General features: G+C 38.0%; 11 protein-coding genes across 11 annotated transcripts; 4 read left to right on the forward strand and 7 right to left on the reverse strand.

The window, feature by feature from the left end:
• Positions 1 to 1,087: 1,087 nt before the first annotated feature.
• GCK72_022273 (uncharacterized protein) lies at positions 1,088 to 9,262 on the reverse strand (the record flags this gene model as incomplete). The annotated part of the gene is made up of 28 exons (XM_053734735.1): positions 1,088 to 1,241; positions 1,520 to 1,632; positions 1,778 to 1,918; positions 1,963 to 2,080; positions 2,216 to 2,383; positions 2,720 to 2,816; positions 2,867 to 2,955; positions 3,023 to 3,180; positions 3,454 to 3,679; positions 3,723 to 3,848; positions 3,895 to 4,005; positions 4,054 to 4,465; positions 4,510 to 4,714; positions 4,773 to 4,940; positions 4,996 to 5,127; positions 5,211 to 5,349; positions 5,397 to 5,621; positions 5,664 to 5,728; positions 5,786 to 5,936; positions 5,981 to 6,126; positions 6,184 to 6,300; positions 6,347 to 6,453; positions 6,504 to 6,661; positions 6,710 to 6,801; positions 6,880 to 6,955; positions 8,741 to 8,814; positions 9,053 to 9,210; positions 9,253 to 9,262. 28 exons carry the CDS (start codon positions 9,260 to 9,262, stop codon positions 1,088 to 1,090), a joined length of 3,936 nt encoding a protein of 1,311 aa, XP_053578301.1.
• A 4,225-nt stretch (positions 9,263 to 13,487) lies between these two features.
• GCK72_022274 (uncharacterized protein) lies at positions 13,488 to 21,339 on the forward strand (the record flags this gene model as incomplete). The annotated part of the gene is made up of 34 exons (XM_053734736.1): positions 13,488 to 13,545; positions 13,597 to 13,754; positions 13,829 to 13,869; positions 14,039 to 14,515; positions 14,624 to 14,731; positions 15,076 to 15,153; positions 15,205 to 15,616; positions 15,675 to 15,859; positions 15,907 to 15,996; positions 16,053 to 16,138; positions 16,200 to 16,438; positions 16,486 to 16,706; positions 16,755 to 17,013; positions 17,061 to 17,166; positions 17,222 to 17,430; positions 17,480 to 17,577; positions 17,758 to 17,893; positions 17,942 to 18,023; positions 18,074 to 18,339; positions 18,397 to 18,485; positions 18,537 to 18,844; positions 18,907 to 19,042; positions 19,089 to 19,158; positions 19,204 to 19,355; positions 19,403 to 19,525; positions 19,577 to 19,671; positions 19,718 to 19,920; positions 19,966 to 20,223; positions 20,294 to 20,438; positions 20,491 to 20,693; positions 20,747 to 20,853; positions 20,901 to 20,990; positions 21,039 to 21,247; positions 21,299 to 21,339. 34 exons carry the CDS (start codon positions 13,488 to 13,490, stop codon positions 21,337 to 21,339), a joined length of 5,538 nt encoding a protein of 1,845 aa, XP_053578302.1.
• A 1,116-nt stretch (positions 21,340 to 22,455) lies between these two features.
• GCK72_022275 (uncharacterized protein) lies at positions 22,456 to 24,894 on the reverse strand (the record flags this gene model as incomplete). The annotated part of the gene is made up of 5 exons (XM_003106895.2): positions 22,456 to 22,941; positions 23,322 to 23,702; positions 23,789 to 23,950; positions 23,997 to 24,138; positions 24,689 to 24,894. The coding sequence occupies 5 exons, from the start codon at positions 24,892 to 24,894 to the stop codon at positions 22,456 to 22,458; spliced, it is 1,377 nt and encodes a 458-aa protein (XP_003106943.2).
• Positions 24,895 to 25,457: 563 nt separating this feature from the next.
• Positions 25,458 to 28,366, reverse strand: GCK72_022276 (uncharacterized protein; the record flags this gene model as incomplete). Its single annotated transcript, XM_003106808.2, has 8 exons — positions 25,458 to 25,577; positions 26,435 to 26,535; positions 26,580 to 26,638; positions 26,688 to 26,977; positions 27,025 to 27,150; positions 27,905 to 27,985; positions 28,115 to 28,219; positions 28,316 to 28,366. 8 exons carry the CDS (start codon positions 28,364 to 28,366, stop codon positions 25,458 to 25,460), a joined length of 933 nt encoding a protein of 310 aa, XP_003106856.2.
• Positions 28,367 to 29,333: 967 nt separating this feature from the next.
• GCK72_022277 (uncharacterized protein) lies at positions 29,334 to 30,108 on the forward strand (the record flags this gene model as incomplete). Its single annotated transcript, XM_003106846.2, has 4 exons — positions 29,334 to 29,423; positions 29,476 to 29,613; positions 29,859 to 29,975; positions 30,037 to 30,108. 4 exons carry the CDS (start codon positions 29,334 to 29,336, stop codon positions 30,106 to 30,108), a joined length of 417 nt encoding a protein of 138 aa, XP_003106894.1.
• Positions 30,109 to 32,298: 2,190 nt separating this feature from the next.
• GCK72_022278 (uncharacterized protein) lies at positions 32,299 to 34,493 on the forward strand (the record flags this gene model as incomplete). Its single annotated transcript, XM_003106866.2, has 6 exons — positions 32,299 to 32,361; positions 32,427 to 32,549; positions 32,916 to 33,017; positions 33,067 to 33,180; positions 33,228 to 33,381; positions 34,303 to 34,493. The coding sequence occupies 6 exons, from the start codon at positions 32,299 to 32,301 to the stop codon at positions 34,491 to 34,493; spliced, it is 747 nt and encodes a 248-aa protein (XP_003106914.2).
• Positions 34,494 to 35,120: 627 nt separating this feature from the next.
• GCK72_022279 (uncharacterized protein) lies at positions 35,121 to 37,508 on the reverse strand (the record flags this gene model as incomplete). Its single annotated transcript, XM_003106996.2, has 11 exons — positions 35,121 to 35,345; positions 35,660 to 35,729; positions 35,778 to 35,878; positions 35,983 to 36,055; positions 36,101 to 36,249; positions 36,374 to 36,496; positions 36,756 to 36,819; positions 36,876 to 37,017; positions 37,068 to 37,152; positions 37,202 to 37,309; positions 37,356 to 37,508. 11 exons carry the CDS (start codon positions 37,506 to 37,508, stop codon positions 35,121 to 35,123), a joined length of 1,293 nt encoding a protein of 430 aa, XP_003107044.2.
• Positions 37,509 to 38,678: 1,170 nt separating this feature from the next.
• On the reverse strand, positions 38,679 to 40,742 carry GCK72_022280 (uncharacterized protein; the record flags this gene model as incomplete). The annotated part of the gene is made up of 5 exons (XM_053734737.1): positions 38,679 to 38,917; positions 39,203 to 39,290; positions 40,416 to 40,482; positions 40,530 to 40,641; positions 40,688 to 40,742. 5 exons carry the CDS (start codon positions 40,740 to 40,742, stop codon positions 38,679 to 38,681), a joined length of 561 nt encoding a protein of 186 aa, XP_053578303.1.
• A 584-nt stretch (positions 40,743 to 41,326) lies between these two features.
• Positions 41,327 to 43,448, reverse strand: GCK72_022281 (uncharacterized protein; the record flags this gene model as incomplete). Its single annotated transcript, XM_053734738.1, has 4 exons — positions 41,327 to 41,483; positions 42,013 to 42,215; positions 42,313 to 42,471; positions 43,380 to 43,448. 4 exons carry the CDS (start codon positions 43,446 to 43,448, stop codon positions 41,327 to 41,329), a joined length of 588 nt encoding a protein of 195 aa, XP_053578304.1.
• A 645-nt stretch (positions 43,449 to 44,093) lies between these two features.
• GCK72_022282 (uncharacterized protein) lies at positions 44,094 to 50,573 on the reverse strand (the record flags this gene model as incomplete). Its single annotated transcript, XM_053734739.1, has 19 exons — positions 44,094 to 44,228; positions 45,719 to 45,916; positions 45,961 to 46,033; positions 46,082 to 46,197; positions 46,331 to 46,556; positions 46,751 to 46,885; positions 46,933 to 47,160; positions 47,208 to 47,481; positions 47,671 to 47,807; positions 47,853 to 48,035; positions 48,085 to 48,371; positions 48,419 to 48,574; positions 48,627 to 48,943; positions 48,987 to 49,095; positions 49,446 to 49,658; positions 49,716 to 49,908; positions 50,191 to 50,273; positions 50,340 to 50,426; positions 50,472 to 50,573. 19 exons carry the CDS (start codon positions 50,571 to 50,573, stop codon positions 44,094 to 44,096), a joined length of 3,252 nt encoding a protein of 1,083 aa, XP_053578305.1.
• A 242-nt stretch (positions 50,574 to 50,815) lies between these two features.
• GCK72_022283 (uncharacterized protein) lies at positions 50,816 to 51,988 on the forward strand (the record flags this gene model as incomplete). The annotated part of the gene is made up of 6 exons (XM_053734740.1): positions 50,816 to 50,911; positions 51,103 to 51,230; positions 51,276 to 51,342; positions 51,400 to 51,490; positions 51,537 to 51,632; positions 51,816 to 51,988. The coding sequence occupies 6 exons, from the start codon at positions 50,816 to 50,818 to the stop codon at positions 51,986 to 51,988; spliced, it is 651 nt and encodes a 216-aa protein (XP_053578306.1).
• Positions 51,989 to 58,975: the final 6,987 nt, after the last annotated feature.

The raw sequence follows: 58,975 nt of genomic DNA on the forward strand, positions 1-58,975 counted from the left end.
AGCTCTAGTTAACTCCGCCTTCCTCCCTTCCCTCTCCGGCTCTTTCTGTCCGTTTTTTCTTTGTCTTTTGAGAACATCGGAATGTCCAACCACACAAAATTCCAACAATTTTTTCCGAAATCTAGAGAAAAACGATTATATTGGTATGGGCTTCATTTTTAAGGAGGAAAACCGGAAGTGTCTCTTTTTTGGTTTATAGAAAAATGGAGTTTCAGATTTTCGAAAGCATAATAGTCTGTTGGATGGAAATTTGAAAGTAGTACTAATTCGATGTTAACGCTGGTATAAAGTCTGAATAATTAATATAACAGCGAGAGTACAGAATAAAACTACTGAAATAACATACACAAAAAATCAGAAAATTTGCGCAGAGATAATTATTTCTCTATAATTCCCAGTTTTCTATGAACTATTGACCTTCAAATTGTTGGTATTTGGGTTGATCAATCATCTAGCAACGTGGTGTGTCAATCTTCCTTTTGACACAAAATGAGAGTTGATGGCTTGACATTTTTGACAAAAAAACAATTGATGAGCGAGTTCAGAAAACTAAAATGTACTAGCATTGTTCTATAGTTCTCCATTCTCAAAAATAGATCAGACTACTATAGGATTAGGCTGATCACGGATTAGAAAATCACACTGACCAAAAATGGAATTTTTTGAACTCGTTCTGTTACTTGACCAACTACAAATATTAGTATAAATTCACCGAAACTCATCTAGAGTTCAAAAAAGCGAGCTTTATTGGAGTGATATGAACGAACCGAAATGATTGGAACAGGAAAGTTCAGAAATACTCGGTGGAACGGTAATGCAGTTCAAGATCCTTCAAAATTAGGTAACATATATAATAATAATTTCAATATCAAAAAAGTTAGGGAAAAAACGAAATGAAATAAAATAGATTGGAGATCATCGAAAAAGAATGGCATGGAAAAAAGTATAACAATGTACGGGTTTTTCGATGGAATGTGTAAGTTGCAAATAAATCTAAAACCTGGTTACATAGTCAGACAAAACAACCGGATGCTCACAATTCCACCGGATGGAAAAGTAAAGAAACAAAATGAACGGAAAAACAAAATCATTCAATTTGTCGTGGAGAATCATCTTCATCAAACTGAACACGTGGAGCTCTCGGCGACAAAACAAGTGACGATTTCTTGTTTGGAATCGGCTGACGTCCATGTGGAATTGAACTACTTGAGGAGGCTTGCGATACGATTTTATGTTGTGCTCTGGAAAATAGGCATACATATGGAAGACTGGTGAGTGTATGAGTGTTATTGTTATCAGAGACATATGGTGTCTAGATTCTGAGAATCTGGAAATAGTATAGGTTAGACTTATGTTCTATCACAGCGTAAACTAGTAAATACTGAAAATAAAAATTTATTCGATTAATTGTCGAAACCATCACTAATTCTAAAAAGGCACTTCGCGGATAAAAAAGGTCCTGATGTTGTTAGTATTATTGAAAATAAGCAAAAACCATAAACAGTATTAAGTCACTTACCTGCTGGTAGAAGCAGGGACAACAGTCTTGGTTGGTGAGACCGATATTCTGAACCTCTTCTTCGACGACTCCGGCATGGAATCTGTTTCCTCCTCTTTCTCTTCCTCGGTTGCCTAAAAGAATATAATTTTCCAACATAAAAAACATAAACATAATTTTTATGTAATCAACTTCTATCTTCTCAAAATATGTGAGAAATGCGTTTCCGTCTCTTCTCTCTCTTTCTTTCTTTCTTAAGTTATGAAACATTCGAGTCACCTGGATATTATATTTCCTATGAATCGGGACAGGTGGTCGGAAATCTCCCTCGCTCTTTCCACCTTTTGGTTTTTCTTCAACAGTCGTTTTTGATAGCATTAGTGGGGCTTTTAGTTTCATTTTTTCTCGTAGGGCTTTCGCCTGGAAAATATCAGTTATGGTATAGTCTATAGCAGGCAAGTTACCTCATCAGCAGATGGCCATGGCATAAAATCCGGAGCGACATCTTTTGAAGAACCCGGTTTTTTGCTAATTGGCTCCTCTTCCAAATCGGTTTCTTTGATGGTGGATGCCACAAAGGTTCTGGAACGAGAAATTCAGTTGGATGACTTCAAAAACAAAAAAAAATCAATAAGGTAGTGCTAGTAACTAATAATAAACACATTCAATGGATCAAACCAAAAATATTAAAACATGGATATTAAAAACTAAACCAACTTGTGATCATCTCTGGTATGCTCATAAAGAGACACGAATGAGTTGTACTTTGATGATCGTCTTGACGGTGTGTGATTTGGTGGTGTGTGCACGTCAATCGGGAATGATTTTACTCCATGCTGATACGGTACACCATATTTTGCCTCTAGGTAAGGGCGGAGCAAGGCTCTGTAAAATTAGAAAAAAACAATCCACATGCTCATGCACAATCACACAGTTTTATAGTTAGGATAATGTTAGTTTACAATTCTGGCTCAACTCAAGACTTTTGGAAATTTTGAATAGAGTCTCCTATTAAAATTCATAATTTAATCGGTTGATACAGTGCCCTCCATGCCTATCAAAAACTTAAATATTCCTTTATAACAGTCAGAACAATAACTGATATCTGCCTACCATTTAAATTAAACACTCATGAAAAATATCCGATACAATCAGAAATAAGAAGTAAGAAAATCAATTCTCCGTAAAATCACATCCAAAACAATAACATTCAAAACTAACCGTATCTCCTCAGGTGTTGCTACCTGAATCGCAGTTCTTGATATCTGACTGCAACTCTCCGTTGAGATACTTTGTCGGAGTTGCATGTTCGATGGGCCTGAAAACATCAAAAATGAATGCAAATAAAGTTGCACCTCTCTTTTATACCTTGGAACGAGACCGATTTATGAATCATTGGTAGCGGCTCTCCACTTGCACTCTCTTCATCTTCCATTTCTCGGTTTTCGATGAGAGATCTGGAAAATTTTTTATGCATAAGCATTAGAATGGGGGGAAAAAAGAGAAAGCTGTAAAAAGTCGAACCCCAGAGATGGATGGAATGCAGTGACTTGGAGTGTTTCCGGTGGGGTCTCCACTGATCTCAATGGGTATGCTGTTATCGGTTGTCTATCGTCATCATCCTCCTCGCCCATGTCACTCTCTTCGGATGAGTCAGATGCCAACGCGTTTTCAGCTTCCATCTGGAAATTTTGATATTGTGATGAAATATAGAAACATAGGATTTTTGTTATACCCGAACTCAAGAGTAAGATAATTTTGGTCAGTGTAGTACTTTGGTCAGTGTAAGATGGTCAGTGTAGTTTGTCCCTGTATTCGGATGGTCAGTGAGATGAACGAGTTGAGGAATTTTAGGCCACGACTACCCCCTTTTTATTATAAATTTCTAAACATATCCTTACTAAAATATTACTTTTTCGTTCATCTCATACAAAAGTCACATTAAAAAAACTAACTTCATGATACTGTCTCCATGGTTCTCGTCTTCTCTGCTCAATCAGCGGAATGTAGTCATTACACCGTTTCTTGTCCCGATCTTTCTCATACTTGTTCTTTTTGCCACCAGCCAACTCGAAGATCTTTTTCTTCTCTTCAGTTCTTTCATGAACTAGCTGTGCTTGCAGATCTGTATTGGCTTCCCGGAGACCTCTCACCAATGAGACCAGAAAATAAATTATGAGTCTGAAAAGTAAGTTTTTGTTCCAGAAATGTTAGAGACCCTTACATCAAAAACAAGATAATTGGAATAACAACTCCTGGAGAAGCAATGTGGCGAATGTAGGACAGAACAGTTTGGTCAACTCTTTTTTCGATTTCTCGAGTCACTACAGTGTAAAAATGATCGTATCGGCTGGAAATATGATTTTATGAAATTTGAAAAAATTAAAAAATCTTACGCAAATGGCCCACAAGATCTGGAAGGGCTCATTGAAGCAATAACAAAACCAACTGGGAGAGTACAGAGGAGAAGCCAGATAAGAAGAATTCCAAGGTAGAAGTTACTTGATCTGAAAGCGAAACATGCTTATCAACTAATCCTATATACAATTACTAACCTGCTAGCTCTGAAAATTTCTCTTGCTGGAACATTGCATGTCATAACTGCCCATCCACGAATATACATCAAAATAATCAACTTGATATTGTTAATTGCAGGTAACAACGGTGCAAAGAACAATCCGAGCCAAATCATTCCCTGATTGTTGATGATATGAAGTACATTCTCTGCTACCTTGAACTCTCCATATTCCGGGAATGTGGTTTCGATATCCCAGCACCACCAAGATGAACAATATTTGATCCAGAGGCCACGAAGAAAGTCAATAACAAGAATTGAGAGGATTGTGAAAATCAAATCCATGGTTACTAGCTTCACTATTTCTTGTCCAATGATAGTTTCCCAGCAGATATCGTTATTGTGTCCGTCTTGGTTGCGCCGCAGAGCCGCTTCATTCATCCGAATGGTTTCTGAAATAAAAACTTTTTTAAAAAATTAAATAATAAACTCATACCATTCGATAATGTCGCAGGATCTCCCAATTCTCCAAATTCTCCAGTTTTCGATGAACCTTTAGTTGTTTTTGAACTGTCCGGTCGGTTTTGTACCAATGGTGGGTGAGTTGTCGTATAAACCCACGGTGGTTTGGTCCGAACCCGTGGGAGTGGAGTGGATTTGGTGTAGACTTGATTTTTTGGAAAGTCAGGGCCTCCGAACTGCTGGAAATGAATGGTTCAATTGATTTTAGCTTTAACAAATCTAATAAATGCTACATACCTGTCCTACATTTCCTGGACTATAGTTTTGATACTTTCTCGGTGGTGGAGTAAAGATGGGTAATACTTTGGGTCCGAGAACTTGAGACTCAAAACTAGTCGAGTGGGTTCCATTGTGAAAAACAGCGTTGGGATTGTTCACATTGAACGGTCCAAATTGAGGAGCAACCTGGAAAACAAGATAATAAGAATAAGAAAGTTAGCCAAATGAGCATGGAACATACTGTAAATGGAGTAGTTACAGAACGGGTGGTTCTCTGGCTGACAGTTTGGAATCTGCGGGTGTTAGCGGCAAGGAATTCACTCATTTGGCGGACTTCGGCACGGCTGGCGTATGGTGGTGGCCGTTGAATATTCTAGAAATTTATAATTAGTTTTTTGTACACAAATACCAAATGGGTATCAGTGTATCAAAGAAAATATTTTTATATGTACTCACCGGATTCCATCCGCCTTGTTGTCGTTTGTTTCTATGGCCTGTGGTAGATGTAGAGTTCACTCGTTCCCTGAGTGCTGTCATTTTCTCGAACAACGCAAAAATCAGTGTAATGTAATTGACGGTGTACAAAATCAAGACTCTGAAATGATAATTTCCCACTATCAATCATCTTTATTAATATCCAACCTTCCCAAATGTGCTCTCAATGCGGTCCGCGGATGATAGTTCTCCATTCTGCCAATCAAATCGAAAATCATGGGAAACACGTGTGTAATTGTCGAGACAACAGATGGAACTTGATTTTTTGTGAATAGATTCCCATCATCTTGAACTTGCGATTTTTGCACAGCGAATATAATGCAATATATTGAAAAACCAAGCATCGCACAAATCACAATGTTCGCGAACACTCTGAAATAAGACATTTTGGGGGTTAGGAGGATTGGTGGGTACCTCAGCGTAAACTGGAGAAGCCGGAATTTTCCATGAGAGTCCTTTTTGATATCCGCAATTGATTCCTAGAAAAATAGAAAAAATCACGTTACATTCAACACTTCGGTACGTATAGAACATACCCTAAGCTTGATAACCACCGCCATAACAGTGTTGCTAGCAGTTTCCGAGTTTCCAATAGTGTAATCCCAGCCAGTAAACAGTTTCCAATTGAAAATATATTGTTCAGCTTTACTTCCAGATAACTTTGACATTCTTGCATTGGCAGCCATTCTGAACTCATAACTTTACTTATTAATTCTAGTTTTTACACTCACTTTCGTAGAATTGCGAAGAAACTATAAGCAAATATTGTCAGCATAACCATGAAATACGCCAATGGCAGTGCATATTTTATCTTGTTTCCTAGAAATGGGTCGTCCGAGTAGTAGCCATAAAATAGTGCTGAGTATCGTAAGTATCCCTGAAATTTTGTTGGTCTGAAGAGGTTGGAAGAGTTCAAATTTTTAAATTTGCTCACGTCATAGTGCCAAACAACTGCAAGCTCATCCGCATGTACTTTTTCATTTAAAGGAATCTGTTTCCGTGATTTTGTTCGATTGTACCGTCCCTCATTAGCAACAGAGTCGGCGAGAGTCTGAAATATTTAGATGAATGTATTTATCTCACCATAAACCACTCACCTCCGGAAGAACAACAAAAACAACAGCTATCAATGTGATCATAATGTTAACAAAAACAATCCAACGTAGAAATGTGAAATATGAAGAAACAACTGATCCGAAATGACCTGGAATACCAAATATTGATATGAAAATCTGTCACAGTAGGCAATCTTACTTTCAATCCGTTTGATTTTCGACTCCCATGGTATCAAATAGGTCTTAAAATTTGAAAAACTCCGTTTCATCAGTCTCGCCCGTTTTCTCATTTCTTCCATATAAAGATGACTCCTTGAAACTTTCGACTCATGTTGTTCCAGATATTTTTGAGCCAGCCTGAAACAAGAACATAGCTTTCTCAGCTTGAAATCGGTATGTACTCACTTCAATGTCCTTCGTTTCCTAGTCATACTCCATGCCTGACACCGAAGTTTTCCTATCACCTCCTTCTTCTGTCGGATTCGTTCGAGAAGAGCCTGGAAATGGGATAAATTTCATTTTTTATTTGAATAGTTTCATTCGAATTATCAGTCCAAATATTTGAGAATACTAACCTGTCTAGTGAGTGGATTTCCATCTTCATCGGTCTCCCGTTGTTTGTCACCTTTATTGATGAAAGCATCGGTTTCTCTGAAATAGTGTCACAATAAATCTCAAAGTGTATAAGAAAAACATTTTAAACTCTTCAAGCTACTAGTCTTTATTAATTGTGTGGTTTTTTTGGAACACTCTTTTTTTTCTAGTTTCAATTCCCAGACAAACATTTCACTAAAATTGAATTCCACTCATTATTTAAATTAAAATATCCCTCGTTCAAAGGTCATCTCTCAATACTTCCAATAGTTATCCTTCTAGTTTTTATCCCATCCAAGTAGAATGCAAAAAACGTCATTTTTTCCATGTCTTGGGCGGCATTTTTGACGTTTTATGAGATGAGAGTGCCTACGTAAAAAAGCCCATGAGGCTTTTGATGTGATGCAACATTACGTTGTGTAATGATAGGAGACCAGAAGATTTATCACTTATTGATTCGCGTTGCGGGGAAGGATTTCGTTGATTAGGAGGGAGAAGAGAGGAGGAGGAGAGATGTGAGAGTTTTTGATTGCTCAAAAAATTAAATTGATAGTGGGAGGAGATGTTTGAGGTTGGTGTCTGGTAAGAACTCGGGATATTGTTGGTTTTCTCGAAAAAATAGTTCTAGGGAAGTCAATGTGGTAATTGGATTGCAAAATACGTTTCATGGTATCCTGGACACCGAAGTTATGACACCTGTCTTCAAATATTTTCAGAATTATCAAAATTCTGAGTGGACCTCTAGAAAATACAATTGTGTGATTTCATAAATGGAAAAAGGGAACCTCCATTTTTTTAAATGACTGGAACTTAAAAAAGTGCAGGATTACATTTTAAAACTTACGGTTGAGTATTTGTGCTCCATGGAATAAAAGGTGATGCAAAAGGGTCGAATGAATTTTGAACTAGCCGATGGGTGGTGTTTTTTCGGAAAACCGTTATCAAATCATGAAAAACTGATGCTCTTCTTTGAACCAGTGGGTTATTTTGCAGTCCCTCTGGTAGAAGTTCCATCCCGTTCATATCGAACGAATAGAGTATGAATATAGTTATAACATAATTGTAGTAGATTTTTGGAAGAATGGAATAAGATCAAAAGATTGATAAAAAAAGAGTTGAAACAGCGGATTACAAGTGCGCTTCGTCTACAACACTGATGCTCTATCTCCTCTGTCCGACTGGCTGCTCATACACCTCTGACAACTCAATAATAAATGTCTCCCGCCTGAAGAAATGAATGGGAAACCCACTGGTCCCTGGGAAAAGGGTTGGGAAGGATGGAATAGTGGGAGTGATAGCGGGTACCCAGAGAGCTTTGCGGCAAATGGGAACAGTAGTTGGTGTCTTTTTTCTTCGTTTTCGTTTTGTTTGAAATCTATTAGACACAAAAATATATTTCTTCAAAACGCATTGGCAGAGGGTTTTGTTCTAGAGGAATGGAATGATTCTTCTCTGGTTCAAAGTCTCCCTTGAGAGCATATCCAAGGGTATTCTCAAAGATGAACAATAGTAAAAAGATGCAAGATTTGAGAAGAACACCCATTTCTCGAGTTTTTTTGTCACCGTTTGGTGGAGGCGTGAAATTCGGGTCATATATGAAAAAAAAAAGTCTCAAGTGAATAGAAACTGACTGAATGCTGCGCCAGAAAAATTGAGAACGCCTAGATAGAAAACTTTGAACATTGAGATTCCCATTTTCCGCTATTAATCGAACAACTCCCTCATTTTCTAATATCTAATTTTTCAAAGATAGTGAAATATTGAGTTATGATATCTTTCCATAGGTACAAATAATTATTTAATAATTTTTGACCAACGATTTATGATTTATGACCCACTTACCCAAATGCGTATAGGATATCATATAATTCGTCATCTAGCGTTAGTTTTGAAGACGCACGCTCTCCGAGAGAATCCTGAAATAATTAGTTCATGGTTTTCTTCCAGTTTAGAAACTATAGACAAATATTTTGCACTATGAAATTTTGAATTTTTAACCGTGTGAAAATTAAACATTTTTACGTCGGGTCATTTGTTTGTTTTCACTATCTTTATATTTACAAGGGTACTAATAAATTTTATAAATTTTTTGAAAAAAGTTTTTTCAAGTAACTGGTATACTCCAGACCACTAGAAAATATGAGGAGTGCTTACCTGTTTCGACAAATCTCCAAATTTTTCATTCGTCGGAGTGTGTTCTTTTCTCAACGATGCTCTCCTTGCTGCCTCCTGCATCTTGACCGTTGTCGGAGCAAGTGTAGGTGTTACAATACACGCAACACCGCTAGCCACTCCGCCACCACTTCCAAGTTCTGAAATTGCAATATTAATATGGTTAATCAAATTAAACTGACTAGATGTCATGACTCGTTCTCGCTTTCTGCTTAGAAAATATGCGCAAGTTTGAAAAATTAAAATGAAAACGTCAAAGCTTTTTTTTTCTCGGGAGCTAAAAGTGGGTAAGGCAGTTTTCACAAATTCACCCTATGGGAATCAGTCAACTCTCCGAACCAATTTGTTTCAACTTAAGAAAACGAAACGTCGGTCACCAAAGACAAGGGAAGATTTTTTGTCTTTTGACAAGAGAAGGAATGAAACAAAATGTTCAATTTGAGAAATTGATGCAATTTTTATCTTGGAGTGGGACCTTGAACGAAACAAAATTTAAATTCAAAAATTGATCTTCTCACTTTTTTTCGCTTAGAATGTAAATGAAACCAAATGTGACATACTTATTTTGAGCATTCTGGAGGAAGTTGGAAGTTGGTTCAATAAGAAAGAACCCAGAAAGGGCACGTTTTGAAAATCAAAAAGATTGTCGGTGGTTTCGGCTAAATTGAATTGCCTTCCACAAACTCATCAAGCGGGGCGGCAGAGATTTGACACGGACGTTTGTTGGGGGCAATTTTCTATTTGGACATATCAACATAAATAGAAAAAAAACTTTGATATTCAATTTCTATATTTAATTAGTGTTTTTTTTTGAACAGGAACACATTCCTCATGGAAAATACTCATTAGGCAAAGGTGTCAAAATTTTCACAGTGAAAAATTTGTTATTGAAAAATTGTCATTGTAGAGAAAAATTGTCAGTGTATAATTGTCATTGTAAAGACAAATTGTCAGTGTATAGTTGCCACTGTAGTAAAAAAATTTGGCAGCGAACATTTTCACGGTGACCAAAGGTAATTCAAAATTTTCTCAGAAAAAGGAAAAACTAAAATTTTGAAAGCAATAAAATTCACTGCCCTTGAAACCACTCTGTCGAAATTAGGAACCAAAAAAAAGACCGAAGATAAAACCGGAATGCACTTGGTGCCTGTTCATTAGGAAAATTGGAGATTTCCAATAAAACAAAGAGTAAAAGAGAGTCGAGGAAAATGAAATGTGTCCCAAGAGGCAACAATTTCAACACCTATTTTGAGAAAACAAATACAAGAATTGAGAAGCGATGGGAAAGAAGGAATGATGTACGAAGAAGGAGCCCTCCCATCTTCCCTTCCCGGTTTTTCCCTTTTTCCCGTCCGTTATGTGAGGGAGAGAGGTCATTGCTCGAACAATGTAAGGCATGCATGTGGGCTTGATGCATTCACCCCAAGGGATGTGTCTAAATATTGCAAACAAATGAAATTTGTCATAACTCTTCTCCTTTTTTTCACCTATGCTCCCGTTTTGCTCTTTTTCTTTGTGGAAAAGGGCACCAAAACCAAAAAAGTGGAAATCTTTTGTTTTATCTAGAAGACGAATCCTAAAAGATAGTCTATTTGCTTTGTTAATTGCAAGGGACCAACTAAAACGCGAAAGATTCAAACGTGACTCTTCTTTACCAAGAGAGGAAAAACGAAGGGGAGGAGCATTAACAGAAATTAGGTGTGCCCCCCGGATGTGTCTATGTTTGCTGTGGTAGCTTCTAAAACTATCAAATTGCTGTTCTGCATGAAACAAATAGTAGAAGACATGAAGGCGATAAAAGCAAACTGAGCAGGAGGAGAGGGGAGGGAAAGGTGGTAATGTTTGTGTGGCGGCTAACAACTACTAATTAAATTGAGGGGGTGACAATTTTTATACAAATTCAAAAAAATCCACTTTTTACCTCTCCCAGACACTGGTTATCATAAGTAACTTTGGCGTAAAATTAATAACGTTATGAAGCATATGTTCTTCAAAAACCAAAGTTATGGTGTCCAAAATCTGAAACTGGTTTTCAAATCTTTACGAAATTGTAGATTGTAGGCCTGAATTACAATATTTTCCAAAAATTTTGGGATGGAAGCTATGTACTGCAAATGACAGGTTATTGTTTTATTTTTCGCTTAGTCTTGCAAGTTTTTTCAATTTCAAATAAAAACTCCTCTTCCGCATATTTTAGTACTATTTTTTGTAAACTTACTCCGTTGATTCACTATCATGAACCCTCACGAAACCATAGAATAACAACAAAGTATCAAATTACTCCACAAGCGGAAAACAGTGAAAATAAAGTGAAAATAGAAATATTCAAAAATTCAAGGAAGTGTAGTAGGAAACATTGAGTGATTGTGAAATATGCTCTCTATCGAACCCCGTGGTGACAACTTTGCGACAAAACGTTTATCTTCGTGTTGCTCATATCACTCATATCTCATCACATGAAAACGACGAATAACTGACAGAGTACGCCGCAATCACGCCCCGAAGATTTCCCACAAAATGTTTCTTATCTTTTGCTTTTTTTTTACTTTTTTCTATTGGAATATTTTTTGTTGGACAGTGACTTTTACGGATTGTGCTGTATAAGATATGGACGCTGATAAAAACAGTGAAAAGTATCAACTTTCAAAAAAACAGTATAAATTCACTAGGGAAGGTCACCGAGTCGGTTTGGAGTTATGGGAGGTGACCCATATCATTATAAAGCTAAGAAGACGCTGATTTTAAATATATATTCAATTTGACCCCTCGAACCCTGGTATTCGAGAAAAAAGTTAAAGTTATTAAAAATAGAGAATTATTACCTTTTTAACACGCGAAAATTGCTACATAATGTTCTTCAACGTTTTTCGCGTGTCAGAAAAGCGATAATTTGCCGTTTTCCAAACTTTGACTTCGTTTTGCTCAAATATCAGGCCTCGAGAGCAATATCTGTATATATATATATATATATATATATATATATTTGGAATCAGCGTTTTCTCAGCTATCCAATGGTATAAATCACGTCTCATAATTTTGAACTGACTTCATTACCTTCCCTAGTTATTAAGTTCTGATTTTTTAAATCTTGATTTTAAAATTTGTTATGGTCAGAGAACTGGTTTTGTAGAAATCCTAAAATTTTAAAAACAAATGTCTGAATTTATTAAATAAACCAATTAAAAACAAAAATTGGTAATCCTGGTGTATGTATTTAGTTTTTTATAAATAGCTACACAAATCACTAATGAAAATTTTCAGATTTCATTGTTGCATTACTTAGGTTTTTTTTATATTATTATACGACGTGTCTGATAAAAATAATGTTTTTTGCATGTTATAAAACAAAAAATTACTATGAAGTAACAAAAAACTGCAGACAAAAAATCTCACAAACAAAAAAAATGAAAAATCTTGATGAAACACTCAAAGATGAAAAACCGATTCAATTTTCTTTTGGTTTATCGCTTTAAGTTTTTCTTACCCATTTTCAAAAACGACGATGATGAAGCAGTCAAATTTCCTGAATCAGAAGACGTTGGGAAATTGGAATTGACATTAGCACCATCTTGCATCGTCCAACTTCTATCGAGAGGAAGAGGGAAACCTTTTGAAGAAGTAAACACCAAAATTTGAAGGGAAACGACAAGACACCGGAAGTACGGATCCCCAAGTTTCGACGCCCTATGTCTCGGTACATTTGACACTTGTACGAAGGATTTGTGCCTGAATGAATTTTGTATAGTGTTGAGTAAGGCACTCAGAGATTTGACCAAAAGATTGAAAAAGGTGAATTGAGATTTGACAACAAAAACATTTGAAGAAACTTTATCTGTTTCTGTCAAATTGTGTTTCCAACACTAAAGAACACAAAAAACGCATAAAACACTCTTTTCAAATTCTCCGATTTCTTCAGAAGCCTGTCATAAATTTCATCATCTAACTATCTATGATACGGGGGGTTTTGCTTCCCCATTTCGGTAGATATTGAGTTCTTATCGCGATGATATGATGCAACGGCACACATTTACAAACACTAATTCAATTTTGATACTGTGCCACTGACACAGCAGAAGAGATAAGGACAAAAAGAGGGAGGAGGTGGCAGACTGATTTAGTTCAGTTTGATTTTCAAGGAGGACTTCCTACTCTGTGCTCACTATCACGTATACACTCAACTTTTTTTTGCTGGATAATTTTCTACACTGAGGTGTTAGGTGTACACAATGGGGTTCGTGGGTAAGTAATTTTAGGTGCATAGTGACACATTTTGTGCTAGAAACAGCCAGATGATTTTCGTTCTATGCGTCTGTGTAACAATTACAGAAAATCGAAAAAAAATTGTATTCCAGACTTCATAAAAAGTCTAAAACTCCGAGAATGGATCAACATCGGGTTCTTCTTCATCTCGTTGGCAATGCTGATTGCTGGATCTGTCATGTTAGGTGTTGCAATTGCGAGTATTCCCCCAATGCGTAGGAATTACAGTACCCTCCAAAATTTTTTTTCTTATTTTTCTATTTTAGCACCATTCGATGATATTCCAACAACTACTGCAGCTCCTGTTTTAACACCAACTGTAATTTTCGCCACTTCTCTCATCAGTGGAATTGCCTGGAGCCCTGACTACACTAACTCCAACTCTGCTGCTTATAAAACTTTGGCAACTGCTATTTCCAACAATGTACGTTATAGATTCATATGATTCCAAATAATATTTTCTAGATCTCCAATGCATACTCCCAATCACAAAATCAGTTTGGATCGGCACCGTTAAACACTCAAGTTAATGCATTTACGTGAGTCACAACTCATAAAATTTTGATTTGTCTGCAAATACTGATAAATAGGTAGTAAATTGATAATTTTGATTGACACAAAATGGGATCACCCAAAATTTCGTGTTCAATAACTTATCAAAAACGTCAAAAAGGGTGTTTTCAGAAAAAACTGACAGGATTTTTTTAGACAAAACCAAAATGGAGTCAATTTCTACGCAGAACTGGTGTACCCTGACACTTCTGCCACAACCTCTTCCGTCACCAATGCACTCTCCTCTCTGGGTTACTTGACCAATACTTTTAGTAGGCACCCCGCAGTGTTCAATACTGAACGAAAAAAAAAACTTCCAGCATCATCCACATCTCAATGCTCCGGACTTGTTCCACCAGTCCAACAACAAACTGTAAATCCATCAAACCCATCCAGTGGACCAGCTACCACAACAGTCCCCATGAAACTTGGAGCTGTTTGTGACGCCTCTTCAACTCCATTGAAAAATATCTTCTTGGTTGATGTATCCGTTCCAATTATCGGAACATTGGATGATAAGCTGAGCAAAATTCAAAATTATTTGAATAATGCTGCGTCACTGGTCAACTTGGATCAAACAGCGGATTGGAACAACCAAGAATTCCGACTTGTGATTTATGGAGGCAATGAACCGTGAGTTGGACACCTTCTTCAGAAGCGGTGACTCAGAAAACCAGAAAAGGAGAGATTTCTAATATTGGAAAAAAGAGGAAAGTGGTCAAATCCGGGTTTTTTTTCCAGAACACCAATGGGACGTGCTCACAACCAGGCGGCATGGAGCAACGTAGTGACTAACCTCAACTCTTCTATCGTTAACCCAATAAATGCAGACGGACATCAACTGACCGAGTTAGTAATTCTTATCAGACTTGCAAAATATCGCACCCCTACAGTACTGGTCGGGGCCGGAGTCAAAAAATGTGCACAGTTTTTTCACAAAATGTTTCGAAATTTTTTGAAATTATTATCAAAAAATAGTCAAAAATACTGTTTACTCTTGAGTTTATATCGATATCTAAAAACATAGTCGAAAACTTGATATTTTGCGCAAAAAATAAAATAAATTCCAATTTTCAAATATTCGTTCTGTGACCCGGAGAAGCCCGTTGCAAGTCTGCTTCTTATTAGTTCAGCGAAATTGGAAACAATTCTAGAAATAATTGAGTTCGAAAAATCAAATCAGATTCTTTCAGTGCTCTTCGATTTGTGTTCAACAATTATCGTCCGGTTTCAGGAGTTGCTGGTAACATTATTGTTGTTGCTGATGGATTGTGAGTTATTAACAGAAATTTTGTTTCAAATCCTTTTATCAATACTTTCAGTGACTTCGATGAGGCTCAATCCGCCACTCCAATTGCCAACGCGTTGAAAAACCAATACTACTTCTCTCTCGGCCTCATTTTGATGACCACCTCCCAAGCGCAACAAGGAATTGTGTCTCAACTTGCTACCGATTATGCTCATTTCTACCCGATCGACTCTGTGGATTACTTGATGAACACTGCGGTTCTTCAATCTCAAGCCCAATGGATTTGTGGTGCATACTACCCAACAGCGGCGCCTCCAACACCTCCGCCAACTAGAATTCCATTGATCACTACTATTGGTACCACTACTAACCCGGGAGTTAGAACCACCATGAATCCATCTTTCCCACCAATTGCTAACTGCAAGTTGAATGTGCTGTTCTTGATTGACCAATCTCAGACACTCCTTTTGAATGGAGGCTTTAATGTGAGCTTGTTACTATTGGACTGAAAAGTTGATTATTTTATTCATTTCATTTGTTTAGAATGCCATCCAATTCGTTAAGAGCACTGCTGAAGCCCTTGCCAGCTACAACTCACAAACCACTTTTGGTTTTATTGTATTCAATGGAGTTATTGTTTCTGAATCAAGTGGTTACCTAATCTTATCAACATTCACGTCAGGACTCAACAACATTCCACAAATCGCGGGTAACTCTGATGTCACTGTGTAAGTCCACACTAATTATAGCTATTAAAGATCATTTTTTTGTTTAGTGGATTCAAAGAGGCTCTTAACTTCATCCAAATCAAATCTCAATACAATGATGACTCTGTCACTTCTCTTCTGTATTATATTACTGATGGGTAGGTCAAATTTAATCGAGGAATCTGTTAACCGCGTAATTTGTTATAACTTATAGAAATGACTACACTGGAACTATTCCTAACGTATTGAACACTACTTTGAACATCCGTTCAGCTTTACAAACTGAAATCATTGGTGTTGGTGAGTTTCTGAAGCTCGCTTTTTGGAAATTTGGGAAATTATACTTCAATTTGGGTTTCAGACCTTATTGAGACTACTCAATCCAAGGCGAATGTCCAAAAAGCTATCCAATATGGAGTTTACGATGGAAACGCACAATCCGTATATGTTGGAGTCAACCAACCTAGCGATGTACTTGACCCCAAAGTTTTGAATTCTACAAACTACCAACTGACATGCAAGGACTTCTCCAATTGCTACACAGGTCTCACTTTCGTGATTGAAACTTCTGAAGCTGAGGGTTCGAATTATGTGGATGTGGTTAGTAGGTCTCACGTTACTCCAGATTTCAATTTGACACTTTTCAGCAAACCAGAGCTGTGTTGAACTTATTGAGCTACTACAAGTCCCAGATTTCTCCATTCAAAATGTCTGTGTCCTTGATCTACTTTTCTGCTCCAGATAACTTGAATCCAAATCAATCCGGGCAGAGTGCAGTGCTTCTTGATCATGTCACTGATGCAAATTCTGCTATCAACACATTGAACACCACTATTTTGCCATTGGGAGCCACTTCTGACCTTCAACTGTAAGTACCCAGGCATAGAAAATATCAAAAATCGAAAAAAAATTCCAGTGGATTCTCCATGACCGCCACCAATCTTCGCAGTGGCTACTTGCAAAATAATAACCTGGTCATTTTCTTCGCCCGCGGTGCTTATGAACAATACTCCAACTGTTGCCCGGACCCATCTGCCGATGCAGCAGCTGTCAGACAGTTGTCCACTGTTCAAGGAGTGGTCATTGGCCCCTACCCATCAAAAAGTCAACTTGATTCATTGACCGGATCGAATTCGATTGATGCCAATGCACTTATTGGAAACAATCCTTTGGATGTAAACCATTTGAATGGGATAACAGAAATAATTATTGAATTTTTTAGACCGCTGATAACCGCACTACTGCAGCTAAACAAGTTTCTGATGCAATCCTACCAGTTATCAACACTTTCCTCAATAACCAATATTGCCCTGGTATCCCACAATTTGGTAAAAACAGATATTTTGGATGACTGATATTTTGATATTCAACCAAATTTTTCAGTCAGTCCACCATGTGAAGACCCAATTGACACTCTCATCCTCCTTCATGCCGATGACAGAAATAATTGGAACTCCATTCTAAATTTCACAGCTAACCAACTCATTCCTGATCTTTTGGGTGCAACTGGAGCAGTTTCATCAAGACCGTTGACTACATCTACACCAATTAACTTTGCCATTGCATCTTACTACTACTTGGATGTTTTAATTGTGAGTCTGAGTTGTTTCTCAAAATATTGTACAAAACGGAATAATTTAGCATGCCGATTTCACCTACCTCCTCAGCCCGTCTGACTATCAAAACCTGGTCAACTCAATCTCTTTTCGTCCAACCCCGGGAACCGCTACTTTGTCTATGTGAGTCTTAAAAAAGGGTTGCATTTCATCGTGTTATTCAGCGCCTACAAAAAAGCAGTTGACATTTTCCAAGACGGAAGGCCATACGCCAGTAAGAATCTGATTTTGATTACTGATACTATGGAGTAAGTTTCTTTTTTCAATTTAGAACAAATTTTAACCAAAATGACAATATTGTAGCATCAGCGACATGGAGAGCGCATCCTCTGAACACGATGCTATGGTACAGTTGGTTGGAGGATACACATCTGTCTTGTCCATCAATACCACTTCAATCCCAGGTGCTGACTATCAAGTTAATATCAATCCGTTCCAGGTATCCTATTCTTCACGAAGGATTAGATAAAAATTCAGAAAATTTCAGTTAAATGGAAACAACAAATATACTATCCGACAATTGGCCAACTCCCTCACTCAGCACACATGCACTTATCTACCACTCCAACGTAAATTGATATAACGAGATAGATTCGAAATCTCTCTATTTCTTATTCAGCACCAACTCAACCACCAGTCTCACCAAGCCCAACCCTACCTGGACCGATTCCAGTTGTGAAGGCTAGAAGTGTCTGGCCAGACATCACAATTCTGGTTGACACTTCTATTAGCTCTGATAATGCAATGACTGATGTGATGTTCGAGAAGATCCGTGCATTCCTCGACATCCTTCTTATTAAATATTCAGTTGGAGAAAAAGGATCGAGATTTACAATTGCTACATATGACGGAGACACTGTGCAGTATTCTTGCAAATTCGCTCAGGTATTGAAGTGAAATGACTTTTAGACTGCAAAAGCGTGCTTAATGATTCATTTGCAGACTAACAATTACTACGATTTGAGCTCTTGTAGAAATGAGAAGTTCTCGTTCTTTTCTAGATCCCATCAAAACTACAGAAATGTTGCCAGGTAAGAAAGTATACCACTCAATTGAATATTCAATCTTATTTCTCATTTCAGCGCTCTTACTGACATCCGCCAAAATGTCTATGAAAACACCACTACTGGATACAGATCACTTAACGAGAATTTCTTGATCATTTTCACACTGGGAACGTCTTCCTCCTCATTCTCCCAACAACTCTCCAACATCCAACGCAAAGGAATCCACACTGTTTCTATCGGTCTCTCATCCACAATGTCTAACTCTGACTTGTCCACTTTTGCTCAATCCGCCTATATGGTATCTGACTGGAATTCATCTTACACTGGAATTGATACTAACTATGACTTGGCTGATAGAATTTATCAAACCACTACTAGGAAACGTAAGTTGTAAAAAAAAACGTCATTCCAACACATAGGGATTCCAAACTCTGGAATGTTTCAGGTTCCCCTTCGTCAGCTAATTTCTATGCCAACCTTATTTATATCGTTGACCAATCTGCAAATACCTACGCAGACCATAGTAACATAGTGCAATTTGTCTCTGATTCAGTTACACCATACCTTGTTGGACCAACAAAGTGAGTCACAATGCATAAAACAAATTATAAGTTAACCGAAATTCAGAACCCAAATCAGTATTGTGCCATTCGCGGACAATGTCATCAACCCATTGCAACTCACAGCTTCTCCACTGGTATAGTTTTACCACAAACATTATTAATCTAAAAAATGAATTCAGGTCGTAGATCAATTCCTTGGATCTTGGAAGTCATCTCTATCATCTACCTCTTACACAGCCAATGTTGGAAATGCTATTCAATATGTGTCGAACATGATTGGAGCTACACAAGACAGACCAACTTACGTAATTTATGTTGTTGGAGCTACAAAGTAACAACCGCTGACAATATGTTTTAATCACATCATATTATTTTCAGTCTGACTGGAACAGCTAACTCAAAACAACTACTGAAAAACAGTCAACTTTATGTTGTCAACTATAATATCTCCTCCAGCTCTAGTTTCAATGATTTGGTTTTTGATTTGAATGCTATTTTCTCGTAAGATTTTGCATTTTTTGTAAGAGTTATCTCTAACGATTTCGGTTTCAGAGTCTCATCCAGCAATGACTTGATCAATCGGGTAGTTTCTATGACTGTCTCCACACCAAACCCAATTCTTCAACTCACCACTGATATTAGTGACAGTAAGTGGCCCAAAAACGTGTAATTGCAAAAACTCAAACTTTTCAGACCAAGAAGCCAATGATCATGTTACCTTCCCGCTATCCTCCATTGCTGCTGATATTGTGTTCCTCCTTGATGAGACTGGTCTCACTGACTCTGATTTCTCGGTTATGAAACAATTCCTACAAGATTTCACGGCAAAGTTCACTGTTGGCCTGCAGTCTACACAATTTGCTCTGCAGACTTATAACGGAAGAACTATTCCTCATGTGAGACAGTAACACAAAGGTTAAGACAATTCTCAATGTTTCCAGGATGGATTTCATTTGTTCGAGTCAACAAGCAATGATGTTGTGAAACAGAGAATCCAACAGTTAACACTTGCAAAGGCCACTGAGAACTCAACTGATGCCGACTTGGCAGGAGCTATTGAGCAGGAAATCTACTTCTTCCTTACTGAAGCTAACGGGTGGAGAGACGATGTCACAACCTACACAATTATTCTCTCTCATGCTGACAGTTTCTACACTAGAGACACTGATACAGCAATGGCAGTGAAGAACGTTTCAACTGTGAGTGAGCCAACCAGTTCTGTCAACATTGTTTGGTCGTTGTACTATTGACCTTAATTTTTCTGTTTAGGTGTTTGCACTCGGACTGAACAACATGCGATTCGATTATGTCGGCAACTTCACTAACACTGGTTTCTATGAAACTGTCTACAACGTTTCCTCCCTTTCCATCAACTCACCAGCAGTTTATGATCTATTGATCACATTGGATAATAGTATGCCTTAAAAATTTGGACAGTGTCCCTTTAACAGCCCTTTAATTTTCAGATTACAAAAACACCATCTATCCGGAGCCTACGTCTGCAAAGAATGCTATCAAGGCTGATTACATTTTCTTAATTGACAACGCCCTTGGATCAGGTTTCACCCAAAATGTGCAAAATTTCCTAAACAGTTTTGTGGATAATGTCGGAAGCTTCTCATCATCTGGAAACGACACTAAACTTGCAGTTGTCAGTTATGGAAGAGCCGTAAGTATATGCATTATCACTGAAATTCGAATATGAATGATCATTTTTTTCAGGTCAACACTGTTTGGAGTTTGACAGACTTGCAAGATATTGTTTCAATTAAGAGTCAAATTTCACACTTTCAAATCACAGGCTCCACGGGCACTAGTAATTTGAGAAGGTATATTATAAACATCAGCTGATCAGACAAATAGTATTTGTTTACAGAGCAATTGACTCGGTTATTCTGAATGAGCAAGAATTCGGAGTAGACCCGAACCGACCGAACTATATTATTATCATTACTGGATCACAAACGTTAGTTACCACAAAAAAAACTTTTGAGAGATAAAATTGAAATTTCAGTATTTCCCCGAACATTGATGGAGCCACATCAAGACATCTCAACACAAGATACTCAACTTTCGTTATCCAGACTAACTTTGATAACACCACTTATACCTACACACCACAGGTTCTCGGAACACAACTGACATCTGATAGAGTAGCGCATAGCCCTGATTTGCAATATGAAAGTGCTAGGCTCTATGGGTTGCAGCAATGGATTTCGAATGGTAAGTTTTTTTTGAAGCAGTCTTTTCAAATATGCAACTTTTATCTTTCAGAATACGCCGCCTGGTCCCTGACGTTTCCAGACAAATCATAGCTGATATATAATTTTGTAATTTAATGTGTTTCACTATTTAGCTACTCTTGAACAATTGAAAAAATAAATTTCTGAAAAATTACAATTGCAAGCTCGTTTATTCGATAAATAAAAGAAAAAACACTCTGAAGGCCAAGTTGAAATGTAAAATAAATTATGTTTCATGACATACAATAAACCAACTGTTAGAATTCCAGTCAAATCACAGATAAACAATTTTAATAACTGGGGTGCAATAGACAATTTTGACGGTAAGACTACAATAAATAAGTGACATTTCACAGAGAGTAGTTGATAAGGCGGGTGTGGGTGTTGAGGACATGTGGAGTTGATGATTTTGAAGAGATAAGGGTGTCTGGATGGTTAGACTTGGATGTTGTGAGCTTGTGGCTCAAATTTCTCCCAGAGTTGGAGCATCTGAAATGAAAATAGCATTAGTTTCTAGAAAAGTAGATTATGGCAAGGAACTATCAAAATGGATAGAAATAAACAATTTGGTCTAACCGAATCAAAACTGAATTGACTGAGCTGAGTCATCACGATCATCAATCCATTTATTTTTATCTTTATTTTTGCCAAACTATCAATCGATCTGGAGTCGAACTTTTTTGAAAAAAACTGGGTAAAATTAGCCCACTATTAGAATACGAACATGTTGTAGTCACTTGAAAGAGTGGTTCGAAAAATGTTTGATTAAAGTTTTCCTAAAGGGTATGCAACCACAAAAACTTGAAAGCGGTCGTTTTTTATCAATTGTATAGTGCTCAACCGCGCGGACTGAAAAAAAGTTCATTTTTGTTTGGAGTAGTTTTGAATCACATATTCTGACCTGCTCAACAAAAGAAGTACTAGAAATATGCTACCTTCAGGATCTGACTCTATAACTACCGTAACACGATGTCTATTTGTTGAAAACCAGTACCGACTAGGAAGTTGCGAGCATGGTATTAAATACATTTTGCTTTCTCTGGTTCAATATTTCGGGCGACTATCTTACATTGTTACTGCGCAGTTTTGATTACGCAATTTGTGACTCCTTTTAGTTTTATTTTCATCTCCATTTTTGTTATTGTTGTTTTTTTGATATCAAAACAACTTTCTCACTAATTACCAAAACTACCGTACCTCCGTATGAGTATGAATCATACTCTCCATGTATTCAATCAACATCTTCTTCATATCATGTTTCCGGTCGGAATCAAATCTGGCAACCTCATCACGGATAGCTTTGCTGAGCTCTCCAAAGTGTTGCTCAAGTTGATCCATCTTCAGGACGGTCTCCTCAATCTCCGCCTTCAATTGATCCGATTTCTCGTTTCTTCCACCAGCGGCCAAGTCAATCTTGGTCTTCTGATCTCTCTTTCTAGCGAGTGTCTGCTGGGCGTCTTGCCATTGTTGCCAAGCACGAACACGTTCTCCGAAGACGTCCTTCAACGCAGAGATGAGCATGATATACTCGTAGATCGACTCGGAGAACTTCGCATTGTCGATTTCAGCCTGTTTACCCCAGGCGCTGGAGACGTTCTCGGTGACGTCGGTCAAAGCGGAGAGAGCACGGGAGAGAGATGTTGACTCCTCGCAGGCGGCAAGCATGGACAGAGCCTGAAAAAAACAGAAAATGAAAGCTAGGAAATGGAAAAAAAGGGGGGAGGGAGTAGTATTAGTTTTTGAGCACCGGAGGTTATAACTGGAGAAGTAGGAAGCTTTTTTAAGTGTGCTAGAGAAAGGGAACCTAAAAGGACAGGTGCAAGCCGCAAAGTGTACTTAAGCGGTAATGGAATATCCAACAAAATGATTTTTAAAGATCTAACTGCCACCTAGAAGTGAAAATAGTCCAATTTTGTCCATTCAGCAAATTGAGTCGAACTCTTATGGTATAAATCTACTCGACGTAACCACAATTTTTCATTTTCCTTGAGTGGTCTTTCACTCTCACTTCATCAGAACTCACATGGGTTCAAATTTCTTCAAAAATGCCTCACCTTTCCCATTTGCTCTCCACTAGTGGCCATATCTCTTCTAGAAGCAACCAACGTCTCGGTGACAGCGTACAACTTGCGAAGAGCCTCATCAAGCTCATCAATCTGCGACTGCACTTGTTCGAACCAACGATCGCCCTCTTCCATGTGGAAAGCCATCTTCGAGAACACAACTTGGAAGTTTTTGAAGATCTTCTTCACTCCGAAGCTAGACAACGCGGCCGTTTGGACAGCTTTCGGAAGATCCGACTCAATTGTGAGGAAGTCACGGACGTCGCAGTCGTTTCTCATTCTCGGGTGCTGAATGAGTCGACTGATGTATCGCTCGAGTTGGCGGGCACGTTGGATTCCGACTTCGCGACTCATAGCGGGGTCAGAGTTGGCCTGTAAGAAAATAGTTTTTGGTAAGAGATCAATAAAATTGGATGATAGCCAAAATCGTGGTACAGCTAACCCGTTTTGGTGCCCACCTTAGTTTTTGTCAGCGCCGAGATACTCTTCTCCGGTGGTTGTGGAATCACGATACCCTTCGCCAGGTACTTCTCCACAATCTTCCCATGAAGTCCGAGAAAATCCGAGAATCGACGCCACGTCTCATACTGTTGCTTCGAGTATCCAACCACTCCGCTCACCTGAAACCAAAAACTATGTTTCATTTTCCCATTTTGAATACGATACCTCTGTCTCCAATTTATAAACAATGTATGCGTTCATTCCATCGCCACGTTTCTCAAATTCACGAATGATGACTTTGAAGTGAGTGGGCTGGGGAAGCGGCGAGATTTGCGCATAGTGGTCGTTGATGTGGTTGTCGATGTATCTGGAAAAAAAGAAAACTTTATAATCCATAAAATTAATCCTCTTTGATTTCTGGAGATTTCTGGACGAAGCCCTAGTAATTTTCTGTGGCTGTGCAGGGATATGTAATTACTAATCAGACTCCATCTACAGTATACTCAAAAACCATCTGAATTCAGAAAATGGTCTGAGGGCATCTGAATATGGTTTCATAATTGACCAGTCGGGGTGCCGTTGGCGCCAAGATGAGAAACTTGGTGTGGACACATATCCAGACACAGGAATGAGCGATTTGCTGGCTTAGAGTCTTATCGGGCTCATAATGAAAAAAAGGATAACCGATCTTGCAATTCTTGGATCAGCACTTGGAATTTAGAGTCCAAAGTTGTCCCGCAAGGTTTTCAACTCCTACCGTTGGTTTCTCGGCACATTTCTCTATTTGAATGCTTGGAAAGGTTCATTTCTGCTCAAAACCTCTTTTCAGAATGAAATTCAGAATGAGATTTAGAATAAGATTTCCCTCATCGACTTCCACATTTTCAATTTAATTTGCAATAAATAAAAAAACTCACTGATCATGATCCTCAATACTATTGATAACCGCGGGAGAACTGTGCTCCGTGTCAGTAGATGTATGAAGACGGAGTTTCGACGGCGGAGTGTCCTCATTTCCCAAGTTGATTTCATCACAATCATCACTGAACAAGTCGGATTGATCCATCACGGCTCCGGTTCGGCCTGCGTACGAATTCGAGTGAACTTCCTCCTCCGACAACATTTCGAAAGACGGACGCGATTTTTCTCTGTAAAAATCAAAAATTGACGATTTCTGCGGGAGGAATAAGATGAGAATGATAAAATTGACGGAAAAATGAGAGGAGGGACGATTGACTCATATAAACTGACAGTGAAATGGAATACGTTCTCGAAAATTATAAATTAAAACAATCGGGGAAAAACGGAGAAATAGCGTACTGAACGGGAGAGACAGTGACACGTATCGCGGAAATAATCGATAAACAGTAAACAATCGGCCGGCCGGACCTCGTTGGCCCCCCGTCCTCTCCCCAAAAAACATGTGTGGGGTGAGGAGGACCGTCTCATGGAGGAATGTCTGTTTGTGTTTGCATAAGAAGGCCGAGACCACCCCGCTGTGCGAGCGAGCGCGTTTGCATCACGATTTATTCGTCATCGTCTTGTTTTTGTGCGGAGAAAAGGGAGAAAAGAGAGAAGAGAAAACAATGGGTGATGACGAAAGAGGAGAGATAGACCGATGGAATAGAGAAACAACGATAAAAGATATAAAAGAAAATTTTATTCGTGTTGAGAGGAAAAGGAAAATTAGAATCGCTCGAGAACCATATCTTTGTCATTGTCATATCCGCCGGCGCTGTCACTGTCAAAATGAGACTCCGGGTTGACCAAGTTGAGAACTTCTTCAGGGAGGAATGTTCGATAGATCTGAATAAAATATTTATGAGGTGTGTTGGAGCCATATCAATTGTTTTACTTTCGTAGAATTAGGGAGAATAGCCAAAGCCACGCCTCTTTTTAGGAAATAGCGTCTTTCTGGTATTTTGTGCATTGAAACTACTCGAAATTCACGTTTTTGTGTAAAATTTGCTTTTTTTTTAATCATTAAAAGTACGGATTTCAATGATTCGACTGCTTGAAATATGAATTTTAAGGAAATTTAACCGACTTTCAGCGAGAAAAGTATGAAATTATTGTGAGTACTGCGATTCAAATGTCGCTTTGTGAGTTCAGTCAGTTTTGATATATTCCATATAGGTTTTTCACTGATAAAGATGAAATTTTGATTATAAAACTATGTGGTTTAAATAAAAACCAAAAATAAAAATATTTCTTCCAATTTTGTGTTCTACTGCATTCAGCAAGTTACAACAAACAGTTAGGTTTTTTTCCAAACGGTTCACAAACGTCGAAAACTGCTGAAACAATTAAAAACACAGGTTTGACAAATTGAATTGCAAATCCTGAACTAGAATTTACACTACCAGGGACAGTATTCAGTCTGATCACTAATTTTTTGGTTTTCTGGTCAAATACCTCAGGTTTTACTTTGAAATCCCTTATCGCCTTGCGAGAAAAATTTGCGAGAAAAAATATGATGTCTCAATAATAACGCTGTACGTTTTGTTTTTCAGAAGTGCCATATTCCTTCTGAAAATAACAAATAGTGTTCACTACAATGACGCTAGTAAACAAGGAAATAGGAACAGACCCAAATGCGCGCCGCTCATTATATCTTTTTAGATTTTCGCTGAAATTATGCTTGTTTTCAAGATGAAACCTACCAAATAAACTACTAACGTTAGCACAATCAAACCGGCTAACGCGGAACCAACAATGATTGGCACTAAGTCCGTTCCACTTTGATCCGAAGGACAAGTTGTTTCTGGAAAAACAATAAGTGATAACTCAAACACACTGATAGCTCACTTGGCCCGAATGTAGCACTAGTCATGTAGGCTTGTACTGTTGTCAGCTTGAATTTGATGCTAAAAACATAATTTCTAATGGATAACTATGTGTTCGAAACCAACTCACTATGCCATCGGCCCATATTTATCATTATCATTGATTGCATACTTCTGTTCACTCGGACAATAATAAGAGTTTCCGATATCTGCATACACTGAACCTCCAAGATCCGAGAGGTCATTTGGATCGACATGCAGGTAGTATTGTTGAGTTGGATATTTTGGATCAGGGAATGAACTCGGGTCTGATGCAAAATTAGCAGTGACATTTACTTGAAACAGTGTGAACTCCTTTTCTCCTTCTGTTTTGAGTCGGTTGTCTTTTGTGAATGCTAGGTCAATCGTCCATCCGGTCATCTGGAATTACGTCCAGGTGAAAATAGCAGAATGTCAAAGAATCTTACATGATACAAGTTGATCCTGAGTAGTTGGGAGCTGATTGACATTCCTGATGTGGTTATGGTGGCATCGCATGTTGAGTAACCAGCATCAGCGGTGGAGGACGTTGGGACATGTACAACTACGTCTTTCTGAACATTACATGAGAATTCATGTTCTTATAAACCTTCTAACATAATATAATTTCAGATGATATTTTTGTATTCTAACTAGGGAGAGTCATGGAGTCAATTCTGAGTTATAGGACGCTATCTCTACAACTGGAAAGCTAAGAAAACGCTGATTCCAAGTATATACTCAGCTTTTGCCTTTGAAATCTGGTATTCGAGAAAAGAAGATTTAACTTTTGAAAAATAGAGAATTTTTCTCTTTCTAACGCGCGAAAATTGCAACGAAACATTTTTCGCGTGTCAGAAAAGTAATAATTTTTCAGAACTTTGACCAAACATTTCTCGAATAGCAGCTCTCGAGGACAAAACTGAATATAGACTTGGAATCAGCGTTTTCTCAGCTTTCCAATGAGATCACGTAGCATAACTTTAACCTGGCTCCAAGACTTTTTCTAGTAAAATCATCAAAAACCAAAATCGGTATACTTCAAACAATAATTTTAATATTATGCTGGTCAGACATATTATGATTTCACAGCTGAAAAATTTAACGAGTTTTCTGTGACTTGTGTCTTTATGCTAAATAGACAACCGATCAGATCGAGAACAGTTAAAACTGTCCGAATCTAAAAAATACAAGACGCGAAAAGAGAATAACTAATATGGTTCAACTTCATTTTGTTAACTCTTGTCTAGTTTGAAACAGTGATTTAGTGACTGCCGAATATTGAACAAACAAAAGTATACAACATTTATCTTTGTGATAAACACTTACCTCACTGTCACTAGTTTGATATGTAAGGTATAAGTAGATATCCGCTTGTAGTATTATGCACGGCACATTGTTTTTGAGGACCTGGAATATATTTTATTAGAATTAATCGAAGATTAAAAAAACCTATTCGTATTTGAAACAGTAAGCTGTTCACAATGCGGAAATCTGACACAAGTCATAAAAATGTTACCATTTGTGACCCACACATACTTTATAAACTCCTTTGTTAGCTGCATCCGACGCTGATTGTGCCACTGGTAAGCCTGCCAAAACGATACACAAAAATGCCAATGACAAGTTTCTGCATCTTTGCATCTGATAATAACATTGATAAGATTACTCATTCATAACTCTCTAAATCTGAAACAAACCATTTTTGAAAACAGAATCGAATGTGGTCTCTCGACACACTTTATCAAGAGCACAAATGTCAATAATAGAAGCTATGGTGGAGGTTTCCATTGCGTTATCGTGATTCTGCAATCACGTAAATTTTATTATAGTCATTATACTTTTATGAAACATTACAGAGATCCTGGTCAGGAATGAAGAATCGGCGAGTTGGCGTTAGACTAGAAATGCTTTTGGAACTAGGAAAGAGGAAAAATATAAGTGATTGCATAGATAAATATTCCTGAGTAAGTAATTGTATCAATATTCATAGTAACAGTAAGGTGCGAAGTTTTCGTTAGTTTCACTTCTACCTGATTTTGTTGCTCGTATGCAAGCTTCCCGTTACGTTTTCGTGTTTTTGTTTAGAAGCAAGAGTATGACTATGATTTCAGATTTTTGTACAAATCTAGTAATGTTGCACGGTTTTTGAAATACTTCTCAAAAAAGTATGTAGGGCATAACGATTTTAACTTTTGATAAACTTAGAATGCCAAAAGTCCAGCCAAAACCGTTGACCTTATACCACAACACGCCGTGACTCCGAGTTTACCGACTCCCATACTTTTTCGGTTGTCTTAAGAGCATTGTCAGTGCTCTACAACTCATAAATGTCTAATACTCAAAAGCTCCCCCATCTTTTTGTTTTTGACCGAACCAAATCACTTGTGTCATTGGAAGAACCGCGTCAACAGGTCAACACTCAACAAATTAGGTCTTATCTACAACTTCGATCACATTACACCTAGTAGTTACACGAATTAGTTGCGAAAAATATATGAACCTCAAAAAAACCAAACTGTAATTGAAAATATAGAAAAAAAAGATGCGTGATCCAATCTGCGTGACAAGGACCGGTTTTCTAGCAGTTATTTTTGTGTCAATTAATCTATTATTTTCAAATTTCGAAAATGATACCGCGTATCTTCTTCTCCTTTTTTCTAATGTGATCAGTTTCTTCTATCTCTCCCCTTTCAATTGCCCCCGTTCTTTTTGGTCATCTATCTGACGTGTTCCGCCTAAAAAATCCTTTCTCAATATGTCACCTGTTCACTTTAAATGTATTCTAATTATTCTAACTTTCCATTTCGTCATTGTGGAACCCGCGTTGACAGTTTATCCTGTGAAGGTATAAGTTTTCAATTCGAGAAGTTATAAACAAAAAAGTTTGTGGTATTCAGGTCGGTGAAACGCTAATACTTGACATTGGACGAGAGGTAAAAGAATGGAAACGCGTTAGAAATGGAATCGAAGAAACAATAAGACCTTGCGGGAAAAATGAGAAAAAAACTGACGTCTGCAATGTTTGGATTACATCGGTAAGGCGAAAATTAGGAAAATGTTTTGTAAATTGAGAAAAACAAGCATAAGTCGTGTTTTTCATATTTAAAACCATAAAATATTATTAATTGAACTAATTTTTATACTGTGAGACCCCATTATTGTTTGAAAAACCAAAAAATCACGTTAGAACTCAGTACGGCTAAAAAAATCAGTAGCTCCGTGTCATACATGGTTCTACTCACTCAACAATAAACAAATTTAAAAACATAAATTATTTCAGAACTCAAAAAAAGCGGGCGACGGTCGTGAGCACATGAATGAGAATGGGACGCTTGTCATTAAAAACTTCCAATCGTCTGATTCTGGGGATTATTTCTCGAATGACGAGTTGGAGCGGGTCAGTTCACGCCGCAACATTTAGTATTATTTTAGTATTACTCCCCTACATTTCTTTTCAGGTTCACTATACCGCCGATGGTCAAATTTGGAAATTGGCAAGATCCAAGATTGCAGTATTCCCACTCGACTAATACGAATGACATTTTATTCCCCGTGCTTTTTGCAATTGTTAACCCTTTTCAATTTTTCCTTGTGTTTTACTAGTCATTCTTCCATCAGTTTTTCTCTGAATTTTTCTCCCAATAAATCTCTTCTTTGTAATATTGACTCGTGGTTTCGGCGTATAACATTGAAATTGAAGAGAAACAAAAGAGAAGATGGCTATCTTTCACTTGATAGAAAAGAAGGAAAATGGGGGGAAAGAAGAAGAATTGCAAGCGGAGTGGAAGACCGACAAGTATATTCTCCTCTTCTCATCCTTAACTCAATATTTCGTAAAAGTCCTAAAAATTCATGCGTTCTCAGTTCTTTCATTGCTTCAGAAGAGCAGAAAAATGAAGATATTGCGAAACTATTCTGTTTTGAAGCAGAGGGAGATAAATTTCAAACTTAGACTCCTTTCTTTCTATTTCGATCTATTTCTCAATGCAATTACGGTGATGCTATAATAAATTATAAGAGTAAGATAACTGAAGGGAAATTTTCGCCAGTGTTTTCAATTCTGACCGCAAAACGGCATTGGAAATGGGCCTAGTAATTACAATAGAAGTACATAGAAATCAAAATGAGAGGACATAGTCCATATTAACACTAGATTTAATTTTGAATTAAACAACTCCGGGTAGCTTAAATATAAGTGCCACCGTAAAAAATTGATGTCGTCTCTAAAAAATCAAACGATCTTTTTCGGGAAGGTTTTGTAATAAAATTGGAAATTGCAACCCCCCGATGGTCATATAATGCGCGGATGCATCAAAGTCTCGTAAATTACCGTTTCTGTGTTTCTGTGAATTCTGTTTGCTACATCTATTATAGGGAGGTACATTGACACACGCTGTTCTGTCTAGTGAAAAGTTTTTCTGGTGTTTTACTGTTTTCTTAACTAGGATCACATCATTTTTTTTCTGGTTAGTCTTAAAAGTGTTGTACTTTTAAATTCTGTAGTTTCGCCGAAGTCCAAAGCTTCTGAAGGGTATAAACTTATGGCTGACCGGTTTTTAGCAACAAAATTGTGACCAATTGCATCGGAAAAGCTTAAGCTACAGTGTTTAAACCCGTCCATTCATAATTGTTAGCGTAAATATCATAATTGGTCTCATATAACTATAACAAAACTTCACAGAATATCTCAATATTACCGTATCCCATCAAGTTTTAAACTTTGAGTTATTTTTCCCGTTTCTAATTAGACACTATGATTTCCCATATAATTTCTTGAAAAATTGTCTTTAATTTACCATATCAAGATGAATAGGCTCCTCCCTACATATAATTCTGCCCGCCCAGAATTTTTCCTTCAAATAGGCCCTCTTCCAGCAAGAAATCAACACACCAACTCCTTTATACCTTCTAACACATTAGTAATGCAAAACTAATACAGAATAGTAAATGATACAACCAAATGTCGGGAATTCTTAATGTTTCTCACATCGAATGAATAAAAATCAAAGTATATGTATTTTCATTTCCTTTATTTCTTTTAAATTTATTCAGAAATTTTCCTGAGACCCTAAGCCCAACAAGAATGAAATATTGATGACATATCATTATTCAATCATCCCATTTGTCCTCAGTTCACTGAGCCGAACAAATCGTTTTGTCTCTCCCACTCTCTCCGTCATGTCCGCTCCGTTAAACGACCCAACCTCCCCAACTCAATTATTTAATTGTCGTTTGCCATTGCTCTCTCCTTTTTCTGGCCATCCTTCTTCCCTCCCCGCACGGGTCTCTCTTCCTCCCTTTGGTCCGAGGAAATCAATACCCGTCTTCGTCTTGACCACCCGCACTGCGCGATGGAGAGGTCAACCCGAGCCTTTCCTTCTCTCCCCCTCTCCTTCATTTCCATTCGTTTATTGTCATTGAGAGTATCCCACGATAGATGACGACGACGGGGTGAGGCCGATGGCCCGCAGTGCGTACGTATGTATGTGTCAGCGGGGGATGAGCGGGACCACTCGAAATCGTCTTTTTTTCTCGGAGACTCACCTCTCTCCCCGCGTTCGATTGTTACAATTACCTCCCATCAGCGGTGTATTTTCTAATCTTTTCATTGTGTTTTTTATATCTTTCATGAATGCAAATTCTGACGAATTTATGTCGCGGCAAACTTCTTTCATCTCGCATTTTATTAATCCAGTTTTTTCTTCATTTCATTTTTCAGGATGACCAGACCAACTGCGCCATGCCTCACTGCAGACTACTACACATACTCCACTTATTCACCGGTAATTTTTGTAATTTGCAGTGCAGAAACCGTTCTTGTCAAATTCTTACTATCATTTTTTTTCAGAGAGACGACTTCTACGGCGGATATGAGCCAAAAAATGAGCATCACGACTACAATCACGTGTCAGTGCCAATGAGGAGAGAACCGGAGAAGGCGGCTACCAAGACTCAGAGAGGAGGAGCTGAAGTAAGTTTTAAAGATTTCTAGCTGATTTAGGACTATAATGGTAGCATAGGGAAACAGATAACCCCTTCTGACTAGCTTGGTTTCTTGTGAAAATTTAAAAAAAAGGGAATACCGCTAAAACTGTTTGACCTCAGATTGCAACCAACCTAAACTGGTTTTTGAACTTTTCCCGTTTTTAGTTGGGAAAAACTCAAAATAACAGAACACTCGTCAAAGAGACAGGCAGTACAACCAGAAATTGTCTCAAATAGGTGAAAACAGAGTGAGGTGTTAATCCGACGTGGCTGAATAGCAAAGAAAGTGTTAAAATGACGGTCTAGCCCCTTTCTATGTATAAGGTTTTTAACCTAGTTTTTCAATTTTCAGGACTCATCTGCTGCTCACTGTGTCTCCTTCATCTATTTGTCCCTTGCCATCATCGTCATTGCATTCACTGCTTTCATGTACTATCATGGAATCAAAAACACGGTTGGTTCAGCCTCCTGAGATTGAACTAATGTAAATTCTCCTGTTTCAGTTTGTGATCTACCTCGCTGGTGGCATGGGTGTCATTGTCCTGACCAGTATTCTGATGCACGTTGGAATCAGCATCCAACAACCATTCCTCTGCATTCCATTTGTCGTTTTGAGAGTGAGTGAGGCCTAGTTAATAGTCAGAATTCAAACAAAAAAATTTAGACATTGGAGACATTTGTCAGTTTGATCTTGCTGGGAGCATTCACCTACGCTATTGTGAAACCTGAAAGCGACATGTTCATGTTTTTCCTTCAATGCACTAAGATGGCTGCTCAAGTTTCTGTGTCGCCAAATATCAAATTTGATCTTGTTGATGGTGAGTTCATTTGCGCGCAAAAAACTTGTGGCATGCTGGAAACAGAGAAACCAATACTGTGAAAAGCAGGAATTGGTACATATCAAAACAAGGGACGCCGAAAATTAATGTTTCGGAATTGACAATTAAGGATAAAATTAGAACCATGTGCATGAGAATTAGTAACCGACAAAACTTGGACACTCTAGACCAATTATAGCTAAAACACACATCATAGTTGAGACACTCCATGTGCGTTGAGTCATGGCTCAGAAAATTGAAATCTGAGAAAAGTCTGATCTAGTACAGGGAAATTAGAGAATATTAGAGTTAAACTAGCTGAAATCAGGTTGCTCCAGCATTGACAGCGATCTGAACTGATTTAGGCCAAAAGTCATCGAACTTAAAACTTATTAGAATTTGACTTGTCCAAACTGGAATAAACAACACCTCGAATGACAACGAAATCTCAAAGGTCGCAAGTTTGGAATTTTTTCAATTTTCCACGAGGCATTGCGGTCAGCGTAGTTAGACATATCCCAAATTTTGTTTTGTGCTCGTCCCTTACGCTGTGAAAAACCGTCTTCACTCCTGGTTTGGAAGCCATTCTCGGGCTTTTACAGGATTTAACCACAGAAGTGAAGCTTTGAGACGGTTTTTCACACCGACCTGGTAGCAATTTGAAACGATTCCAAACTTGCGACCTCCTGAGGTTCCTTGTGAGACAGAAACACAAGTGATCTTTAATATAGTCAAGCACTTGTTATTATAGTCAAACAATTGTTTTGCAAATAATTACCAACCTCGGTTCAATATAGATACAATGAAGATAAAGCCTAATACGACTAGAACAATGTAGCAAAAAATTATATTCATAATCTTGATGCTATGCTACTTGTGTAACTCATAGATCAAACTAAACATAATCTTATCTAATTTCAGCAACCTTCCAACTGTGCATCGTCGGCTGGTGCATCTCCTTGGCCTTCCTCGCTGTGTCCGTCTACGTCTGCCGTGTGGCATTCCATTGCACAATGTCGATTGCTGATCAAGTTCGGTACAAACGTTATCAGCAACACGTTAATACTTCTTCGCAACCACGTTTTGCCGGTGACGAGTTTTTGTGTGCATGAGAGGGGTCAACTGTGAATGGAAGTACCCGATGAAACATTAAGATTTGGGTAAACACTGTGCCAATCAGAATCCTATGCTTTTTTATGTCTATTTGAACTTCCCTCATCCGTTTTATTGTTCTATTTTCTATGTGAACCGTCTGTTTTTGAGCATCTCAAACTGTTATAATAGCTCTATGCTAAAAAGCTTTCCGCCCCCAATTTCTGTACTGGTCTCCACTTTATGTATTCTCTTTTATTAATTTTCATAAAATTCATAATAAAATTTATTAAAGAAAAGAATGAGAGTTATTCAAAACGAATCGAGAAAGCTGATCGGATTCTGAATAATTTAACGGATGATTTACCAAGTTCGTTTTATGACAAAGACATGAAAGATGTGTAAGAGACAAGAAAATGCAGAGAAGGATTATTTCAAGGGAGACGGAAAATGGGATTGGGATGGATAGAAGAGAAAATTTCACAAGGGAAGATTGGAGAGTGAGATAATAGCTAAATGTAAATAGATGGAAAACAGAAAATGAGAAAATTTCAGTAATGTTGCAAAGGGGTGAAAAGAAGAATGACCAAACTTTAAATAACCAACACACAATTTTAGAAAATTACTGAAATAATCTATAGGAAAATTTAGAAAAAGAAAATAACAGCCACCAAAACGGAGGCCACTCTATAAACCAATGAGCTGGAAGAGGTTTGTCCTTTGGGTTTGGCAGCATCATCCAATTCTTTCTCAAGTTCATCATCTGATGGCATTTCCTTGACTGGTTCGATGTCAGAGATGTTCTCCACAGTTTTGATAGTGGTTGCTGGCTCCTCCTCTTCTTCTGGCTCTGCTTCCTTTGGTTTCTCAGTCTGAAAATCATTAATTTCAGTTACTTTTTAGTTTTTACACTGACAAAGCGGGGGTTATTGCATGAGGGAAAATTAGAAATAGATAGATAGTGTTTAGACTAGCAATCACCTTTTCATCAGATCCACAGAAGGCCCCAGTTTTACCCATATTACAAACACAACGATTGCATTCACATCGCCCATTATTGGAGCACAGTTCCTGTTTGATAAGATTTCAGTGTATAAATTTTCTGTAGTGTAATTTATAATAATAATGATAGATACAAAGTCTCAACCACTATTATAATAATTTGAATTTAATTTTATTCCCTTACCCCATTCTCTACACAATTATTGGACGCCGTCTCGCAGGAGCAATCATCACGTTCCCATCCCATTTCGCATCTGGCAAAATTGTAACATATACGAAACGTTTTTTCAGAGCGTTCTTACTTGCAAACTCCGCAATCGCATACGCCGTTTCCAGAGCACACTTTTCCATTGACCGCCAGTGGGCAGCTGTCGTTGTCGCATTGACAGAATTTGCCGGTCACCTGAAGAGCAAAAAATGATATATAGATACATAGATATCAAATTTCATAACAACAAGTTGTTATTGAGCTGTTTTCTTGATGAGTTGATGAGTGGGAGTACTTACCGTAGGCTTGTTGCACTGGCATTGACCACACTTGCATTTTCCGGAATCGTTGCAGACTGGGGAGGATGAATTGCTAAAAGCAGGATTATGAGATAATTTAGACTTAATTTCAACTCACAATCTACACTTATTCTCCAATTCCACGGCAGTAGACACTCCATGAGAAGCCAATGGACATTCACACTTATCTCCACCACGGGACTGATCACAAACACATTGTCCGCACACAAGATGCCCATTTTGATGGCAGAGTCGTGAGTTGATCTCCTGAAGAAAAAAAAATAAAAAAGTTGGTTTTTGATCTTTCAAAATTTTCAAAATTTCCAAGGGTTTCGAAAAAAAAATTGAAGCTCAAATTTCAAGAGGTGCGAAGTGACACGGATTAGCTTACCGGATGCTTTTCGCATTCACACCCGCAGATAGTTGTGACGTAGAGACCAGCAATCGTGCGTTGTCCAAGAATACCAACTGAGAGTGTAATATCGCCGGTACTGGAGCAAGAATTGACAAGTATCTGAATAGTTGTAATCATAATTTGATGGAGTTATCATAATTGATGAGATTTGAAAATGTCAGAGTTTTGATAAGCATTAAGTTTAGGAGAAGAGAAAAATTGAAGAAGAAATTGAACTAATGTTAATTATTATAGTCAAATCTTTAATCGGCTGTCATTTTCACAAGCCCCAAAGCCTCTGAATTTCTTACTTTCCTTAATATCACAATTCTGGCAACATTTTAGAAGAAATAAAGAAGAAAAAAGCAACGCAACGCACCTCAATCTTGAATTCAACGATTTGATTATTCTGAACACGGCATGACTTGGTTTCCTTCAGCTCTCTGAAAAAAATGGAAGAAAATAAGTTGTACATCAGTAATTTCTCCGAAAAACTCACCCTTCACATACAATGAAGAACTTCAAATTGAGTGGAGAGTCTCTGACATCGGAAGTTTGGATTTCCATTGTTTCTGGCTCGGTAGATCTTCTATTTTGGTCAGTTTGGTGAAGGTATTTGAAGGAGACGGTGGCGGAGTGTCCTGAAACAAAAAATAATGATTTTTCTGGCATATATTGTTCTAAAGTATACCTGGCATGAGACGAACTGACACCGCTTGTGGTTGCAGTCGAACAACGGTTTTTCCATCGTGTTGCTTGGTCTCGAGGGGCAAGTTCTGAACGGAAAACTTGTTGAGAACGTGTCTAAAAACTTTGAATTCTCACCTGTTGAGTCTTTACTTGAGCGGTTTGTGGGGAGTATACCAAATGCGGTGTGCAGGTCTCATTTGTGAATTTGGATTTTAATTGGCATCGGTTTGTGAGGGAGGAATGCTAGAATAAACTTTTTTCTGTTAAGAAACAAAAATGTGAAACTCACTGGGTCAATACACCATGCACATTCGGCATGAGCCTTGATACACTGGCCACAACTTTGCTGGGCATCGAAACTGCTACACAACTGGTCTGCGGACTGTTCGGCGGCGGCTAATGTCAGCGTGGATAGTATGAGTAACGTGAGTGGAGATCTCATTTCTGGAATTGGTAAGGTGAGAAACATGGATATTGAAAAAGTGTACGGTAGAACAAGAAAAAACATGCAATAGGCAGAAAACAATGACATAAGAATGGAAAATGGGATTTATGGATCAGAAGCTCAAACTTTGATTTCAAATAGTCAAAAAAAAAAGTTTTGCAGGTGCCTCATGCATAACTCATCACTTTTTGAATGCGAGATAGAGTAGAAATGAGAAGGTTCTAGATTGAAAAAAGAGAACACAACAATATTTTGAAATAAGGGGATGTGGACTTGTTATTGGTACATTACGCTGACATTTAGCAAGAAAACTGTTCAAAAAGGTGCACCACCCAATAAACAAGTATGATGACTGCTAAAAGCTTCTAGAAAAAAGCGCGGTGGTTTTGAAGAAAATGAAAGAAAACAAAAACGTTTGAAAGCATCATCACTAGTATAAGAAAACTCAAATAACTTGAGAACAGCACATGTTGAGTAAAGTAATAAACAGAAGAACCTCTCTCTCCCGAGTACAGAGGTAGAAGAAACACACACACAACAGGCGTAGGCATCTGGCGTGGCAGAGGCCGTAACTGCACAGCAGACGCTACATTCTGTCATATGGCGTTGAGCTAGGTGCACACCCCAAAATCACCACCGACTCAACTCGGATTGCACTGAACTTCTCTTTTTTTTTGATTTCTCGGTTTTGACGGAAGAATTCGAAACGAAAAAAGTTCCTTTGCGACTTTCGATACGAATTTGATGGGTTCCCGATGAAAAACATGTATATAGAAGAGTACACATATTGGAAAGAAATAAAAAAGTAGTTGTCGCTGCCGATTTTTGTGCAGAGAAAGAGAGTTGGAATGGCAGCTGTTGTTGCTTACGTCTGACCTATTGGTGAGGCTTCGAAACCTTGGAGAGCAAATCCCTGGCCATAAAAACTGTGTTTTCGACGGATTATAAAAACGGCGGAGTGTCGGTGTCGAATGTTGAAAGGTTTTCATTCAGGCAAAAAAGAGTTTATTGATATTATATTGAAGACGGCGAAATTATTTTCGGAAGGAATGTGGAAAGGGTTATAGTTGTATAGCAGTCGTAAAATGCCAATGATCGCAGAGCAGTTTTTTGAAATTGGAGAGAACCAGAGGTTGTGGGTTTGAAAGGGACCCAATCGTATGGAAATCAACATGCGTGCTTGTTGGATTTGGTAGTTGTAATTGTCACTGTAACTTTGGTTTTGGGAGTTGTAATTGTCTCTGTAACTTTGGTTTTGGTAGTTGTAATTGTCACTGTAACTTTGGTTTTGGTAGTTGTAATTGTCACTGTAACTTTGGATTTGGTAGTTGTCATTGTCACTGTAACTTTGGATTTGGTAGTTGTCATTGTCACTGTAACTTTAGATTTGGTAGTTGTCATTGTCACTGTAATATCATCAAATCCTCATGTGTAATCAAGGATCGCTATAATTGGGAAGTTTGGTAACTCTGGCTAGGGATGTGGCCAGTGTACTTGGTCACTTACAGTGACAATTATTTATACTATATATGGTCTCAGGTTTTCATTTAATAAGTCATTCACATAATTGTTCCCAAAATCTGAAAAACGAAACTAACACACTTTTCAAAAAGAAGAACATTTTATTTAACAACAACCATGCCTAGATTTCAATTCTTTCGCTGTGATCTTCATCTTCCAGTATGACTCACAATGAGCACACCACGCTTTGTTTTGTCTCCACAGATTTCGTTTCGTAATTTGAACCTTCTTCAACGGCTGGGAGTAGGCAACAGGTCTCTGCAAAGAATCACAGCATGAATCACCTATATGTCCATATGAATGTGATACTTGATATTTATCAATAGGTCATTTTTCTTTTTATCCAGCCGGCTTCATATTTCACATTCAAAATCTATCTATTGTTTTGTGTCATGTTGCCAACACTACCGCCGCCCGGCTAACCACAAAACATCCCAGTAATCAATCACTCTCACTGGGAGTGTACCCTACGTACACGAGACGTGTGGGGTCCTCACGGAGAGTATTACACTACTCACAACCGAAACCAATTGATAAAAAGAAAAGCAACAAACAGACCTTGGGAATATTGAGTCGGGAAGTTGAGAAAGAAATGGAAGATGGATGTGAGTGGGAGTTTGTGTTGAGGAGATGACATATCTTGTTCTCGGAGATTGAAGATAGTTTTGGACCGTATGGATAGTTTCCGCCGATTCTTTTCACTCTGATCGTTTTGAAATTCTGCAAAAAACTTTGTTGATGAGATGAGGTAGAAAAAAGTGAAGAGACTTTCAAAAAGTCTGAAAATTGTCATACCGCTCACTTTATGTTGAACCTTTCAGAAACTTGGAAAATTTTTGTAAAAACGCTTACCAGATAGTCTTAATCTGAAGAAATAATGATTTTTCTAAAAATATTGCATTAGAAATTATGACTTCTGTTATCGAGTATAGCAAATATATAGGTTCACAAAAAAAAATATGAAATGCATTAATTATATTGGGTGACCTTAAGAGTGTGCCACGTTGTTACTGATAGCTTCACATTCAAAATAGTTGGTGGTATAACTAGAAAAAAATGAAGCTCAACTTTTGTACGGGTGCACATTAAAGAGTTACGCTAATCGGTGCGATTAGCTGAAATTGAAAACTTTGAATTTCAGCAAGTGCAGTAAGTCTTTATGAAATTACCGTACACAATATCTGTAAATTATAACAACGAATCTGTCTGGCTGATCCACATACCCTGCTATGACAATCAAACAATAAATTACACAAATTTCACACCTTTGAAATCAGTAGTTTTATCAAGAAACAGACACTGTGACCATTCAAAAAAACCCGAGAAAAAACCTTTTTGAAATTTACTGACACTCTTCTACAGCAACATTTTTTTGCAACCCACCTGTTTCTGGGAACATGCATGTACTGACGCTTTTGCAAACACCAATGTTTTTGGATATCTTTCTCTTCTGAAAAAATTGCATAGAAGCAGATAAACCGCTAAAAAAGCACTTACAAATGTACATGATGTCGTTTGAACCAGAAATGTTGATGAACCGGGTGTGTAGTTTTGTTACTGACAAGTCGTTTGATACCGTATATGTTTCCATGATAGGTGGAGTAGGAATCTAAAAGATTTACAATGAAATTAAAGTTTTCCTACTTCAAACTCACTCTCCAACGTTTTCAGTAGGCAAAAAGTCAACAAAAGAGAATGAAATTTATCCATAAGTTGTTGAAAATATCGAAATGAAAGGATCGGTCACTAATGGGACAAGCACCTGCATGTCCATCAAAGGTGACATTCAGCTTGTACAATTAAACTTGTTCCTCGCCTAATGGTAGGTAGGGTTGCCTAAGTGCCCGGTGAGAGGAACTAAGATGGATCGGTGAGGCGGAATGGATTTCGAAAAAGTGAGATGGGTGACCAGGTGGAATTGAAGAAGTAGGGAGAAAAGGAAATGAAGTCAGAAATTTTCAATTCTTTCATTTTTTTATCAGAGGTTCGGAGATCTTATCTTACATTTAGTTTGAATCTGAAGCGCGTGCCTTTTCTTCAAGAAATCATTAATCCAAACATCGAAAGCATTTTCCGGGTACACAAATATTTATTTAAAATATCAATAAACCCCAAACAAGCCAGAAAACTGTTATTAATATTACACAATAGCCATAATTAAAGTATGCTCCATGCCGAGATACATCTCATTAAATCATCATCAGATTATTAAACAACATATATTAAAACTTTCCCAATTAAAATGTTTGATTTTTCACCAAATATCAATACGGGTACCAAAATTATGAAGAAAATCATTTGCAAATGTTTTTGGTGGTGTGGCGATATGAACTCTGATCCCTGAGGCAGTCATCATGTCGTTTGTACTCGAGAACCGTGTTTTGAGGGAGTTCCAGAACACTTCGGAGGGTGTCGCGGATTCGGTTGGTTACTGGGGTCTCGTCGGCGTTTCTGGAATGAAATATGCTTCGATGGATTTGTGCATACTTGTCAAATTTTGAAGAACCGGTCTAACCCGAAGGCCTGGCTTCAAAAAATGAATTTCAAAAATTTCAAAATAGTTTGTCATTTTTTCAATTTTTCATTGAAATTGTAAGCATTTTTTCAAATGATTTTCAATAATTTCTTCCAGTTCTGAATCATAGTCGAATATTTTACTTTTTCGCGAAAAAATTCAACAAATTTGGAATTTAGGCGCCAATTATCCGGTTCTTTGTATCAGGCTATAATTTAGCTGACAAGGCGCGTCCCGGCCACAAGTATATATTTATGCTAAATGGGTGCAATTCAGACACTTTGAGGATGAATGGAGCACAGGGTTACCCTATTCTTAGAGCGCTGACGAAGACTGATGAAACGTAGTTTTTGCATTGATATTGAATCTGAATAGCATCGGGACATACTTCTTCTCCTAATGTTTCAGTTTCATTATATTCTAGCTATTCCAATTTCTCAACATGAAACCAATCCTGCCACTCACCGATTCCATAACGAAATGATATCCTCTTGGTTACGAATCGAACACACCGCTCCACACAGCTCATCCCCTATCAAAAACTGCTCTCCGACTATCGCCATGAGTAGATTCTCCCAAATCCTTGCAGACAATCCCTTCTTCAAACGGATGATCCATTTTCCTCCTTTACAGTTGGCCGGATCTTCCCATACTGGTTTGATGCCCGTCTTAAAGAAGTGGATGTCCGCTTTATCACACAAATCTGAAATAATTGAAAACACATATCAAGACCGAATATTTACCTGTAGGCCGTTTAAAGTGCACCATGATACTCCAGAATTGTTCCACTGACTTCATGATTCCAACCGGTTGCACGTAGTTTGCATAATCTTCCGGGTCAAACTTTCCAGTTGGTCTCACGAAATATGAGAACGTGTAGGAGTATTGGATGGGGTGATCGTTTGGACCAACCGGTGTTTCTTCCTGAAATTGGAGAAAGTGAGAAAAGGAGTAAGGAAGGTAATGATATGTTTTTTTGGAGATAAATGGAATATAAAAAGTGACGTTTGGTTTGGTATCATTGGAAAAATCGAGATCCTATGAAGTGAACATGATGACACGCTGATAATAGTATTCTAAGTATGGATGACTCATTTGTTTCTTGTGAAAAAGTCTAGTTCTTGAAATGAAATATGAGAACGTCTAGGTTGGTATTGTTTGGACCAATCGGTATTTTGTCCTCGAAGTAGATGATGTGATCGTGGGCGGTAATGATATGTTTTGGAGAATGAAAAAATAAAAATGACGTTTATTTGGTATTTTTTGGAAAATTGGAGATTCTTAGAAATGAACATGATGTCATGCTGATAACAGGCTTTTAGTAGGAATCAGTCTGTTTTTTGTGACTAGGTCTAGTTCTTAAAATAAAACATAAAAACGTATAAGAGTAATGCATGGGATGATCGTTTGGACCGGATCAATCACTGTTTTTTCCTGGAATTGAAAAATGTGAAAAAAGTAATCCTGGGCGTTAATTGTATGCTTTGCAGATGAGTGGAAAAGTAGAAATGACGTTTTGTCAGGTTTTTTTTGGAATAATTGGGATTCTTTGAAATGAACTTGATGTCAAGCTGATAACAGGATCTTAGTGGGAATAAGTATGTTTCTTGTGAATACATAGGTGTAGTTCTCAAAACGCTCAAGAGCATAAAATAGTCATTCTCAAAAGAATTACTGCCTTTTAGGAAAAAGGTTTTAGAAAACTGACAGGGAGCAGCTATATAAACGAATCGTTTCAAAAACACAACGCTGATCATCGATCTGACTGATTGTTTTCTCTATTTAGCACTTTTTTTGAGTTATTCAACCAGCTTTGTATATCAAAACCTTACCATTAATATAGGGAGATTTTTTGGCGGCTTTCCCGTCGTTGTTGCCAGACTTCCAATATCGAATTCCATCTCTGCAAACTATCTGCTTATCAGAAAAATCTCAAACTGTTGCAAAAAGTGTTCCTGAGAGAAAAGTGATGGCTCTGTGCTAATGTATAAAACGGGGAGACGAAGCGGAGAGAGAGAAACATAGAGATGGCGGCCAGTATACACATATACAAACGACCTCTCTATCTCTCTGTCTCTTGAGACTTTTAGTCACTGTAGTGACCGGAGAGACCCAGAGAGCAATTGCCAGGAGGAACGTTATTGATCTGCGCACACAAACGAATCGAGGGAGAAAGAGAGAGAGAGAAAAGAGCGGAATGAAAAGAAAAACGCATTATGTATGTATCTTATGCGAGAAGTTGTTCGAAGCCTCTTCTCTTTTTCATTTTCCAGCGTTGCGCGAAAAACTGCCAAAGCCGTGGTGTGACACCTAATGAAACAACGATGGGAAAAAACGGGCGTTGATGAGAAAAAAAAGAATTCCATCGAGAATTCTTAGCGAAAATGAAATGGATCAACAAGCAACAAGCATAGACAAAAACAGCTTCATATACAACTACTACCTCGTATTTTTTGTTCAAGTGTCACATTATTATTTAGGAAACGGTAAAAAAATCACAAATAAGTTAGCGGCATTCAATATAAATAAGTTTGGTGGTAGGGAAATCACAATATGGTTTTGATATATTCAACAGCGGACTTGAAGTTGACCCAGTAGTAGGCGTCACGGCCAGATTCAATCCGATCACCAGCGAATGTTTCGATGAATTGGAGGTTTGACAGGAGGGCTCGTGGGTTAGCCTGGAAATATGGAACATTGGTTTGAAATTCTGTGTATGATCTGATTGTCTACACGGGTGGGAGTCAAACTAGGTAAAATTTGACAGAGCTTTGGCAATATTAAAAACAGAAAGAGTTACGTGGAAACCAAAGGTCTGTGGTAAGAAAATACATTTTGTCGAAAAGTTTGAGAAATGGGAGTTGAAATTGAAATTAGATTCTCTCGATTTGTCGTCACTACCAATAGTTGAACTACCAATGACAATCAAAAGTAACAAAAATTTTTGTCACAGTACAAAAGTTTGAACTTTTGATTTTTTTCGCAAGAAAGTCGAATGTTCAACTATGTTTTACATTTCGATAAAACTCAAGCGTACAAAAGATTTTCGGCTATGTTTGATAGAAATTTAGAACATATTGATAAAAAATTGTGCACATGTTTTTTTTAGAAGTAATAACTTTTGTCCACTCCAGAAAAACAACTAACCGCCAAGTTGATTTCACCATCAATGATCAATTACTCCCAAGCACAGACAAAATTCGAGATTTAGGCTTACTTTTCTCTTCTGATAGTACTTTTTCATCTCATCTAGAAATTCCATCCGAATAGCTAACCAAAGGGTAAATATTCTTTTTAATGTCCTTAAAAATGCTTGTTTCGAAATTTTCATTAAATGTTTCACAATCTATATTAGGCCTCTTTTAGAATACGGCACAATTATTTCCTCCCCTATCACAAAAGAACAAATTAGAAAATTAGAATCGTTTCAAAAATCTTTCGTTTTTCGTGTTTTCAAAAAATTTCATATCAACTACTCCTCTTACTTTGACTCACTTTTACATTGTCACTTAGAGTCGCTAGAGCGGCGCAGACTATTATTAGATCTTTCTTTCATGTATAAACTCCTTGTCTCCAAAGAAATAATTATTCCGAACATTTCTTTTGTATAATTTTCTAATGTATCTAATTTACGTCGGCATAATTTCCATATACGCTCTCTCCTGTCGAATTCCTCTAAAATAGATTCCCAATTTCCCATTAACAGAACTTTGCGTTGTTGGAATGCCCTCCCTTCTCACTTTTTCCCCCAACGTCCCTCATCTATTGTTTTCAAATCCCATATTGCATCAAATAACTTTGACAATTTTCTGACTCTCAACAATTTTAACTTTTAATGTTTCGTATTTTTACTTCATATATATATTTTTACCTTGATATGTATAAGCGGCCTTTGGTCCTTCAATCAATAAATATTATTTATCACATGTTTGACTCCCGGCTGACCGAGCCGGAAAATTTATTCACCGGGCCCACGCGCCAACCCGGACCTGGCCGGGATTTCGCAAGTTTGGTTTTCACATGATTGACAGGCCTAGCCAAATGTGGAGCTTTTTCTAGCTAGTTTAAATTTGACAGATGAAGAATTTCGATATTTGCATATGGAATGATGTTGAAATGCCCCCAAAAAGGTAATTCTCACCAGCTTTATCAATTTTTCCACAACACTCACCTTAATAATAACAAACACCAGCACCGGTGTCAAATCATCAGCAGACGCTACCGCATTTTTTGAAGACAATGCCACAAGATTATTGATGACATCACAGCAACGAACCACACAGTTCAACTTGTCTTGAGCAGTCACGTAGATGTCCAGCATTGACAACTCGGCCTGGGCAGACGGCCATGGAGCTTCTCCGTGCAGATGCTAAAAGTTAGAAGGTTTCTGGGAAAAGTATATTAGGTACATACCTCTGGAATCTTCAGGAAGTCGTTCACTGGCGTTACAACATTCGCGACTTTTGCTATGGTGTTTTTTAGTAGTCTGAAAATTTCAAATTTACAATAACAGTCAAAAATAGACAATTCTTACTTGTCTCTATGTGTTTCCGCTTCTTTATTCGGATGGAATGCGGTGTCGTATACAGCAAACATCACATAGCGCTCAATGGTGGTCATAGCTCTGTCCAGCATAGTGTCGGTTGCGTACTGAAGCATGGAAATTATAGGTAGATTTTTTTTGATATCTGGACAGTAACATGGGAACTTTTCAGTTCAACAGGACCGCTAGAATCTCAGTTAAATGGATATAGCAATGCCGTCCCCTCCTTACAAAACTTACATTCCAATCCACGTTTTGCATAAGACGGTCCTTCAAATATGCAAGTAAGTTTTTCAAGAACTCCGCACGTTCATCGTTAGCTTGAAGATATTTGAACTCGTCGTAGAACTTGAGAACAGCAGCTACTTCTGGAGTCTTTGCAACAGCGTGTTTGGTGTGAAATCCGGTTTCTAAGAATGTTCGCATCAGGAAATCGACCAGATTCTGCTCAGTGAGACGGCGGTTCCTGAAAATTTGTTAATGTTGCACCTAACAGTGCAATTGATAAAGATTGGGTTTAATAACTCTATTTTAATAAATTTGTAGGGATTCTTGCCTGCTAAGTTAAAAATGCCGTAGAATTTAGGTTTTGCACAAAATATCGTAATCCATAGACAACAGTATATCAAGATTAACTATTGACACTCTCCAAAAACTTACAAAAGAACCCGCTGCTCCAGCGAAACAATATCGTTGGATTTTCTCATCAGCGTAGCACGTTCTTCCCGCATAACCTTCACAACGTCTGCCTGCTCAATCTCATTCAGCTTGAGATGCTCGATAAGGATCTCCACTCTGTAACAGACAAAAATTTTCTGACATTTCTAGCCAAAAATTCTTACCCAGCATTCTCGAAAAGCTCAATACATCTCTTCACTTCACGCAACTGTGCAGCCTGTCCGTACTCTCGTCGGTGTTCCGTCTCCACGAGAACTCCATCCAGAAATTTGTTCAGCAGCTCTTTTCTGCCCACCGAAGTGTCCTTGGTCTCATTTCGATACCCAATTCTTGGAAGATAGGAGACATTGCCAAGCACAGTGACCATCTTGCGGAGAGTATCCTTGAATGCTCTGAAAAATTTTATAGTTTTTCTTCTCTGTTTTCAAACAATTTCTACCTGCACGAAACCAGATTTTCCGGTGAGTAATATGGCTCTGTGACTTCAGATCTTGCAGACGACTTGTTGTCGCTAATCAGCTTGGTGAGTGGTGGTTTTTCCTGTTTAATCGAGGAAATTGATGCGTATTTTGCAAGAATGTCATCTCTTGGCACATTTGTAGCATCCGGCAAGTTTTGGTCACTGGCACTTGTCGCCATTCCTGGTTTGATGAGTGAGCCGCTTCGACGGAGATGCCCACGGATATCAGAGAGTGTGTTGGATTGAGTGATTCCTGGAAAAAGGTGAATATCAAACTTCGGTTTTTGAGTTGTCAAGTGTTTCCCCCACTGGCTAGGCGTCCTGGTCTAGTATTCATGTGTAAAGCTCAATTGGGAAATACCAAGACAGAATCAGGGAAATTTGTATTTTGATGTCGTCGCTTTTATGATATTTAGCAGGCCTTCCTGTCAGTAAATCTAACCTTTCTTCATTCGATCACTCAAACTCTTCAACTTCGCCAACCGTCCTCCAGCTTCAGTGGCTTGAGTGGATTCTGGTGACGTCTCGAAACCTTTACTCTCATCTGCAGCAGGCTCTGGTGAGATACTGATGGGATCGCTGTAACACTTCGTTGTTTTTTTTGTTTTTCTCAGTATGACTCACTCAGTGACGGTGGAAGCAGAAAAGTCAATGAGATCTTCCTTTGTTGCTGCTGGTGGCGCAGCGGGTGCCGGTTCGCTTGTTGTGGGGGTATCCAACAACAACCGCTCCGTTTCCTCCCGACGTCTTCTCTCCTTTGCTTCATTTTTACGACGCTCCATCTCACTCGCTTCCACATAGTTCTCTCTGAAATGAAAAAAAAATCATATCAGCTCAAATAGGTCGAAAAACTTACGATGAATAGTCCAAAAAGAACAAGTCAAAGTTCTCCTTCCCGAAAACTCCTCCTTCTTCGTTCTTGACTTCCATAGCGTCATAAAACGAGTCTCCGGTTCTTTTCAACGACTGCTGCATCTTTCGATGAATGTTTCGAAGTGTTGACACCTTTGGAGACTCTTCCGCGTTTTCTACATTTGATTTTTGGATAGTGGAGGCAAGTGTTTCCGGTAGCTTTTCACAAATAGCAACAATTCGTTCGATGTTGTTGTTAGTAGATGCCGGAGTGCTGCGGATCATCTTGGTCTAAAATTTATTTATTTTTTGGCTTATCGTCGGATACTTTCACTAACCAAGACGTTGACATCCGCCACCGAACCAACAAAGCTCGACTTTGTCTGCATGTCAGATACAGCCGATCCATTTGCTATCAAGGAGGTTATCTCAACGTCTGGAGCCAACTTCTCAATCAAAAGCGCATCCATCATCTCCGAAATCAGGTGAGTATTCTGAAAATATCCATAAAAATTAATCTGGCGTCTACCCGAAGCAAATACCCACCCTGCACTGACTCAGGAACTCCTTGTACTCTTCCGGTGGTGACTCAAACTCTCTGAGAGAGATCATCTGAATGATCATTGCAATTTGAACCAAATTATGGTTTACAATGTTTCCAATTCTGACATCATTATCGACCACTCCACATTTCTGGGGGCTGATGATGGCAGGGCATATCAAATTGGAAACAATCATATCCTTACAAGCGTGGCTCAACTCAATTGCAGAGATATCGTCGACAAGTTCATACAAAGAACAGAAAATTTCCCTGATGATCCAATTGAGGTTTGGTGGGAGCATTGGAAGAGCCAGGTAGATTTCTGGAAAATTTATTTGGTTTTTTGACTTGAAAAAAAAACTCACGCTCCAAGAATGTATCCACGAAATACACCAGCTTAGACACCACCATTGCACGATACTCAGGGAAACGGTTTTGGTCTTGTTTGCCATCGCGGATGAATCGAGTGGTGGACTGAATAAAAGTGGAATGTGGGGAATCTGAATTGGACGGGGTCCATTATGATCTCCGTCAGCTCACAGGTATAAGTTCAGAGCTAAATCGAGTCTGGAGTTTTTAAGAAAGTCCATGCATTAATATTTAATTAGTGTAGATATGTGATGCACAGACTTTTCAAAATGGGATGCCATATCTCTTATACAACTTGAGCCGAGAACTGCTGTACCCGTCAGAACCACGGTTAAAATACCCAACTTTTTTTTTTCCTAAATTCTCCCGGAAAAAACGAAAAACCGAAAAAATCATTTTTCGGCAACAACCCTGGTCGGAACCACACTTTTTCTTCAATTCATTTTTTTTCTCACCTGTTTCACATCAATGTCCAACCAAAAACTCCCGAGTTGAATAACATCGAGTACACCTTTCCGCAGAGCCTTGGTTAAATAAACCATTGTCGGGTGCATCAACTCCACGAAATGTTTATAAAATCGTGTGGACATTGACGTCTCTTTCCTGAGCATCGTCCTCATGTGAGTCCCCGATTTGAGCAGCTGCAGTTTGAGCAGGTAGCATACAACCTGGAATCAGATAATTTTAGCATTGAGTGAGACTTCAATCGAGAAAAAAACGCAAACCTGAGCAATCTTCAATTCGTCTTCGGGGTAGAGACCGCATGAATAGACGAGATGGAAGAAGACTTGAATGATGGCGTCGTTAGAAGAAACATCATTTTGATCAAAGTTGTTGAGCAGCTCGGCAACTGTGCTCGGCTCCTTGTAAAGCACTGTTAGGAGTTGGTCAAGGGTGGAAAAGTGGTGTCCGACATGCCTGTAAATATAGATGGTTGGAATTTACATTTTCTGAACCGGGCGCTTTCAAAACCTATTTTCTTCGCTTTAGAGCAAGCTCAGAGATTTTTAAATTAAAAACTTTTAAAAAACTCATTTTTATCATGTTTTACTTCATCTGTTACGTTGATGGCATGTTTTTACGTTTCAAAACCACGCCATTCGCGTTCTTCAAAAACTTCCAACGTCCGTTATTCTATTTTCTCACATTTTTATCAACTTTTCCTTCTTTTTTGCCAAAATTTAGCGAAAAACCACTCACTTGTAGGCTGGCTGTGCTTCTGTGTCGTTGATCTCCTTCAGAAGTCGACAAGCAATGTTTGGTTCCAGGGATTGGTTTTTCAACTGGCGACCGACATTCCAAAATCGATGAAACATTTATTTCTTCCGTTTTAATTGAAATCAACTCACATTCCAATAAGAACTCCTCCACGCCTCGGTCAGCAGCTTTATTTCAATATCCGCCACCTCTTGCTTGTGTCTGTTGAGCGAATTGAGCTGAAAAATCGATGTTCGCACTAATATTTGCGTCGAAAATCTCACCTCCGCATCGGCAAGCAGTTTCTGGTTGCGAATCTTGGTTGCCAACTCGTAGAATTGGCGGTATTCATCCTGCGAACGAATCCGCTCAATGGCTTCGCTCATTTGACTGAAAAAAGAAATGAATTACGTGAAAAAAGACGAAAAATCAGAGAAATATCCGATAAACAACAATTAGAAACAAAACAAAGTGGCGAGAGGGTGTGTAAAACGAGGAGAGTAATCAGGTCCGCAGTGCGCGTCAATTCTGGTGTGTCTGCGGACAGGGCACCACAAATGACGAGAAATAGTTAGCAGGGTGAGCAAGAAAGGGAAAAGGGACCACGATTATTGGAAAAAGAAGGAATATGCTAATTTTTCTTTTATTATTGGCGTTTGCTACTGATTATGCTAGAAGTGGGGACTGCAATTTGATCTCAAAGGAAGGACACGGAAATTTACAGGTGATTACGAGAAAATTGTGTAAAAATGAAAAAATATTGCAAAAAAAATTGTGTTTTAATCCCCCGACAAAGGATTAAATATAGCTGTTTCGATGGAAATTAGTCTTCTATACTAAAATTTGCAGTTTTTCTAAAAAACAACGTTGAATTCAACCAAAAATGTGGGAGTAAAATGCAAAAAGGTATTTCAGGTGCATGGACATGGTCTTCATCGACAAATCGAGTTGACAACATTCATTCAAGCAAAATCACGAGTTCCACAATGCCGATTGATGTACAGTGTCTCAATTCCCAATGAGGCATATGTTGATGAAAGAGAGTGAGTTGTTCCATTGTTTTTCATTGCTGGATTTCTCATTTACAGACTGACCAGCGCATTTCCTGGCTATGAAATAGTCTTTGGAGACAGCAAAAAGAATAATAATCGTCTGGTACGGGTTTTGAACCAGAACCTGGGTTTTTATTGAATTTATATATTCTCTATTCAGATTTACATCGTCAGACAAAAGTTGTTCCTCTCCACATTTGAAATGAAAGAAAAGCTGAAATTTCCAGTTCACTTGTTGCCACCTAGTAAGCGTGAGTATTCTACAATGTTATTTATCGAACAAAGAAAATATTGCAGAGAGACTTCCGGAAGTAAAATTTTTCCAACCTATAATCGCTGTGGATTGCAAGGGAGATTTCACAGGCTGTCCAACAACTGGAATTCGAAGTAAAGGTGAGTTGTTCCTGGTTTTTAAGATACAAAAATCAGAAATGTCACGGACCGGGCCCGGCCGAGATCAGAAATGCTCCCGACCCCAGTTCGGCCCACTCGGCCCGTTTTGAAACATGTTTTAAAAATTTGCCCGACCCGACCCGATTTTTTACCAGTCTGATAAAAATTGATTGTTCGTTCCAGACGCTCGAGTGAAGCCCACATCCGGAAAATGGCTGCAAGTGAAACCTTGGGAAAAAATCCGAACAGTCGTCGACATTTTCCGAAAGGAGCCACTGTTTCCCGAACTCCCACTGCAGTCACTATTTATCTTAGCAGCATCTTTATCGTTTAGCATGTTTTATTTAATGAATTAGAAAGTATTTCAATAAAAATAGAGGCAAACAAAACGTAGTTCCAAACATAAAAACGGATACTGCTGAATGTAGAAAAAACAATTCCTAGAAAAAGGTCAAAGCGGAGAACGAGATGAAGAAAAAAGGAAATTGGGTATTTGATAGAATGCGAGTTGGACAGAACGAAGAAAAATAAGTAAATTGGAATAAATCAATAAAATGATTGGAGTCGCGTCGAGAATAACGGAAATTGAGTATGACTAGATTTGACGTGGTTCAAGAATCTATCGGAGGTGATGATTCAAAACTGAAAAACATTTCAAAATTTTCATTCAGAAATCAATAATGAGATTTTTTACCGTGCTCTTTTTCTCGGTGGCTCCATTGGTACGCTCTTCCTTTTTTCTAGAATTGCATGAGAAGTGTCTAAGTCGAGTGTTCTTATTTTCTCTGGTAGAAGACACTGAAGATCTTGTTGACATTTTCCATTCTCTATTGAAGAGTTCTGAAATTCTTTTTTTTTTGTGATAGATTTTGGAATAGTTTTTCGTACTCTTAATTTGGGCATGCCAAACTTTGGAACTTTTCTTTGTCGTAGAGAAGTAACAAACAACATTGTCATCTGGAAAAATCGAGTGTGTATGACATTGGATTCTGAGGCTGACCAGTAAGAGCGTTGTATCCGTATAGTCATTCGAGCATGCCATGAAAAATGTCGGGGTTAATATCGTTTATTTCAAAATGCTTCTTTTGTCTCCTTGAACTTTTTGTTGTATTTTTCTATTTGCGTTCCATAAAAGGAGAATTGCTGGTGTTAACACCTGTAAAAAGTGAAATTGTTGCAAACTATTCGTGTGAACACTTACTTCCTTCGAAACATAAAATACTTTTTCATTGATACGGAATGCATTTACAGATGGATCATCACATTTCTGGCTAAAATCCTTCAAGCGTTTTCGCTCTAGTCCTTTGATCCACAGTACTTTGACGTCGACTTGTAAGCGGAATTCGTTTCCTTCTATTATATTCTCAGTATGTAGACTTTTTTTCTCAGCTTTCTCAATCTTTTTTTAAACTCAATTTCCAAAATATTTTTCAGCAGGAATATGAATTATTTGTTCATCATCTGAACCGAATTGAAACAAATGCGCAATACGATGAGCTACCGAGTTAAAATGTGCATAAAGATTTGAACCAAATGTTTTCTATTTTTCTACTCCCTCACCAATTTGCTGATTTGAATTTTTACTTGACTGTACAGGCCAATCTCAATGTCAGAATTATTTTTTTGTAGTTGACAACTTTCTTGCAAAATGCTTTCCCAGAAAAATATCTCTAGAAGAAGCTTTTTAGTGCTAAATAAAAAGAATGAATGATTTATTTATGACGAAGGGACAGGCCATTTATTCGACAACCGGGAATGAGAATCCAAGGGAGTTATAACAGAAAGATGGGGAGTGGTAGGATAACAGTTATGGGCCTATTGACAAGGCAGCAGAAAAGGAAGCGAAAAACTATTTTGATAATAAAAATAGCTTTTCGCATTTCCTGCTACCCTGTGAATAGCTCCATCACTAATTGCAGTTAAAGAGGTTCCTGCGTTCCAAACGAGATATCTGTTGGGAAAGGAATCCTACGAAACAGATTTCAGATACAAAAGTAGAGTCCTAAAGTTAGAACAAACAATAATATGACGTGGAAAAAACCTTAATCTTTTTTCAAATAGCAACAGTTTGCTGTATTGCATTGGAAACAGCGAATATTGACATTTTATTAGCCGCGCTGAGAATTTTCTAGTCTGAAAATTATCCCAGCTTGACATGGGAATGACCCGGAGTGTCCCACCTGAAATTTTTCCATATTTTGTACATAAGTAGTGTCTGACGTAACTAAGAAAAATCCGAAATTATAGCGGCGCTCTCCGAGCTTTTCCACGTTTCCCTATACGTTCAATTTTCATCAAATACTTGGAATAATGGCCAAGTAACGAAAAAGAGGCTATAGCATGAAATTTTGCTTTAACTAGTCATGAATGAGGTTTTTGGAGCAGAAAATTCAATATAAACGGGACTCAATTTTTGACAACCATAACGTATAGGTGGTACGTATAGGGTACGTGGAAAAGCTGAAAATTTTCTGAAAAACTGAAATAACTCTCGTAACTCAAAAGCTCGACCTATATTTGACTACGTATACAGACATAACTCGGAGTAAGAAGTGCGCAGGTGGTAGTCCCCAGTTCCCCGATTGTCGAAATTTGGCATTTATCGTTACCTCACACTGACAACTTTTCTACACTTTCAGTTGCAGCTCAGCAGATTATGTTTTTTGGCAAACGCTTTAAGAGAATTTTTTAAAGTCTATGTTATTTCCTATCGAATGAGCCTAAAATCATTACGGTAGCTCAAAAACTCAAGAAGCTACGAGTTCTCAAAGTGAAGATACCGAAGTTTTCGAAAATTTTCAAAAAAGTTGTGTAACTCCCCGAAACCTCAGAGAGCGCCGCTATAATTTCGGATTTTTCTTAGTTACGTCAGACACTACTTATGTACAAAATATGGAAAAATTTCAGGTGGGACACTCCGGGTCATTCCCATGTGAGAGTTTCAATTTTATAATATTATATTATGTTCCTACTTACTGAAATTTCTCCGTCCCCAAAACACCCATCTCTTTTTCTCACATAGCACTCCACTGTCCCTTAGAATAGACGATGGCAGATATCATCTCGTCGTCGTCGTCTTTCCTCAAGAACGAGGGAGCGAAAGCAGCAAGAGAGACAGTAGAGAAGCCTGCCACCGACGGCTACTAACGGGTGTGCTTGTGTCTTCTCCGAATAAGGTTTTTGACATATGCATTTGGACAATGCTGACCGACGATAGGATCTACTCTACACACTGAATTAAATTGAGTGGTTTGTGGGATAGGAAAAAAGACAGGAAAGCGAGTCGCGCAGGTGTATAGAAAGAAAGTGTTTTGTCTAATGGGAAAGCAAAGATACATATGTTATTGGCTTGCTCTTAAGACGTCCAGTTCGAAAGTGAAATTGACCAGATTATACCTTACCTGTTAAAAACACATTCAAACACTTCCGTGTCAAATTATAAACGCTTTCGTGTTTCAATGAATACATATTGTCATGGTTTTGCCATTTAAAGGTCTATCGGTTTGTTGTCTCTTACATATAGTAGTTCTTTTAAAATTTTGTCATTTCCGTGACCATTACATGTATTGCAATTTTCATTTTTATCCTTATCAAGAAGCTTTGAAAATACCGTTTTTTTTGTTGTGTAACTTGCCACTCTCTCATATTACGATATTGGTTTTTTTCGTGTACGTGTACTTTTTTTCGTGTACGTGGCTTGGCGTTGTGGTTTCCGTTTTAATTGTTTTTTTCACGTTTTAGATGTCTTCACATCAATGTTTTTGCCGTTTGCTCTTCCCGACTATTAAAACATAAAAACAACATTTTTCCCAATCAATTCATTCAAAAGTTTAAGACAAGGATCAGAATCCATACCGCAACAAATGTATACAATCAAATTGAGACATCATGATCAATCGTAAAAAAAATAAAATACACATGAAAACTGGATTATTGAAATTACATTAGAACAGTATAAGCGGTTTCACAGATCGGTCAAAAACGAGAAGTCAAAAAAGGACAATACATTGAAAGAAATAAGCAACATATTACGGTTACATGAGATTAATCATCTGATCAGATTGATGGTGCTCTCTGGTACAATAGATGTTAGGTTGAATGATAACACAACAATGTTACTATGGGGTCGGATACAATAATAAAAATGCCTTGTTGACAGGAATGAAATGATTGGAAAATTTTTTGAATGAACATAAATATGAAGATTAATGGTCAATGTGAACGGTTTGTGTTAGAAATACAAAGCTCGGAAAAATCATTTGTGTGGTCTCAGAAAACGACAGAAAGAGAAGTGTTGCTCTGTAATGTTTGGTGGAAGGTGACAAGTAATTAGAGTTGTCATTTATTTGAAAGTCAGAAAATTGAGTCAGAACGGTTTTCTATTTTCTCAAACAGTATTACCTCAAGACTTCAGACAACCCACGGAATTGTTGAGCGGAGACAAACTTAGCTAGCCGCAAGTACATTTACAAGCTCTAGCGAGTAAAGGCAACGCTGAATGGGAATTGAGAGCTGATTGCTCGAGCAGTGGGACATTTGGAAATTAGAATTTTGACTTTGAGCGAAGTTTCCTACATTTTAACACAATGTTTTCGACACAACAATAAACATTGTAACAATTGAGAAAAATTGTCCGTATGAAATTTGAAATTGTGAGTGCGGTCAACGTAGCATGCACTACACACGGAGAAAATAAAAATTTCACAAAATTGGTCACGAAAAATGTGGAGAAAAAATTGAATTAAAAAATAAATTTTAGGCATTTGTTTTTTAAATTTTTTTTTTGTATTTTCTGATTTTTTTTTGAAAAGCGTATGTACAATTGTTGAGCATAAAGAGTTATAAAAACACTGCCGTGTGGTGCATACGGTAGGAGAAGAGTAAAATGTGGGGATTCTCTATATCAAAATCCAAGAGTTGGATAGAGAGAATCTGTTTTTTAGTGTGGAAAAAAGATCTGGGTACACTAGGTTTGGAGAGTATAAAAAAACCGGACACTGAGATGAAAAAAGTCAAAATTTGGGATTTTGAAAGAAAGAATGCGAGTACAGTTGAGAGAAAATGAACGAGATGAAAAAATTGGTTGGATATAAAGATATTGAGAAATTTACAAAGTTGGCAGTTTGTAGCTTCGAGGGTTGGTATAGAAAGTTTGAAAAATAAGAAAATCAAAAAAAACTTTACAATTGCGGTCTGCTAATGAAATTCAGAATCTTGCGACGATGAAGTTTGGAATCTGGTTCGAAATAATGGTTGTTTTATCCCGCTTTCGTCATAAGACCGCACTCGTAAAGTTTTTTGATAGCAATCATACGGTACAATTCAAAAAAAGGATCTCTTATAGAAAGAAAATGATTTTTGGATCTCTGTTGTTTTAGAGTAAGATTTGTTGAGAGTGTGAACGGGGAGAACCAGACTCTAGTCTGGCTTCCCCTCTTTCGCAATCCTCTCCTCTTAGCGGCCCACCACCAAGAGGAGAGACGGAGGAGACAGGCTCCGCCCCTACTCTAAGGAGCAGGGACGGCGCCCTCTCGTTTCTTTAGTCTCGAGATAGCCTTAGCTCTGGGATATCACCTGTCCAGGGTTGAGACCCCGACCTACAGTAACACCGTAGTTCGGGATCTCACTAAGGTGACTCCACTCGATATTTACTCAACTACAATAAATCCATATACATATATTCTATAACCAACTGTCTTCTATTTATCTTGTATCCTACCGTAACCCCAAGTCCGAGGGATCGGATAAAGGTTGAGCTAGAATGAAGGGCACCGGGAGCGACCCCTTCACATGGAGGTCCCACCTTTAAATTTTCACTTCATCTGAAAATTTTTACCTCTACTTGAACCATTCTTTATTCATATTTCACATTTTATTCTATTTATTCATGTTTGTACTTTATTCACGTCACATGTCAAAGGATTCAAGTAGGTCTCGTCGACTTCCCGAGTGTGGTTGCAAACACACCCTGGAGAAGGTCCAACAACTAAGACGAGATGCAGGTACGCTTAAGGAACTGAACAATTAGAACAGTTCAAATCTCCCTTACATTCCGAAACGGAGACTTGGGAATGTCTTCTGTAGCTCCAAATTGTTATTCACGACAGAAGATATACTAGGGTTACGATTTCATGTGAAAGGAAAACTACATTCTAAGGGTAATGTTCTGAAAACCTCTCGAAAAATTCTCTCAAAATCTCTCATTAAAACATCTCTCATTAGAATTTCTCTCATCAAGATATCTCTCATTAAACATATCTCTCATTAGAATTTCTCTCATCAAAATTTCTCTCATTAAAATCTCTCTCATAAAAATATCTCTCAAAATGTGTTAGTAATATCGGGTATATATCTCTCGTTTTAAAAAATCTACGTTCTGACGGGTTACTAGGTAAAAAGGTTATAAGAGTATTATAAACAGTACGAAACACTGATGAACATACTGATTGAGAAGTACTAACCTTTGGTTCTCCTAACAAAAGTCATACCGAGCCAAAACCAATTATCATCACACTGAGCAAATGTTACGGTAGCAGAACAGTATTCCTAAAAAGTTATGCAAGACTGGGTCAGAGGCAGTCAAGCATAAAAAGACGGGAACGAAATACAGTTCTCAGGCAACGTCACGTCTCATTCAGAATGTAGCAAGGATAATAATTTTTCTTTTCACAATAATAATTTAGGTAATTTTAGGTTAGCGTCTATTGTATTTAACATCACTTTCTTTTAATTCTTTTTATGTAAATGTTCTTTTTTTTTATATATACAATATTTAATTGATAATATGTAGGTCTCCTCCTTTTGGTGACCAGGGACGGTCACTTTTCCAACCGGGGGGGATGTGAACGGGGAGAACCAGACTCTAGTCTGGCTTCCCCTCTTTCGCAATCCTCTCCTCTTAGCGGCCCACCACCAAGAGGAGAGACGGAGGAGACAGGCTCCGCCCCTACTCTAAGGAGCAGGGACGGCGCCCTCTCGTTTCTTTAGTCTCGAGATAGCCTTAGCTCTGGGATATCACCTGTCCAGGGTTGAGACCCCGACCTACAGTAACACCGTAGTTCGGGATCTCACTAAGGTGACTCCACTCGATATTTACTCAACTACAATAAATCCATATACATATATTCTATAACCAACTGTCTTCTATTTATCTTGTATCCTACCGTAACCCCAAGTCCGAGGGATCGGATAAAGGTTGAGCTAGAATGAAGGGCACCGGGAGCGACCCCTTCACAAGAGAATGGGGAATATTTGAGGAAATCAGTTCTAACCATGGACACCTATTCCTGGATTTTTTGTGATTAGGAAGGGGTGGAGAATCGGGTTATGTTTAATAAGAAAAA

Source organism: Caenorhabditis remanei, chromosome X, assembly GCF_010183535.1.
Source record: "Caenorhabditis remanei strain PX506 chromosome X, whole genome shotgun sequence".
NCBI lineage: Eukaryota > Metazoa > Nematoda > Chromadorea > Rhabditida > Rhabditidae > Caenorhabditis > Caenorhabditis remanei.